This window comes from Lutra lutra, chromosome 9 (genome assembly GCF_902655055.1).
Source record: "Lutra lutra chromosome 9, mLutLut1.2, whole genome shotgun sequence".
In the NCBI taxonomy this organism is placed as follows: Eukaryota; Metazoa; Chordata; class Mammalia; order Carnivora; family Mustelidae; genus Lutra; species Lutra lutra.
The window spans coordinates 95,790,112-95,861,979 of NC_062286.1; the positions used below are offsets into that span (position 1 = coordinate 95,790,112).

The 71,868-nt window shown below is 44.2% G+C and overlaps 1 protein-coding gene and 2 long non-coding RNA genes across 4 annotated transcripts; all 3 read left to right on the forward strand.

Annotated features, from left to right (window-relative positions):
* The first annotated feature begins 3,766 nt into the window (after window positions 1-3,766).
* Window positions 3,767-8,090, forward strand: FOXA2 (forkhead box A2). Of its 2 annotated transcripts, XM_047747050.1 has the most exons (3): window positions 3,767-3,985; window positions 5,008-5,077; window positions 6,081-8,090. In XM_047747050.1, exons 2-3 carry the CDS (start codon window positions 5,009-5,011, stop codon window positions 7,383-7,385), a joined length of 1,374 nt encoding a protein of 457 aa, XP_047603006.1. In that variant the 5' UTR covers window positions 3,767-3,985; window position 5,008; the 3' UTR covers window positions 7,386-8,090. The 2 variants fall into 2 exon arrangements, with proteins under 2 accessions (XP_047603006.1, XP_047603005.1); XM_047747049.1 differs by lacking the exon at window positions 3,767-3,985 and having other exon boundaries at window positions 4,888-5,077.
* A 2,577-nt stretch (window positions 8,091-10,667) lies between these two features.
* Window positions 10,668-25,941, forward strand: LOC125109029 (uncharacterized). The gene is made up of 2 exons (XR_007130077.1): window positions 10,668-10,843; window positions 25,425-25,941. It is a non-coding gene; the product is annotated as an uncharacterized LOC125109029 (long non-coding RNA).
* Window positions 25,942-28,970: 3,029 nt separating this feature from the next.
* On the forward strand, window positions 28,971-43,456 carry LOC125109169 (uncharacterized). Its single transcript, XR_007130144.1, has 3 exons — window positions 28,971-29,155; window positions 39,974-40,053; window positions 42,193-43,456. It is a non-coding gene; the product is annotated as an uncharacterized LOC125109169 (long non-coding RNA).
* Window positions 43,457-71,868: the final 28,412 nt, after the last annotated feature.

The following is a 71,868-nucleotide window of genomic DNA, read 5'->3' on the forward strand; positions in this document are numbered from 1 at the left end:
CTAGAAAAGTGCTCAAAACTCAAGAACAGTGGACAGGATGCTAAGTATATACCAGAAATATTTGTCGAACCCTGGACCCAAAAGGCAGCGTGCTGGCCTTCACAGACCCACACAGATGGAAGCAAAGTTGACAACTGCTCAATCCAACTACTGAGAAAGCCCATAAAAGAGGAACAATCCATAACTGCACCAACCTCCCAACAGCAATCCAATTACATGTAACGAGAGAGAGAGATCCGGGTGCCAAATTCATTCTAGTAGCACCCCAAGGACCGTCTTCTTTCTTCTCTTGTGCCGTGCTAGGAAGTCACCATCTGTGGTTGGCATGACTATTACTTCTCTCCTTCCCTCAATTCAAGGAGGGCCACAGCCCACTTACTGAGACAGGTAAGAAAAAATAATATTGGTTTGCTTTTCGGAACTCAAACCTTTGGTTCATTTGAATGGTGGCTTCATCCATCTTTTTTTCAGTGTGAAAATTGAATGAAGAACTGTAAGTTAGTTTGCGAAAGTTTCCTTGACATTCGATCTAATATTTTTATTACATATTTCACATTAAAATAATTTAAACATTTTGATAATAAAATAATAAATAATAATATAAAACGATACAGCTATACTGCAGAAAAGATGTAGATTGAAGGTATAAGTCTACCACTCAAAAATCATGTTAACATCATATTTATTTCATTTTATTTTATCGTTGGTTGTTATTACTTCTTTCCCATCTTTTCCTGTGAATCTTGCCCAGGAGAGCAAGATTACATTGTATCCAGGGGCATTGCATATTGAATGCGTACTGTTGCTTTATGCTTTTTTCCCCACTTTTATCAGCATGTTCCTCTGTGTGTATGCATGTGTTTCTGAAGACTAGGACATGCTTAATCTTTTCTTCAATCTTCACATAAATCTCCTTTGATAACATAGTCTTAGCTAATTAACTTTCCGATTGACCTCCCCATAAACAACTGGTGTTTGGGCCATCAAGGAAATATGAAAGCCAGCAAAAGAGTATCTGAGGCCGTGTTCAGCACCAAATAGACTAATTTTGATGGTCAGGTTTCTTTAAATAAAATTTCAGAAATAACAACCCACCCGCAGAAAGTGAAATGATTATTGTAACCTTTGGCATAACTATATGCCTTTTCTTTATGAAGACCTAAGATTCACCCTGAAAATTCCATTTTGAGAGCTGTAAGCATCTGATTTCTGCCAAGTCGAAAACTTATTTAAAAGTAAAAAATGTATTTCCACAAAACTGTGCAGTCACCTTTCCTTCTCCTCTGTCTTAATCTCACCGGCAGACCTGCCTGATAATGCCATAGAGCAAGGCCTGCCCCGGACATTTATTCCCTGAAGGCCTTCAGGAATTGTAGAATCGATGAGCCAAATGCCACCCACATCCCGACCCCCACCCTTGGTATTTTAGAGGTTATTTCTTAGGGAAGTTGGTATCCCTTTCCCCAGAGGCTAGTGTTAGAGCACAGAAAAAGCCCCCAGGTGAAAGGGGTTTTGCTAGGAAAATGCAGGACAGTAGCGTCTTCTCCCCAGCAAGAGCAGAGGAGGCCCAGATTTGAGCCCAAGTCAAATCCACTGGGGGAACATCCGGAATATAAACCGTGTGCTACCCCCAAGCATAGCCGTCAGTGACAAGGAGGCCTTATACGGAAACGGAGCAGCGCCGAAGGAAAAGAAAGGAAAACAGGGAGGACACGGGCAAAGGAAAACTTTGCAGGTCTCGGTCCTAGGTAGCGTTTAAACTAAGGAGGTATCAGGGGAAACATCTGTTTTCAACCCGAGTTACCCGCGAACTTTTTCCTGGAGAGAAGCTCCCAGAGCAATTTACAGCATTCCAGCCTGAGGATTTCGTGCCAGACGCTCTGAATAAACCTTTAGAAACCGAAGCTGCCGGGGAGGACCAGGAGTGTGCAGGGGAGGTAGCGCCTCCAAAGACCTCAGTGCCGGGGACGGAAAGCAAACCCCAGGCTGTGTGAACGTTTCTGTCTGTTTGTTCCGTGCAGCCGGTGCCTCGAGCGCACTGCAGGCCGCCCTCGCCTTCCTCCGAGCGGCAGCGCGCTCGGGAGTGTCCCGTACTGGCGGATCGGACCCGACCAGAGCCCCGGGCGCCTCCGAGGAGGCAGGAGGCGGTTCGGGTTTGTGCAGAACTTCGGGGATCTCCGAGCAAATGCTAACCCCGCATCTGAGAGGCGGGGGAAAGGTGGCCAGGCACCTGGGTTTCGGTGTTAGGAGCACAGGGGTAAAGAGGGCTCGGGTCGGGCCCAAGGACCGCGCGGCCGATAGGGGGCGTCCTGTCACTGCGGGAGCCGGGGGCAAGCGCTCCGGGTGCGCTGGAATCCTGACCACCGACCCTGCGAGAACTTGAAAGGTTCGCTCTTTAGGAAGGGAGCGCTCTTTCCTCCCCCGGACCTCCTCTCTAGGTCCCTTTCGCTCCTTTGCTCGTGGAATAATTTCTAGAACCATAGTTTCAGTCAGGGCCAAAAAGAGAAAGGGAAATGGAATACATACACACATGGACAGATTAGGTTAACCAGAATGTTTAACTCCATACACACGAGAAAGCTATATGTCTTGTCGTTGTTTCGCAGGTTTGTCTGTTTGGGCGTCTCTTTTTTACTGAATTTGAGAAGCGCTCCCTGGGCGGGGCGGGGGGGGGGGTGGAATTGACAAAGTGTTTTGAGGTGTGCGTGTATGTGTATAGCTGCGTTTCTGTCCTGAGCTTCTGCAGAAAGCTTTAAAAAAAAAAAAAAAAAAAAACAAGCAACTTACCTCTTGAGTGCCAGTGCGCACCCCTCTTTCCCAAGCCCTGGGGAGAACAGTTAAATTGCTCCCCTCATGCTCTGAGACCCGGTGAGAGATGCCAGGAATCTGTCTCTTGGGCTCCCCAGGACGCACGTACACTAAATGTGCATATACCCCACAACACACTTCCTAGGTGCACCGGGGTGGCCTGCCTCTCCCGAGACCCCTCTGGGCTGCCCAGGGCTTTGAAAGCCATTCAGACTTCAGCTTTGGGGGATCCTACCCTGGCACTCTCTAACCCCCTCACTATGAATGGGTCAAACCATTTGAGGTTCAGCAAAAAAGGTGGTACCAGCGACTGCATCTGGTTCAAAGAGATGCAGGCCTGGGATAGGTGGGGGAAAAGGAAAGGGTGGCTTCCCTGCATGGACTGCTCTTCCTCGCTGTCCTTCTAGACTGACCCTCATACAGTCCTTCCATTCTCGGTGCTCAGCTCCTGTCTTCTGACACCATTACCCATCACTTTGGCCGGTGGACCAGATACCCACTATTTCCTATTTGTTCTTTTTCTCTGTGGTGAGGGCTCAGGGCTGAATCCTCATGGCCCAGCCTGTTTTTAGAACCAAGAAAAGAAGTCCACATCAAAACCTGCAATAGCCCCAAACCCTGCAATCTGGGCTCACTAAGGTGTTGGTAGCTGGCCCAGGACAGATGATAAGCTGAACCCAGAAGCGGTAGCAAAAATAAAAAGGAAGTATATGGTTGCGGGGCTTCTAATTCTTATAGAAGAGCCCCTCAAGAAAGCAGAGAGCAGAGATCCTCCTGAAGTAAATTCCATGTGTCCCATTATTGATTCCTTTATTCCCCTCTCTCCTCCCGCCTCACCCCCACCTCCTGCCCTGTTTGTTTTAGTTACGAAATGCTGTGGGCACCTCGGTTGTGACTGCAAAGTAACCTTGAAACACGGCGTCCTGAATGTCAGAGACAAATAGCAGTCTTCCAACCGTCGACTGCAGCTGGCGGGGCCGTGCGCGCCCCGCGCTCGGCGATCGGACAGTGCTCTTGCCCGACAGCCACTCCCCTGCCTGTCGCGGGAGGCTGGGCTCGGAAGAGGAGAAAGCCGCGGCGGCCGGACTAGGCGCGCCCCGCACGCCTTCCGGAGCCGCTCTGGGTCTTAACTGTAACAGGGAGGGGCGTCCCAGGAGCAGCGGCAGGCGAGTTCAAGGTGTGTACACAGTTTTTCTAAATACGACAGCGCTTTGCAAATTGGCTCTGTCACCGTCTTGTCGTTTTGACAGGGAATGAGCACTGAGAGCGAAGAAACCTGGGATGAGTAAATGCGGCGTTTCTAAGGCTCTGCGCAGGGGCAACCGGTCGCTGAGGCCGGGCTTGCCCTCCGACAGGCGCACCAGGCGCCGGGCGCTATGGGACCTGGCGGGGGTGCAGAGCCTTGGGCCGCTACTGGGGTGGCTTCCTCCCACGTCCCTCCTCCCACCGGCACTCCCCGCGCGCGCGGGGGGGAATGGGGGCTGGAGCAGGGAGCTTGCGCGCCCACTCGCCCCGCTCGCCAGGTCTGGTACCGGTGCGGGGCGCGGCGGCAGTGGGGCGGGCGCCGGGCGCCGAGGGGCAGGTGCCGGGCGCCTGCCGAGGCTCCCTCTCACCTAGGTGTGAGCTGATTATTCAAATGGGCTGCCCCGGGTCTGGGGATTGGAGGCCCGCGCCAGCGCGCCGCGCTATATCACCAGCCGCCCACGTCACTGCGGCACTTGTCCGCTCCGCGGTCCACACCTCCTCCTCCTCTCCTCCTCCTCTTTCTCCACCTCCTCCTCCTCCTCTCCTCCTCCTCCTCCTCCCTCTCTCCACCCCCCCACCCGCCCCCGCGCCGCGCGCTTCCCGCCGCCTCCCGGCAGCTCGCACTGCCAACCTCGGCCTCCGCCCGGCAGCCCGCAAGCGCGGCGGCAGCTGCGGCGGGCGCTCCCTACAGCGGGGCTCGGGTCCGGGCCTCCTCCCTTCCTTGGCCCCCTCCTCCCGTGACTGACCCCTCCCGCCCGTTCCAACTACCGCCTCCGGCCGGCCAAGGGAAAGAGAGGGAGTGGAACGGGAGAGAGGGAGTGCGAGAGAGGGAGGGAGGGGACGGTGCCTTGGCTGACTTTTTTTTTTTTTTTTTAAGAGGGTGGGGGTGGGGGGTGATTGCTGGTCGTTTGTTGTGGCTGTTAAATTTTAAACTGCCATGCACTCGGCTTCCAGTATGCTGGGAGCGGTGAAGATGGAAGGGCACGAGCCGTCCGACTGGAGCAGCTACTATGCCGAGCCGGAGGTAGGCACTCGCCTTTTCCAGGGGGAAGTGGGGTGGTGGCGTTCGCACTGTTCCCTAATTCAGGACCGTTTCCCTCGCCCGCACCCGCCCCCCACCCCCAGCCGCTCTGGGCAGCCGCCTTTTCCACCCTCCTTCGACCCAAATGGGTCTCTTTTTTATACGACACACTGTTAGCCTTGAGATAATATTAACTTTGTGATCAAATATTGACTTGCGGCGCCTCCAAATCCTCTTCGTGGCCGAGCCACGCACTATCCTAACAGAGTTATGTTTGGCAGCGCGCGGCTGGGGAGGGGTGGGAGGTCGGCCGGCGAGGGGGTGGGGAGCTGGAGAGAAGGTGGGTAGGAGTTGGGGGCTGAGGTAGAGGCAGATTCAAAGACTAGAGACAAAGAGAAGGAAAGTTTGTGGCTACAAAGCCCAGCCGCGTGTTCCCGGTCTCCTCCCTGCCCCTCAACTCAGTGCCTCCAGCTGGCCCCAGACTCTGCGCAGGCACTGGGTTTTGGTTCCCCTGGGGCCAAGGATGGGGTCCCAAGAGGAAGGATGAACGGAGGAGCCTGGGACAATCTCCGCTTGAGGCCGCTGGGCGCCCGCCCTAGGCTGTGACCCACAGGTTGTTCACTAGGGTCGGAGGCGGCGACCGACGCCGCGGCGCGGCTTCGGTATGCTGGCCTGAGAGTTGAGGAAAGGAGATGCATTTGGGGTGCCTGATCTAGGGGTGCTCCGGGGGACCCTTGCTTTAGAATCTGAGCAAGGGGCAGAAGGGCTAGGATCCAGCCACATGCAAACAGCAGCAACCTGCTGGCCAACTCCTCCAGGGTGATCCCGGCTTTCTCCGGGTGAAACGGACTCGTTGTCCCGGGCCCAGGGGGCCGGCCGAGGGAAGGACTCCCCAGAGGCCTCCTCGGAGGCGGGGGCCTGGGCTAGCCCGGTCGGTGGGAGGTCAGGGCACACTCTAGTTTCGATGCTAACCCTGTGCGCCTCCCTCCCCGGGCTCTGTCCGCAGGGCTACTCCTCCGTGAGCAACATGAACGCCGGCCTGGGGATGAACGGTATGAACACTTACATGAGCATGTCCGCGGCCGCCATGGGCAGCGGCTCCGGCAACATGAGCGCCGGCTCCATGAACATGTCCTCGTACGTGGGCGCGGGCATGAGCCCGTCCCTGGCCGGCATGTCCCCCGGGGCGGGCGCCATGGCGAGCATGGGTGGCTCAGCCGGGGCGGCCGGTGTGGCGGGCATGGGGCCGCACCTGAGTCCCAGCCTCAGCCCGCTGGGGGGACAGGCGGCCGGGGCCATGGGCGGCCTGACCCCCTATGCCAACATGAACTCCATGAGCCCCATGTACGGGCAGGCGGGCCTGAGCCGCGCGCGCGACCCCAAGACGTACCGGCGCAGCTACACGCACGCCAAGCCGCCCTACTCTTACATCTCGCTCATCACCATGGCCATCCAGCAGAGCCCCAACAAGATGCTGACATTGAGCGAGATCTACCAGTGGATCATGGACCTCTTCCCCTTCTACCGGCAGAACCAGCAGCGCTGGCAGAACTCTATTCGCCACTCTCTGTCTTTCAACGACTGCTTCCTCAAGGTGCCCCGCTCTCCGGACAAGCCCGGCAAGGGCTCCTTCTGGACCCTGCACCCCGACTCGGGCAACATGTTCGAGAATGGCTGCTACTTGCGCCGCCAGAAGCGCTTCAAGTGTGAGAAGCAGCTGGCCCTGAAGGAAGCCTCAGGCGCCACGGGCAGTGGCAAGAAGGCCGCCGCTGGGGTGCAGGCCTCGCAGGGTCAACTAGGGGAAGCCGCCGGGCCGGCCTCTGAGACTCCAGCGGGCACCGAGTCGCCCCACTCGAGCGCCTCTCCGTGCCAGGAGCACAAGCGAGGGGCCCTGGGAGAGCTAAAGGGGACGCCGGCTGCGGCCCTGAGCCCCCCGGAGCCGGCGCCATCCCCGGGGCAGCAGCAGCAGGCTGCGGCCCACCTGCTTGGCCCTCCCCATCACCCGGGCCTGCCGCCGGAGGCTCACCTTAAGCCCGAGCACCACTACGCCTTCAACCACCCCTTCTCCATCAACAACCTCATGTCCTCGGAGCAGCAGCACCACCACAGCCACCACCACCACCAGCCCCACAAAATGGACCTCAAGGCCTATGAACAGGTGATGCACTACCCTGGCTACGGTTCCCCTATGCCGGGTAGCCTGGCCATGGGCCCGGTCACGAACAAAGCGGGCCTGGATGCCTCGCCACTGGCCGCAGACACCTCCTACTACCAGGGAGTGTACTCAAGGCCCATAATGAACTCCTCTTAAGAAGATGCTGGAGCCGGCTAGCTTGGGACAAGGACAAGAAAAAAGGAAGTGGGGTGGAGAGTTTGAGGAAGGGGTGCTGGAGAGATCCAAGGGAGAAGAAATCCATTACATCCTCACCCCCAGGACAGCAGCCTCCCCTTACCCTCAGCAGCTCTCCCTCCCAAACAGATGGGCCACACTGATATCTATTATTCTATATAAGGAGGGAAGGCAAAAAGAGAAATAGTCAAAACAAACAAACAGAAAAGAGGAAGAAAAGAGCAAAAAGCCTCTGGTTTCCACTACTGTGTAGACACCTGCTTCTTTAAGCATTTGCGAGTTCTGATTTTTTTGTTGTTGTTGTCTTTCTCCTCCATTGCTGCTGTTGCAAGGATGTCTTACTTTATTAAAAAATGAAAAACAAAAAAACAAAAACAAAAACCCACAAACTTTTGTGAGTGGTTCAGTGTAAAACCATGTAGTTTTAACAGAGAAGCAGAGTTGTACTATTGTTTAAAAAGGAAAAAAAAAAGATGTAAGGGTCTGTTGTAAATGACCAAGAAAAGAAAAAAAAATGCATTCCCATTCTTGACACGGTGAAATCCAGGTCTCGGGTCTGATTAATTTATGGTTTCTGCGTGTTTTATTTATGGCTTATAAATGTGTGTTCTGGCTGGAAGGGCCAGAGTTCCACAAATCTATATTAAAGTGTTATTGCCAGTTTTACCCCTTGAATCTTCAAGATTTTTTTTTCCTTTTGCCTGACTTGAAAAATAAACAGGTCCAGAAATTATTTAGAAGTGGGGGGAAGGGGATCCTGTCTGATTGGAGATTTCATTTTATTTTGGTGAAGGGGGGGCATGATAGTTGTTGTTTTAACATTTTATTATTAAAACTTTCAGACAAACTGAAGTACAACAGATTTTACAGAAAACACACATGTGCCCATTGCCCAGATCCAACAACTATTGTTTCACTATTCTTGTTATATCACATATCTGTCCAGCTATCTGCACCTCCATTGATTAATTCAGGTTATTTTTTCTAAATGCATTTCAAATGCGATCAAGCTCATTCAGCATGGTATGGCCATAGACCTAAATGCATTTCAAAGTAAATTTCAGACATCAGCACACCTACCCCTAAACACTTCAGCAAGCACATCATTAAATATAACTCAATATTATTTATGATTGCTTTTGGAGTTTTGAGTTGATCTTTACACACACTGACACACAGATCCAAGGTGGACCATTCCCGGGTTTGATGCAGGTTTACCTTTAAAGTTGGGAGAAAACATATATCTTAATTTCCCATCTGGGTCATGTGAAGGAACAATGTCGTTGATGTCTCTTGGGCCCCAGGAAGCTGACTTCTCTGGGGCGAAGCCTGTATTTTACTGTATTTCCAATCTTAGGCCTCCCTTCAAGTCAGTGAGCCCAGATTGGATTTGCAAATTCCTGGTGCACCACTTTCATCTCTGCTTCTCTGGCACCCCTTTACCCTCCTACAGAACTGGAACTCTGAGTAGATCCTACAGCCTCAGGTCTCCCACTAGCCTCCACCACCCTATTCTACCTTCCTCCATTTAGGTGTTCTGCCCAGCCTTGGTAGACCTAACTGCAGCCAGAGAGCAGTGAGATTTTTGGGACCACCTCCTCCCACTGTGGCACGTGATTCAGAGAAACAGAATTTCTCCTGGAATTGGTGTTTAAAGGGATCGCTCAAGGTGATGGTCTAAATCTCCTTTATAAAATAAGGTATATTTGGGGATGAGGTTGGCAAGTGACCCTGGCCAATGGTGAGAGCCCAGGGTCTGTAGATCTGCTTACTCCGCCCTCTCCACAAACACCCCCGCCTTTGGACAGTCCTCAATTAGCCCAGGCTGGGAAGTCAGGAATGCAGGGCCAAGGGTATAAGGAGGTGTTTTGTGAGCCTTAAAAGAAAAATCTAAAAGTATAAAGAAAGACCAGAATAGATTCTTACAAATCTTGCTGTATCTCCCCACAAATGGCATAGCCTCCCTAAATAGGCAGCCAATCGGACTGAACTGGCTACCCCAGAGGCAAAGCACGGCCTGGGCGGGCAAAGCCGACCAGGTTTTGACTTTGCCTGGGCCATGTGCAGGCCTACAATCTGGCGGGATGAGGGCAGGAGCCAGTGTCCCCTCAGACTTAGAGATGTGCCATGCTATCTTAAGGTGTACGATTACCGTCTGCAGGCTTCTGAAGCAGGACTTTTCGCCTCAAAGTTTCACAGCCCAGGACCCAGTTTTCAGGGACTAGATTTTTGGGCTTGTTGAGCACCCAAACGTGGAGTGTCCCAGGTTCGCCCCAACTCTGGAGACATGGAGACAGCCCCCCCCCTTCGCCCTCTGCCACCTTGCAGGGTCTCTGCACCCTCAAGCCCTGGCCTTCCCAGGCGCTTGAGGGGGTTTGCCCTCCCCTCGCACCCCACCCCCCCGCCCAGGCTCCAAATCCCTTTTTAACATGCCACATTGTCCCAGGAACACAAGGAAGAGAAATTGGGGAGGGGTGGGGGGGATCCGGAGGCCGCAGCCAGCAATCAGGCCCGTCTCTCCCCCTGGCAAGGACACACACGTCGTGAGCCCGGCCTGAAATGTGTTTCATTATCACATAAAAGGCTCCCGTGGCGAAGGAGCCGAGAGGCAGGGCCGGGGGCCGAGTGGGGGACAATGGAGGCTGAAAGCGCTGCCCTAACCTGCTATGTTTCGTATCGCACGCCCATTGTGCGAGGGTCGTTTTAAACTACTTAGCGCTCCCCCCTCCACTGATCCCGGCCGATAAGATATAGTTCTGTCCGAATACATAAAAAGGATGTCGGAGAGCGGGGCGCTTTCGGAGGCTTTTCTGCGCTTCTTGTGTGTTTCACACACACCGCCCCCACCCCGCCTGCCTCAGACCCCTCCCCCAGCCGGGCTCCAAGCTCTCTAGCTCACAGTTCGTCCTCCTCCCGCTTTCCCCAACTCTAAGTATTATAGGGTGCGGCGTTTCTTTTTTCCTCCCTCTCTCTCTTTTTCTTCCCTTTCCCCGCGCGGTCCGCACGTCGGTTTAAGCAACCGTGATCTGTGAATAAACAAAGTCAGTAAACAACCGAAAAAAACATTCTAGATCCGAATTCCAGGAGGGTAAACTTTCCATGCCACGTCACACTTCAGCAAATTTGCACAGATATTATATTGCCTCCCCCTCCTTTATTATTCTTTTTTTTTTTTTTTTTTTTTTTTTTTTTTTTTTTGCTAGGATCCCATTGTACTTAACTGAATTTTATAACGCTGATCGATATCTTGGTAAAATATTCATTTTTAAACTAGCGGGCAGTGAAATCTTTGCTTTGTGTGCTAAAGTCAACAGTCGCTCGGTTTGAGCTCAAATAAATGCGGAGATGCCTCGGCTCGGAGCAGTTGGCCGCCTCCCTCCGCGCGCTGGACGCTCCGCCGCCAGCCCGCCGCACCGCAGGTAGGGAGCGCGCCCACTCTGGGGCCATAACCAGGTCCCCTGGGCAGCGTCTGCCCCCCCCATTCCCGTCCGCGCGCCTCCCCTCCCCCAGCCAGTCCCTTAACCTTCGAAAAGCTCCAACGGAAGGGGTTGGGGGTTCGGGAGTGAGAAACTAAGTCGGTGAAGAGACCTGGGGTTTGGGAGGTGGCCTTTTTTTTTCGGGGATTTCTGAGACTGCACCGTGTGGGTGGATGAAGGGGTGAAGAGTTGCAAACAGACTCACTCTGGGGTCTGAGCATAGAGTTTCTTGAGGCCCTGAAGCTGTGGAAGCCAGAACAGGCTCCTGCATCGCCTCTGGGCTGGGGATTCGATCCGACGGCCTCACGTTTCCCAAGGACAGTGAAAGGGTGGGAGTGGAACACCTCTGGCCTCCGAGTCTGGGGTGGGTGCAGCGGAAAATGGAGGGCTGGTACCGGATCGCTGCGGGGCAGAGGCCGGAGAGTGGCGAAGTCCTCCCCCAAAACCTGCGCGTTTGGGTTCCAGTCTGGTCTAAGCGTTTGCCCCAAGTCCCTAAGCCGGGCGCAGTGGGGGTCGACGCCGCGAGGTATCAGAGGAGCGACAGGGCCATTCCAAGAAAGGAGTCAACTTTCGTTCTTGCTCCGAGAAGCAGCCGGTGCCCTTTACGCACAGGCGCGCACCGCTACAGACAGGTTCTGAAGCCTCGGGAGTTACAAGCGGGACCCCGGGTGGGGAGGTGGGGAGAGAAATAGGCCACTAGGCCATTTATCTCCATTTTCCCAGAGGCTGTCCGGCGCAGGGGCGCGCTGCGGTAAGGGAGGACGGGATTTTGGAGGGCCGAAGAGAACCAATCGCATCTTAACTGCCGCGGGCGGGAAGGCACCGGCTCCGAAAAGCGAAAAGTTCCAAAGCTGCCAGTTGAAACTGCAGGAACCCCGGGTTCCCAGGGCAGGGCATAGGGTACTGAAAAAGGTATCTTTCCTCTGGGGTCTACCAGGTGTCCCCTGAAATTTGCATTTCCCCTAGGGTGTTTGCTTTAAAGAGCTAGACATCCGGCCTTTTTTTAAAGCCCGCGCAGACTTCTAGGTATTTCGCCAGGCGGAGAGACAAGCGCTCTTCCCGTCTGCCCCGGAATCACCAGATCCCGAACTCAAAAGGGCAGAAATAGGTTCCTGTGACTGGCAGGGTCAGTTATGTGGGTACCTCTGTGTGGGGAGCACAGGCGTCCCTCCCCGCCTTCCCTGGCGCCCCGGCCCTGGCACTTTTGTCCACCTCACCCGCGGCGGGCTGGAGAGAGCGCCCGCCGAGCTCCAAAGCCCGGGTTCCGGCTCGAGACGGTTATCTTCCCTAAACAAGATGGAACGCCTGCAGGACATACGGCTAGACTAATCGTTTTTAAATAATTAATGTTTCCCCGTTCTGCTGGTAATACGCGGCCTCGAATCCGTCAATTACTTGTCATTAGACGAGTGTCGCCTAACGGCCTTCCCTCGGGCCTTTGATGGCTCCAGGTCACCCAGCCCAGCCCACTCACGGCCGAATGAAAAGGTGTCCGGCCTTTGAGAGCCGGGTGCGGAGTAGCCGCGGCCCTCAATTCAGTGCGAGTTTTGAAAGAAAGACCGCCGCTGAAGAGATGTAATCTTCCAAATGGCCAATTTAAACGCCTGATCTTTATCGCCTGCCTTCTCCCCCGGCTTTATAAAGAAAAGCCGGTCCTCAGTGCTTTGGCGGGGGGGGGGGGGGGGGGGGGGGGGCTTTTAATGTAGGATTGGGGTGGGGAGAAGCAAGAGATGAGGCTTAATAGGGCATAGGACAGGTGTTTGTTCAAGAAGGTACCTGGAGGTACCTCGGGGTAACTGGTTTTCTCAGGGGCAGCGCATTCTCCTAAGCGTGGGGTCTGGAGGTACTGCGGGCTTTGAAGGTGAGGTGCGCAGAGACGTCGTCCTGAGTGTATAAACCAGAACCATCCATAGGAAGCGGCCGGGCCTTTTCTGGCTGTAAATCTTCACCCTGCCGGAGGCGATAGGACAGGGAACATTCTCGCAGTCACCCACCCACCATGGGACTGGACAGTCTATACCAGCTAATGCCCACAGACTTGTAGGCACCAAGTCCTGCAGCATAGAAAAGGCCCCTACACACACACACACACACACACACACACACCTCAGAGCCACCACCCCCAATTTGCTGTCCCTGCTGTAGCAGAAAAGCAAGATTTGAGACCCCAAATGCCTTTGCTGGGTCAGGGACACTGTGGAAACCAGCCTTGGCCACAGCACCATGGCAACCCCAGCCTGCCAAGGGTTGATGGAGCAAAATTAAAAAAGAAACACAAACACAAGAAAAAACTTCCCCAAAGTTGCGACTTGATTTTCATTACATTTCTGCTGCTCCCTACCCCTGTCCAAAGTTATTCTTATAGTAACAAAATATCTGAGGCTCTCAGAACCTTCCATGGCCCCTTTGAGCAAAACCAATGTGCTGTATCTTCACCATTTTCAGCTTTACAGAGTTCAGATCACAAATTTCTCATAGCCCCCTGTCCAGGATGAGTTTTCCTCTGAGAAGAGGAGAAACATGAGGGATGGAGAGAGGAAAAAAAAAAAAAAAATCATGAGGAGAGTGGGAGAAACTTTAAAAAGAAATAGATGGAGAAAGGATGACTGAAACATGCCTGTGTGCCTGCTTGCCCCTGGAGGGCCTAGGGCTGAGCTTTAGGCCCCCGGCTTCAGACTACATCCTTCCTAGGGCATGCCGCAACCATTGGGTCTTTTTGAAAAACTCCTTTTTGATGAGATTCGCCGGATATGGGCAGGGTGTTGCAGTCACCTCCAGAGACAAGCAAACAAAAATTGCACAGAATAGATGCTCATCCCCAATGAAGCTCAGCGGGGTCCCCACCTCCAGGGGGCTTCTTCTCCCTTTGTCAAAACTCCCAGGGAGCTCCCCACCCCAGAGCTCTCCAGAGGTTGCCTCGGAAGCCTAAATCCTGGGGCATCTTTCCCATTCTGTTTGCAGCCTTCCTGCCCACTCTCTTATACTTTTTCTCCTTTCTTCTTTAAAACAATCCTGTGTGTCCCTCCTCGTCCCCCCCCCCCGCCATTGTATTTGTTGATGACCTAACACGCTCACACCAAAAGCCACACACAGAAAACCAACAACGTGGGATGGGAGGAGAGACCAATTATGATTGAGGCTAACAAGCGGGGAACACCCAAGTTGAGGCCGGCTGTCTCCTGGGAGACTGATGGAGGCTTATTTTACAAGCTGTCATTCCATCGTGGTCCCTATTGCCAGATTGGAGGTGATTCCTATTCTCCCTTCCCCCTCAGACCCTGCACCCAGGGGCTCATTCCGGATTCTTTGTATATCCTCTGCAGAAGCTGCCACCGAAGTCCATCTCCTGCTCAGGTAGAGAGAGCAGGGGTGTTTTACAAGCATATCGTCACAATAGTTTGCTTGTTTTTCACATCAGTGGGTGGGTGTTCCTCAGAGCTCTGAGCTCACTGCCAGAAAGACCTGGACTAGTCACACATGCCTTGGTCCTCCTCAACAGGTTCCCATTAAAATGCTTTGACAACTTACCCTTTACACTTCTCCCATCTTCCTCTTCCCCTTCCACTTCTTCCCCTTCTCATCCTCCTCTTTCTTTTCCTCCTCCTCCTTTTCTTATGTCCCCCCCCCCAACACCAAAGAAGGGACTATATTTTACTGTCAGATAACACAACTGAGAGCTGGATTGCTAAAAGAAGCAAAACAAATTAAGTTGTTTTCATTCATGCAAAACTAGAGGTCTCACATTCTCATTGCAATAAGGGCCTGGGGTTTACCCCCCTCTTGAAGCTAATTAGAGGCAGGAACGTTCTCTCTGATGTCAGGACACCATACCAGCATCATCATATTTATTTAAGTTTAACACATCAAATAAACGGAGAGGGAAGATTTCAGCATCACCAACATGTGTAAGATAGAAATACTGGAGTATTTCTTGCCATTAGAACTTCAGAATGGGAAATTGTTTGCTGTGGTTCATTTCTCTTTGAAGAAAGGATTCTGCTTAGGCTTGCTTAAATGATTGAGGACTAGACTTCCTGCATAGGTAAATCAGCTTTTCTATTGTTTCATTTATCTGAAAAGAATAAAGCCACAGGGTTCAAGAATAAGCAGGGATGTTTTTGGACCAGGGTTGGTAATGACCCCAGCAAATCAAAACAGGACTGTGTGCATGTGATTTTCAACTTGTTATCTCATTAGAAAGATGATCTCAATCCATTATCCCTTCTTCTTTCACAAAGCAGACATAATTATATAATGAATTTTGTTGGGAAATTTTTGCTCACGTAAAAAAGAACACACATTGCTAATCTGAAGACATAGTTGTTAAAAGCACATTACTTGGAAGTGGACACATAATATTGAGAAGTGTTTGGAGGAGAAGGCTTGAGAGGACTTAAAGCAGGCCTTGGGTGGCTGGAGAACTGGAAAGGGCAGAGGATGCTTATATGTCATTTCCATGATGGAACAGGGTACTTGTGTTAGCTAGGGCAGGACCTGGGTCACAGGGAGTTCTGTATGGAGGCCGGAGGCATCTTTAGCAAAGAAATCAGGATGTCAACATGTGGACTCCTTGGTATAATACACACAACCCTCCGCTCAAGCTTAAGCCCAATAAATTTAAAACAAAAAAGACCAACCCATTATGTATTTTCCTTTGGCCAGCAACTCTGAATTATGTTAAAGTGAGCCATTCACAAACAAAAGAAGTTGTAACATCAGCTGCTTATTAGCTGAGAAAATTCACCCTCTATGCTGAAAAGTGAGTCAACTTCTTGGCAAAACTTGTGCCCTTCATCCTACCTTCTTAATGTTTCTCAGCTCCCACCACCCACCAAGCATCCCCCCTCTCTTTTCTTTATCACAATTGTATTAATTTCAACCACCAATGAGTACTGTCACCCCTGTGCCAGACACTGGGCAAGGTGTCTTCATGAACATGACCTCATTTAAGTTTTCCCATGCCCCACCAGTAGATTCCAGAACTTATGGGTAATGGATCTGGGGCTTAGAGAAGCTAGGGAACCTGTTCCAACTTCAGAGCTCAGCATTGAACTCAAGTCTTGCAACTTTATATTCTTTTAACTTCTAGTGGCCTCCTCTGACCCTGGGCATAGAACTCTCTGATTCCATTGTAGTAGGAAACCTGCCTTCTCTAGAATACAGTGAGCTGCTGTTGGTAGAGGGGAAGGCTGAAACGTTAGGAGAAAGCTGGAAAGAAACAGGCAGATCTCCAGAAGAATGAGGTCTGGGTCCTCCTTGCTAGGATGGCAGAGACTCCACCTGCTGTCCTAGAAGGGATTAGGATGCATTATGTCTGGGATCAGGCTGGATTCTTATTTTCTCTCTCAGAGCAACACAGTATTCCTCTGTGACCATGGTTTCTCAAAATGGCCAGAGGTTCAATCAAGACTGGACTTCATTGAAGCTGCAAGGGCTTGGCTGGAGGGGTGGAGATGGCGGGGGTGGGGGGGTGGGGTGGAGGGTGGGAATTGGCAGCTAGGTGGCCTCTATGGTGTGATCAGAAAGAGAAAATGCCAGGGAAGAGAAGAAAAAAAAAAAGTCAGGGGCAGAAAAAACAACCTGACATGGGCTTAAACAATGCACAGAGCCAAATTATTTCTTGAGATATAGCCTGCCAGTGGTATTCCTTACTGGGGATTCTGGAGTAGAGGCCAGGAATGCTATGAAAGACTCTTGCCTCTGACCTCCCCCTGACCCACACCTGGTGGCCTGATGGCACAGGTGACAGCACAGCTGGAATGTATGCACCACCCACAGGGGGGCTTCCATGTGCTGTCCCAGCCCCTGCCCCAGCTGCAGGAAGAGCAAGGCCCCAGCCCCCAGAGTTTGCCTCCCCCTCACATACATACAAATGCAGATCCCAGTAAACAGGGGCCTCAGAGGTTTGCCCCTGAATAGGATGTTGGTCCAGGAGGACTGGCCTGCTTCCATCACAGAGGGAGGATGGGGTGTGGCCCAGCACTCAGTAGGCCTGCGGTCTGAGAGAAGAGAGTGTCCACGTAGCAGCTGCACATGGGCCCATGGGTGTGTAGGAACTGGTGGCTGACACTTGCTGGCTGTAGGCCCTGAGAACACAGTATAAAATGAACAGGGTCCTCCTGAAAACAGGCTTGGAATAAAGGTCTCCTTTTTTCTTTTCAGCTTATTGGAAGATAAGGCCCCTGGGTTTCCAGGGTTTTTAATGGTGTGCGGTTTCCTGCAGACTTATTATCATCTTCCATTTTGGGATTTGAGGGGAGGCTCTGGACAACTGGATTCTAAGGCCAGTGCCACACACAATGATGTCTAGGGCAAGGGAATAACCCACTCTGGGAAGTGCATTAGTTCTAGATTAAACCATGTTCCACTCCAAACTGGATACTTGCGGTGTTAGGTTGAGGTGGGGAGACTGCATCCAGAATGACAGTCGCTCAGTCAGGTTGAGCGCTGAGCCTCCTAAGGACTGCCTGAAAAGGGGCGAATGCAATCTTCTGGCTGTTTATGGGGACACGCAGGGAGCAGGCATCCAATTTAAATTTTGTCCACCCTCCATTTAATGACCACTCCCCTCCCACCAGCAGTTTGCCAATTAAAGGCCAATCTCTCTTGATTTCTTTGCTTTAAAAGGACATTTCGATTCACCCAGCCAAACAATTAAATCCCCCTCTTGCCTCTCCCTTCCCAGAGCTCAGGAACAAGATGCTTCCCTATCTCGTGCCAGCATCGAGCTGTGGGAAGGAGCTGATCTCAGGTGCTAACCTGCAGTTATCAGAATGCCAGACTCATTTAGGGAGCTCAACTCTGGAACCCGAGGCGATCCCTTCATTGATTGTGGAAAGCGCTGTTTAGATTTTGTCCTTGCTCAGTAAACAACTAAAAGTAACTGCGGGATTTCTTCCTTACGTCAGCTGAATCCCTCTCTTTTTCTCTCTCTGTCTCAAATAGGCGCCCGCGCCGTGCATCGAGCTCCTGCGCGTGCGCGCGCGCGCGCGCGTACACACACACACAGACTCTTGTTAATCAGGAAAGGATAGTCAGACCACTGTCCCTTTATAACAAACACCCCCAGCTAGCTTCTCTCCCCACCCCCAGCGTCTGGGTGTTTCAGGGTGGTGGGGCTATACATATCCTGCAAGAACTCACATCTCTCCCAAAGGATATAGCCTCCCATGTTCCTAAATCTGTAGGGAAAGCTCTTGAGAAAGGATTGTGCCTTTGGGTTCCTCATGCTGCCACCTCTGAAAGTTCCCATCTGGCTAAAATATTTGCCAGGGACTTCCTTGGGCTGTTCCTCCTTGGCCTCCCTTACCCCACCCTCAGTGCTTCCCCAGGTCTGGGTTGTCTTTGATAAAGCCCGGTGCAGCTCAGACCCAGCTGAACAAAGTTGGGGGTTGAGGGGCGGATTCCCCGTCTGCAAGGCTGCACTGGACAGCAGGGTCCAGGATACAGATCTCTTCAGGGATAAAGGCGAGTTAAATTGGCAAACTTACTCCCATGATCAAACTTTTGAGGTTCTTAGCAAGATCCCCATTTATTCCTCAATTACTAGTAGCAAAAGACAAAGATGCTTCCTATTGTCCACAATCTGCAATTCTCTGAATAGACCATTTGTTTTAATTAGGTCCCCTTCATTTAGCTCTATCTGTAGGAACAGGTTTGCTCTGAAGTGATTGTGCTGAACGTGCGCACTCTGCCATCAATAAATAGAAAGACATAATTGCCAGTCATCACAATATAAAAGATTAGTGCAAATCCTAAACAATGACCATTTAAAATTCAATAATTCTTAGAAAAAGGGATCAAATGATAAATAAAGCACAGTTTCTCTGAAGGTGTTAGACACAATCATCCTGCAACGAATGTGTTCTTAAAAATTAAGGAACTTTCTTTTTCCAAGTTGGTCCTATTTCAAATGGAATTCCTTTTTGTTTGTTTAAATTCCTTTCGCAAGAAAAAAATCATTTCAGTTTAGATCACTTCAACTTCACATATAGTTCTTCAATATCAGCCAGCCTCCAGCAGAAAGCTTCTTAAAAGTCTTACAGATCTAATACCTGGTTTTATTCTTCCCAAGATGCCAACTCTAATATCTTTTATTTTTTTAGGTCCCCAATCTTGTCCATGAGACATCCACTTTTAGGGAAAAAACAAAACAAAACAAAACAAACAAAAATAGATATTGTAATGGGTAAATTCTTAGGACTTCAGATAGAGATATATTTCACAATATCGAGTGTTCCACAATAATGCACATTAAGCAAATATTTTTTTAATGAGGGATATTTTGCAAATAATTGCTATTTTATTATATAAGGTACAACGCAATAACGTATGCCATTTCTTTGAACCCCTTCCATTTTCCTAGTACAGTTTTGTGAAGGAGATTAAAATACACTTGGCGTTTTGATTTATTATGTGCCAAACCATCTGCATATTTGACAAGACTCAACTATTTCTCTGCATCATGTACAGTCTATGCTGTGTCCTGAAAAAAGGGAAGAATAACTGAGTGCCCTCTCCTCGACCACTTGTGTTACGGTCTTGGGTGTAGCTGTTCACATGCAGCTCACAGCATTCTAGCTTCATTGTTATTGATAGTGCTATTTTGTTAAATACCAGCTTGGCTATGACTAAAGCTAATTACCTAATTTCACTTCATATTTGTCTCTGAATTTTATGCTTGATAAAATAGCTCAATGATGTTAATTAAATCTCTCCTTTCAATGATGATTTCTTTGTATTTCTCAAGCTTTGTCTTTCTAGCTATGAAATTTACACTGAAAATATTTCTGGGGTAGCAAATACATTGATCATTTTTGGATTAAGCCCGTGAATAAAGTATATTTTTAAATGTCTCCAAGTAAAAATGGACTAGATTCTATGTAGAAGAGGAATTTGTTCTATTTACCTCTTTCCTTTTGCAATGTTTGTGCAGATCTCCCCTCACCTGGGGAGTAGTTTAGATATTTTGTAATAGTTCACCTTCTCTGGAGCCCAGGCAAAGCCATGCTAAGTTTTGAAAAATAATTCAGGAGAAACTCGCGGATATTGGGACGCAGGTTGTAACCTCCTATGGCTCTCTGAAATAAGCGATATTCTGTTTGGTGCAAGGGGCGAAAAACACGACCTAACAGTGTTTACATGTGTATTCAGCCATGAAATTGAATATTATCAAAGTTGAAAAATGCAAATCAAATTAAAACCGGGAAAATTGTCTTTGGAATTACAGCGGCCTGGAGCCCCCAAGTGTTTGCTTAAATTGAAGCGTTTAGAAAATGAAAAACCCTAAATTGCTCCCCTCCGTCTCCCACCCGCCACTCCCCCGCAGTTATGAAATTTATTCTTTCTCTTAGAAATACATTGAGGCTCAGGCATCAATCGTTCGTCCTAGGCATCAACCACGTTGGAATCGAACTTTTTCTTAAAAATTGTCTCCCTTTACTTAGTGTTAACTAAAGTCGGGAGTGCTTCAGAAACCGAGCGGCACCCTCTTTCCTCAATTCCGAAATGAGCCCCAAGCCATAGGCTGTCGGGCACGGTTTTGCCGCTAGTGAGCGGCGGGGAAACCTTGTGCCTCTGCCCGGCGGAAGCCAACCAAGCTGTGCGCTCCTGACCCGGGCGGCGCGGGTCGGGAAGGATAGCGAGCGGCGGTGCTGGGGCTCCCGGCCGCACCCCCGGGTCTGCGCAGCCGGGACTGCCAGACCGCTGGGTCCGCGGAGCAGCCGGCAAAGCCCCGGGAGCCTCCTCGTGCTTCGGGCGGGCTTTCCCATGTCTGGGAAGCCTGGAACCTGGAAACGTGGCGCTTTGCTTCGCCCCCCTCTCGGTGCTCACTTCGTTAACGCAGGACTTCCCAGGGTCTTGGTGGAGGAGGCCGAAAAAGGGAAGTGTCAAAAATCTATTTTTTAGAAGAGAAAGAGATCTAAAAAGCAATAGGCGGTGGGGAGAAGGAGCGGGGGCGGGTCAGCGTTGCCTTTTTCCAAGTTCTAAAGTGCAGGGAACAAACCCTAAGTGGCCAACCCACCAGATGGGGCCAATCCCACCCCAAGTAGCCTGCAAACTTTATTCCTCTCCCGCCCCTCCCCCATCTCCCTGCAGCCTGGGAGAAAACCAGCGGGCCCGCCGCTCTCCAGCAGGTGCCAAGTGCGGCCACATTCGGAGAGAGCCAGCACGGCCCGCGCGGCGCGGCAGGACGTGCAGGTGGAACCGCCGGCGGCGCTCTGCGTGAACCCGGCTTGGGGTCAAGGGTGGCCCCCGGGACCCAGCTGGGGTGGGAGCAGGACCCAGGCAGCCAGGCCCAGCAGTGTTAATTGGGTCTGTGGGGAGGCTGGGGATGCCAACAACGACTTGGATGTGCTGGAGTGGACTTGGAAAAACTTCTATCTCATTTGATGACCCCAAGGATGTTCATTTCGCCCCGCAGCCTGCGCTTTCCCCAGTTCGAACACCCAAGCGTGGTCAGGCCGGGGATCGCCAAAGGCGGTCTGACTTTTTGTCCCCAGGGGAGGGGAGACAACTGGTGGCCTCCGCGTCACTTTGTCCTCCCTCCTGGATTCCTCCTCAATCCTTGTAGATTTGAGGGGCAGACCCTGTTCCTGAAACGCAGTAAGTCCAGTCCCACGAACCCTGGTAGGGGATGGGTGGGGAGTAGCGGAAGCCAATTTTTATTTGAAACTTGCCCCTTTATTTCTTTTCCCGGAAGCCCTGGATCAAGACTAGCTAAACCATGGCTGAGTAAACAACCCATGTTCCCCAGAGTTTTAAATCTACCCATAAGTTGTGGTCGTGTTTTGGAGATTCAGGATCCCATTTCCAAGGAGAGTCGTGGGGGGCATGTTTATGTTTGTTATTTTCAAAATCAAGCAAAGGAAACAGCAGCCAATTAAAATGAAATATTTTTATTTGCCTCCAACGTTGTCAGTGATTTGCCCCCAGGGATCCACAATTTTCCCAAGCCTGTTAACGGGTGACAATGAATGAGTGCCTCCTGTAATTTAATTTTCCTGTCACACTAAATAGAGCTACATTGTAAACCTTAGATCTACTCTTACTGATAGGATCGCCTTGTTTTGCCATTTGCACCATAAAGACCCCCAAAAGGGACACTGTATTGTGACCTCTACTCTTGAATTATTCAAGAACTTAATGACATTTTCCATTTTAAAAAGGGAACTAATTGCCATGGATGTAAAGCATGTGACCTTCTCTCGGTGCCCAGTATGAGAATGTAACCATCTGTATGTGCATACAGGAGCTGCAGAAGGCGGGCAAAAATAGAAGAAAGATGTAAACATAAATGAGCTCCAAATGGACATGGAATTAACCACATTATTTAATTCCACCCCAAGCCATTACATAATTTTCCAGAAAGTTCTCTTATCTGACCTAAAATCTTTATAAAATCAGCAATCAACTCAAGCCTGTTTTTTGGGTATGGCATGACTTGTTAGCTAAGACAGTAACATTTGAATTTGTGAAATCCAGTGTGTCTTCATTAGTGCGAAACTACTTGGTGTGATATCAAACAAAATATCTAATAATCTGCTCCCCCTTTTTTCCCTGGCCTTTCTTAATTTCATTTTTTTTCTTTTTTACTCAATAGGAAAAAGAAACTCACAACTGTAAAGAAATTGCACCTCAGTATTTAGTATTTAAATCAGGCTTAAGTTTCCAAGCTCACATTGAAATTCTTCAAGACCAGCATTCTCACTCTTCAAATTCCTTGAAAATGGATGCTTATCTTTCCTCAAAGTCAAAAGACTCCTAGTGTATTTTCTACTGTCCTCTCACTCTTTCCCTAACTCCTAGAGGAAAGCAAAAAGAGAGAAAATGTTCTTTGGCTTTGTAATTTCACAGTGTGCAAAGATGCTCCCCTGCTTTTCCTGATCTATCTAGTAAGTCCACAGCCAATGTTAACCATTTTAAAAGGGTGAGTAAATTGGGAAATAAAACACTTTCCCCAGGCTGGGCTGCAAATACTTCTTTTGAACTTTTAAATGATGCTTTCAACAAGGAATCATCATTTGGGCAGAGAACAGACAGTTCCTTTTTAATAACCACACCATGGCTTCATTGAGAACTAAGTAACTTCTCTCTGCGAGCCTGTGTGAATTCACATCTCCATTTTGTAGAATTTGTGGAAAAGAAAATAAAGTACATTTGAATACCTGACTCGATTCTGATGGATCCCCCATTACATCACCCTATTCTACACGACTGTTGCCACTGCAGCTTGGAGTCCTATGCAAAACAGTGTATCTGACACTCTGTCTGTGGAAGGATATTATTTTAAAGGAGTTTGTCATAAAGCCACTATCACTCTCACATTATATAACAAAACAACTGCTTTCATATTTCATATTTGTTTCCTTCCTTGGTATTATGTCCTCTTTGTGTACAGTAACATGGCAGAAAAAAGGAGTAGGGACATATAGTTCTTATTGTTAAATAATAAGGACATACTTAAGGAATAAAATTTGAAACATTTTCAAACCCAGAAAAGTTGCAACAGATACAGAATGAACAAAGATCCTCCTCCTGGCAAGTTTCCTGTGCGAAAAGTGGCATGTGATGGGTCAAATGTTAATTTCACTTTACTGATTTTTTATTTAGTTCTCCAAATTTAAAATTTTTTTTGAACAGCTCAAGGTAGATAAGAAGACAGAGACACAATTAGAGGGTCTCTCTCAGCATGTATTAGACACTGTCTAGCATTCTACAGTATTATAATCCAGTAATTTTTCCACAGTGACCGTATGTGTTCAAAATGAAAATTTGATTCACTATTCAAACTGTCACCCTGTGTAAATGACAGTGATTTTTTTTTTTTTTTGTCATAAAAAACAACGTTCTTGATCTAGGACCACTGAAGGAAATTGTAAGTACCAAGGAAAGCTTATAGCATCTTTAGAGCACAGCAAAGCTGTCTCCTCACTCTCTTTCTAGATTGCTTCCTCTGTCTCCTCACTCTCTAGATTGCTTCCTCTTCAGAATGGATTTCTGTGTTGACAATTCAGAGAACTGGGAGGAGGAATTTTATCTTCACTGAGCTTGAGTGGATGATTCTAGAGGGGTGTGCAAGAGATTCTTTTTATTTTATTTTACTTTATTTTTTAATTTGACAGATAGAGATCACACGTAGGCAGAGAGAGAGGAGGAAGCAGGCTCCCTCCTGAGCAGAAAACCTGATGTGGGGCTCGATCCCAGGATCCTGGGATTATGACCAGAGCCCAAGGCAGAGGCTTTAACCCACTGAGCCTCCAAGGCGTCCCTGTGCAAGAGATTCTAACTGAGGGCCTTATTTCACCAGGTTCCCATCCTCACCTTTCCCTGCCATCCAAAAAGCAAAAGCAAAAACAACAGCTTTGAAAAGCATTCCCAGTTTGGCTTTTATGAAGGGTAAAATGAGATGCCTTTCCCATGGTGCAGGAGTGGCATTTTAGTTCCTCATCTGTAAAATGGGTTCCTTCTTTCTCCATCAAGCCTGGAGTGAAGGGACACAGTGGGGCTTTGTGACTGTGTCTCTTGGCATGAACGGAGATCAACAACACTGTGCACTTTGGTTATTTTCCAAGATGCTGTGCACACACTGGAAGGGAAAAATGAAGCAATTATTCAGGGGAAAATAAGGTAGCTTAAGATAACAAGGCAGATATACTATCAAGCCAGCCTGTCCTTATGCATGTATAATTTCTTCAGTTTTCCAGGCCCTGTTAGGCTTTCAAAAGCTGTGGTGTGCCAACAGCCTGAGGTGCTTGTCTTTTTCCATTTTTACCTCCTGCCAGGAAGACCGATGTACACATATTTTCACCCCCATTCCTGAAATTGCTTATACCCTTTGTCTCCTCCTCTAAAGATTTTCAGCTGTTGATGTATGGAAAACACCAGAGCTAGCCAAAGTTGATGATAACTTTCTGTCTTATTCTATTTATCTGAAATATAGGTGCTTATATATATATTTATTGAACTTCTGACTATCCATTCTTCTTCCCCTGGGAAATAACATCAAGATAGCTCAACTCTGACACAGTTACTAAAAACACCTTTTAAAACACCTCCATTTCTTCTGTTTAGTAAATATTTATCTAATAACATGGATTGTGGTCTGACTCTGTGTCAGGATTCTGCTATTGCATGGAAAGTTGCCCATGACTAACAAAATGGTTATAAAGTCACTCAGCAGTAGCATTTTCCAGCACAAGCAAGTGTGGCTGTGGAAGTAGGAACATCTGGTTCTGGTGCTCAGGGAGTCGTACAAAACTCTAAAAGATTTTCCACAGGATGGGTGAAGCTCGTGTGTTATACTGGTCCTCTATGATGCCGATTAAGTGTTTGAATCATGGAGTAATAAAGCATGTATAAAATATATCTTCACTGAGGCCAAATGTTCTGGGCATGGAAGGCATCGATTTTCTAATAAGAATATAGAGACTCTTCAAAGCATACCATCGGGATATAGTTCACTTTTCAAACAAAATTCGAATGACTGCCTGATTCTCCTTGACTGCATTCTTATGTTTTTTTCTAGATTTGCTTATTCCCAGCAACCAGAGCAGAAAGATGAGATGGAGGAAGCTACTGTTTTTCTAAGAGTCCTACGTGTTGGAAAGTACATGAGCTTCTCCCCAGGCTGAACTTTGACCATCACAAGAGTGTCCCCAACAGGCCATACCTTTGCTGTCAGATTTAAATTGCTCCTGGATGCTTTCCTCTGAGTTTTCAATGAGTATCAACTGAGGAAAGAGACACAAAAGCAGACTGTTAATAGAGAGGCGATGGCCCAAGTCCAGATGGGTGCTGTGTATGTACCTGGAGCTCTTAAGATAAAGGGAAGGGGGCATGTGGAAATCGAGACTTGCCGCCTTGGACCAAACTACCAGACCCACAAAGCATCAGAATATGTCAACAAAAGATGTTAAAATATGAAAGTGTTGATTTGCCCTGCAGTGCAAATTGAAGTTGTGATGGTCAGGTTGCCCAAGTAGACATTTAACCTTCCATGAAGTCTCTTACCATGACTAATAAAGCTTACTGTGAGTAAATAATGATGAGTGGCCAATTTTTATAAAAATTCCTGGCCTAAAAGTGAAGGACTATCTTAAGATGTCGTTACTTTTCAGTGACAGGGAAAAAAAAAAATCCACAGACTCAGAGTGATTGCTTGGGGTGAAATGCGTTTCAGTATTCATCCCTTGTGAGCCTTTCTTTGCTGGCTGATAAAATTTTGTGGCCTTGTCTCATAGAAAGCAGAGTGGGCTAGCATGTACATAGGCCCTGTGAGCTTCCTGGAGTAGCAGAGCAGGCGCACTTTCCCCAAGGAACCCTGACCCCGACGGGACCCACTAACAGCCCAGGGCACACACACCAAGGCCTCTGCCATCTCCCTATCACGACACACACATGGCACACTGATGATGACACATTCCGAAAGGAAGGAAATCACGGGTCTCAGGCATGGTCAGCTTGGGGACAGTTGTATTACTCTTAGTGCCATTTTCCATTATTGGGGTGAGGTAGGGCATCGAAGGGACAGAGTTCAACCTGTTTCAAGTGAAAAAATGTCAACCCCAAGGCCCACAGAGCACCTCTCCTTTCCTTTTGAAGACTGAGTGTCTTTCACAAGCTGGCCATTTGCTGCATGGGGGTTTCTAACATAATGTGATTTTTTAGTGTGCTTTGTCTCTGTGGAGAGGCTTCAGAAAGCCCTTGAAGTCCTCAGCCTTAAATCCATGTTAATAGGGGAAGTCCTTTTTTTTTTTTTTTTGGTGGAGAGATTGGTTGGGAGAAACATTGACCCAGACTGCACTCTGGGTAAACTAGGGCAAAAGACCTGATATCATCTGCTGGGTACTTATTAACCACTGCTCATTTGTGGGATCAATAATTCCAGCAAAGGAGTCAACACTCAAGATACACCACTACGTACGTCTCATTTTTTTCCTTGACACACAATTTATTTTATAAATGCATCTGCTGGAGAAGAAAAGGCAGTAGGAAGGACTGTGTCTTTTATCTGAGGGATATGCAAAGCACATTTATTTTCAGCTTTTATCTCTGGAATTGTATGTTGATCCCATACATATAGATTGATTTTGTTCAGGTAGATAATGAAAAGTCAAGTGGAAAATTACACAATGGCACTCACGATCCTAGTCTTATATCGGTATATAAATTGGTTTATTATTTCATTCTATTAAAGAGTTTTTTTTTTTCTTAATACCAGGAAAATTTCACAATGCATCATGTTGTCAGTTTCATTGAATTTTCTTTTGGGAGAGGAGGTAGAGAAGGGGAGCAGAGGGAAGCCATTTATTCTGCTCCCTTTTCTAATTGTATTGGCTAAGTGAGCTTCCAAGAGGAGTATCCTTGCAAATTCTCTCCTCCAGCCCACTTTAGGGTCACACACACAGTTTCTGTAACTCCGGGGCCTTTCTGGGCCTGAACAAAGATGTTCACCATACATGTCCTCTTCCATAAGTGGATATTTTTTCCATCCCAGGCAATTCTAAATTTTGTCACGATGACTGAAAAAGGCGAGCCCCTCCCCGGAGTACGAAGAGACGAGGGGCGAGAGGGTGGTAGCCGGATAAAGGCCACCACCAAGGGACAGCTTGGAGCCAGAATCCTGGAGGAAACGTTATTAATAAACATCTTCTGGACATTTGGTAGCCCGTGGAGCTTGCTCCAGCTTAAAGCAATTAATTCAGGACACTGACATAAACTCTCCAGGTCTTTGACAGCTTGGAGCCGAAATAAAAATGCTAGTTCTCCCGGGAAGAGAAGAGGCTGGCTAGCTCTTTTCTGGACTGTTTGCTTATAGGCCCAGAGAGCAACCTTCCTTGCAGAATGAAATGCAAGGGCACAAACAATGTACCAGGGAGAGAATAGAAGATGGGAATGAACAGTTTGAACTATTTGCTCAGCAGAAGGGCACCACAATGCTGGGGTAGTGGTTTTCCCATGCATCCACCGTCCCTTCTTTGGGGTCTTTTGTTGTCCCCTGTCTCCTTTGGCCAGATAAGAGCACAGCTGCAGCATTGCAGCTAAGTAAGGCTGTACTTATCCCCCTAAATCTCGGGGTGTTCTTTACTGTAATGGGTTAGGCTCGGCTCCCTTTTATTTTACAAGGGGATGGCAAGGGAGAGAATGGAAGAATGGAGTGGGGGAAGGGTGGAGGGGGGGACTAGGACTGTGACATGGTTTGTATCTGATTCGTGATTTTTTTCCTTTCTTTCTTAAATCCAGGCAGTGATCAGATGTAGTCTTTGTGGGGGCATTTAAATAGAAGGGTTCAGTGATTTGTAATGGTCGCTGGACCAATAAGTTGTTTTGAGGGAAAGAAGCAGAAAGAGGTGTGTGTATAGTGAAGAAAAGTCGGGGGGTTGAGGCAGAGTTTTCGGTTTAAACAACCAGGCTTCTCTGGTTGTTGGAAACATGGGAAAGTTGTGAATTAGCAATTTAAAAACTGTGTTTATTGATGATCTGTCACTTCTGAAAAATCATTTTGGACTCCTCTCTTTTCCAAACTTCTTTTGTTCAGAATAGGAATGGAAAGAGGTTGCTGGAATCAAGTTAAAACTAGGATGATCTGGAGATGAACATAAAATGTACTTTTGTAATTGCCGTAAATTATACCACTAATCAGAGTAAATGTCACCTAAAATGTAATCAAATGTTCTTTCACATTTGCTCTTTTAAAGTCGGAGCCTATTTTAAATGCCGTAAGAGACAGTAGACATGGTAATAATACAAAAACAAGCACAAAGTATGGTTTACATTAAATTCATTTTAAAGTCAGAATCTAACACAGGTTTGCAGTCGTGTGTGTGTTCCAACTCAGTGGGTTTTGCCACCAATGTTGGTTTTGGGAGCCAGGCTACAATGCTTAATTCTATTGTAATAAGGTTTATTTAGCCTGAACGGTTTTATAAGGTGAAAAGGCAAAAAAGTTGAACACGGAAGAAAATTCAAGTTTTACTATGATTCTATTAATTGTTCACAGGCCAGAAACCCACCTGCGGGAAGTAGAAAGTTTCAATGCTTTTTTTTTTTTTTTTTTTCCACACTGACAAAACTCACAGGAAAAAAAAAAAAAAACAAAAACAAAAAACCCTTCTGTATATTTTTCCCGCTGGGTGGTCAGAAGGAAAGGCCACGAAGCCAAAGGCCTCCCATTGAGACAGTGCTATACGGAGAGCCGACCTCACGTGCCGCCGCTGCAGGAGATGAGAGCACCTGTCGGGTCTCCGCCACTCCTTGGTGAGCTCTGCGCGTGCGGGGGGCCGGGGGCCGGGGGGAGGGCAGCCACGCACCACCCCCATGGCAGGGGACAGAGACTTCCTCCCCACGACCCCCACCCCCACCAACACCGCCGGGAAACGCCCACCCCATGTGCCCACACGGGGCTCAAGACATCCTGCAAAATGTCGTGTGGTCATTGTCCAGTAGAGCTGTTAAGTAGTTTTAATGCCAGTGAGTATTAAATTTGTTTAAAAAAGGTGTGTGAGGGTGTGGGTGTGTGTTCTGCCCTGCAGGGAAGAAGGGAGAGAATGTGGGAGTTGGAGGCGGCGGGGTGGGGGGTGGGGTGGTTCTATTTAGACATTTGCAAATGTGTGATGGGACCATGAAAAAAGATTCCTTCATATATGTCATTTTTGCTATGCTTTTGTGTAAACATATATGGATGGCATAACATTTTTTTTCCCCTACAAGAATTGTAATAAAACTATCAAGTACAAGATGTTATGCATTTGTTTTGCAAGCATAGATTTTAAAATTTTGTATTTAGTACAGAAATACTACCACATAAAAAAGCACAAGCACATCTTCTTTGCTGTTTAGGTGCTTAGATTAAATGTATATCATTTACAAAAACTGAGGCCAGGTGAAGGAATAGTAGTCTGCTTGGGTAAATGTATTTCTTTTCTCCTCCCTAGCTCTTGACATGAAGAAAAACTTGTCCAAGGAAAATTTTTCTCCCATGGCATTTTAAGAGTGATCTGAAAATCATATTGAACCTTTGTGGAAATGACTTTTCTCTTTTCAAGATCATGGATTTCCACAGAAGGGGAAATGGTTTTTTTCTGGGTTTTGTGGGTTTTTTTTTTTTTTTTTTTTGGTCAATTTCTGCAAAGAATGCCCATACGGCTGGTACGTAGCACAAAGCTGCATGCGTTGAGAGCCCTCTGAGGGAGAAGGAATGCCACAGTGGAGGGCAAAGGCACAAATAATGAATCAAGTTTAAAAGACTGTGGTCAGAAGCAAGGAGCAAGTGATACTGATCTTATATGAGATGGGCTTGGACATCACATCAGCTGCCACGGGGTTTGATTAATGAGGCATTAAGGAGATCGAGTGACACTTACAGCTAGTTACTTATGGTGCTAATTTCAAAACACTTTGCAATAGACAAAGAGACTCTGCTCATAATGCAAAGTAATTTGTGGTGTGTTCCTGGTGAATGCATTTAGTGAAGCAAATATAGTTATGCAGAATTTAAATTAAGGTTGACACTAATGTAAACAGAGCCCAAGAACCACTGTCCAATAATTTGATGAGGACACAGGTTTTAATCAAGCCTCTTCCAGTAAAATAGCAATTTAAATCCCCATCGTTTAAACTGGATAAAATGCTTAACCGTGAAGGTTTGGGGGAAAAATAGAAATTTACTAGAAAAGATAAAAGAAACACAATATCTCTGGGGAAACTGTGACTATATTTTGACCCAACAGAGCGTTATCCATGTTGATTTAAATATCGGATTGATTCCAGGGCTGGATTCTAGGAACTTGAGGGCATTTGCCATGTATCTTTTTTGTTGTTGTGAAATTATGGCTTAATGCATTCTGGTATTATAATCTTAGAATAAAAATGATCCTGCTAATGAGGAAGTGGAGACTCCAAACGGATTCTGAATCTCTAGAAGTATTTATTTTATTTATTCAAAGGAGAAATATCACCCCCCCATGGACCCCACAACCGATTTGTCCTTGAACTGAAATTTTCCAAATTGGCTGGGGGTGGTGAGGATGGAGGCAGGCCTGGTACCTGGAGCTGGCCTGCCTACCCAGAACGGTACCTTTTCCAGGAAGAACCCATGCACTCATATATGGCTTTTCTCCGGTTTGCTGATTTATTTATCTTACTAAACACCATTTAGGGAGGAAGGTGGTCAGTCCAGGCATTAACATTAATTAAAATGCCAGCCACCCACATTCCAGGGCCTGGGAGGTCTGGTGTATCAGAAACAAAACAAAATAGCAGTTTACTCTGTCACAGCTCCTGGAAGGAAAAAGCAGTGAAGGCTAGAAACAAAATATCCCAGGGTCTCAGGACTTTACTGTTGGCAATGGAGTAGGAGGGTGAAGGCACCTAAATTGTGATCTGACTGTTGCAGATCATGTTAATGATGTATCTTCTGGGGAAGAGTTTGTACGGAGGTGTGTTTTTTTTTTAATATTCCAAAGAAAGGGCCCTAAACAATGTAGAAAAAAAAATGTGTTAAATGTTAAGTGTTAAAAGTAAAGTGTTCTGAAAGGCTCCTAGCAGTAATTTTCAAGGTCACCCATCTTATGGAACTTAGTCCAGGGCAAAAGGTGAGGGGAAAACTGGAGACTCAAATTTTGGGGAGAAGAACTGAGTATTTACTTTGATCCTGGTCCCATCTACATGGCAACAGGTCCTGTACGTGGTGAATACATCATGCTTCTAAGGTCAGCTGGACAGTAAGGGCAGGGTTATCCCTCTCTGATCCCAGAGCAGTGTCCCCTGTCATCAGCCTCAGCCCCACAAGGGATGTGTCCTATTGCAAAGAAGCCGGTGTCCCTTTCTCCCTTTCTCTGCTACTCCTTCCTCTGTGGTGGTTGAGTGGACTGTCAGTGCTGCTTTTGGAAGACTCCACTTCAGGTGCATCATCTGAGGAATACCGAAGGCTCAGACTCCCTTCCTCCAAATATGTTTAAGAGGGGAAGGGACCTCTGATCATCTTCATCCCTCTGGAATCAGAGTAAAGGGACTGAAAATGCATCGGTGTGCATCACAGCTGCAAAGATGGGGATTCTGAAGGTAACGGGGTTTGTATTCTCTGTGTTCAAAACAGACAGACTCTTTGGCATCCTGATGTTGGGAGCTCAGGTGGAGAGGTGAGAGGAGATGGCCTGGGAGGTGGCTCAGAAGCCACAAGGCTGAGGCTCACACACTGGCCTGTGGGCTCGTTCTCCCTTCTACTAGAGGAGAAGCCGCAAAGAGCAGAGTGGGATGGTAGGAGGGGAGGAGAGACCTGTGCAGGACCAACACTGCATGTCAGTGTCTTCCTGAATAATGTAAGGAATATAATTTGTTAGGTGATGTCTTTGGGGGTTTCCTGGGTTTGGGAACATATTGAGTTCCTTCTGGGCTCTGATTCACAGACTCTTCACCTCGTCTTTGATGCCTACTCTGTGGAGTGCTGTCCCTAAGGGCTATGATGCACTTGGCATTGACACAGAATGTTGATTTTTGCCCTTGGGAGGCATGACCCTGCCTGGCCTATGTGGCAAAGTCACATCTCATGGCAGTTGCAAGCTTTGGGGGACAGAGGTAGGTGCTGCTCCTCTGGGGACAGTTCTGATAAGTCCTTAGTGAGGATGGCAGTGAGCAGCCCCATGGTGCTTCTCCCCCTCCCTACCCCCTCTTCCCCTGTCCCTCACTCCTGCTTCTTAAGGTCCTGTTCCCAGGAAGCCACATGCACATATGTCCTGCTTCCTGATGGAAGAGTTGTCCTCCACTTATCTCCCCATGCTCCCTGGGGCTGGCCAGTCAGTCCATGTGGGAGGAACAATGTGGGAGAACCATTTCGCTATCCCCTTTACTTTATTCTTCTACCCATAAATCTGGAAACTTCATGCCTCTGAACTCACTTGCCACACACTCTTGGCTGCATCTTATTCTTTTTTGCACTGATGCATTGATGCAGAATTGACTGGGGTGGTTGCATTTCACCCTCAGCTCCTGGGAGGTAACATGGGTGAAGGCTTGTAAATGCCAACCCATCTCTTTTGTCCCGTCACTCTCTGTCTGTCAGAGGATAAAACAAAACAATGTCACAGACCATTGTTAAAAAAAAAAAAAAAAATGGCTTCACAAAATTCCCTTCACAAAATTCCCTGACCGGCGTCAGACATCACTGACGCCAGTGGTACATTTTGGACTCATTTCTTTTTATGGAAACATGGGGCACAATTGGGTGTGGCAAGGCCAATAGGCTGTCAGCAGTCAGCTCTCTAGCTTCATTGAGAAGGACTCGCATTCTTTTGCCTGCTCTGTGAGAGAAATTCAAACCTGTTTCTCCTGCCCTACCTCTTGATTTGGAATCCCAGTGCAAATCCCAACATCAACAAGGTTGCTATGGTTTTTTATGATTATCTTAAGTATTTGTCTCAAGTGAGGCTCGAGTATTGCCAGGGGAAGGCGCTGAGATCACACTCAGCTCAGCACACATTCTCCACTTTCTTCCTTCCTGTCTCTTGCACTCCAAACGCCACCTCTGGGCACACAAAACTTGCTTTCTTATAAGAACCACAATTTGCCATGTAATTCTGGGCCCAGAGCCCTCCACTGATTTCCTCTTAAACCGAAAAGAGATGATAAAGATCTTCTCATCACCTTTAAAGCAGTCTCCATTCCCAATAAACACTGACTCCTTCCTTGGGAGCCCCTGGATGGAGCCCTTGGCCCCTTCATGGAAGGCAATCCACTGAGAGGCCCTGGTTGTCTGTAGAAGGTTCTTTCCAGGTACCAGGAGACCTAGACTGCCATCCCAATGGACGCCAAATTCTGCATGCTTGTGTGTACTATTCCTTGTCAAATGCCAGTGTCTGCATTGGGTCACTTCTTAGTGAGGGAGCCGCGAGGGGTGAGACCCTTGCCCCACATCAGAGTTAATTTTGCGTCAACGTGGGTATGAATGGGCTGGTAGACAGCCTTTTTTTGATCTGGGACTGTCCACTGACAAATAGGTTGAGTGACAGACTCCATGGAAGATCTAAACTAAACTGCTGTTATTTATTATAGTGTACAGCTTCTAATAAGCATTTTGGGGGCCAGTTCCAGGCCCAAGTGGTATCTCTCAGACCTAATTTCTAGGTTACACTCTCTGTTCTCCTCTTTCCTTCTTCCTCACCTCCAGGACTCAGGTGTGGGCTCCTAGTGTGTCTCCTGACTCTTGTCAGGGCTCAAGTTTCCAGCCCCCCCCAGGCTCTGCCATGCACTGAATCATTAATAACATTGATCATATAGCAGAAAGCATAATTCTGACTTATTCTACAGAATTCTTTATATGCATGGGGGTGTTGCCAGCTCCAGCCCCTGTGTGTTTGCTTAACCAATTTATTACATAGGGACTGAAGCACTGGAGTACTTTCCAGATAAAGAGGTTAATATTCTATTTCTTTTTTTTTCTTTTTTTTTATTTCTTTTTTTTTTAAAGATTTTATTTATTTATTTATTTGACAGAGAGAGAGAGAGAGAGAGAGATCACAAGTAGGCAGAGAGGCAGGCAGAGAGAGAGAGGGAGAAGCAGGCTCCCCGCTGAGCAGAAAGCCCAATGTGGGGCTCGATCCCAGGACCCTGGAATCATGACCTGAGCCGAAGGCAGAGGCTTTAACCCACTGAGCCACCCAGGCGCCCCTCTATTTCTTTAAAATGCACATGACTCAGCATTTTAGGATATCTCTGAGCCTGGGTGTACTTGTTATTTATTAGCAGTTTTCTAAGAAATATCTTGAGATGAGAGGGTGGATTCTGATGGCTTAGGGAAATTTCTGGGGTTATCTGAGCACACCACTTATCTGTGCATTTAAAGCAATACCAATTGGGATGTCCATTGGCCTAAACCAGCAGGACAGTTTTCACGCTCTTGTGAAATTTCCAAATCACATTCCTTTGTTACTTGAGAGTTGGTTGGTCAAGGTATTGGCAACATCTCAACTCTGCCTTTCTTTAATTATTTACCAAATCTTGTTAATTCTTCTTCCGTAATGTTACATTTATCACTGCTTTTCCATTCTCCCTGCCAGCACCTTCATATTGGCCCTTTATGACAAGGAAAATCAGCTTCCTGTACCACCTGTGTTATTACCAATAGTTGGTTTCTGGAAGTTTGTGTCCAGGCCCACAGGGCAGGAGAGTTTGAACAAGCAGCTTATATCCAGTTATCATTGTACTTTTTAGGAGGCATTCTAAACCGATCATTTCCATGTGTGACAGACCACATTTTGAACATTGCTTTCATCTTAAAAAAATCAACTATAGTTTGTCATGGATATGAAGGTACAGTTTTTAAATATTTTATTTATTTATTTGATAGAGATCACAAGCAGGCAAAGAGGCAGGCAGAGGGAGGGGGAGAAGCAGGCACCCTGCTGAACAGAGAGACTGATGTGGGTCTTGATCCCAGGACCCTGAAGTTATGACCTGAGCTGAAGGCAGAGGCTTAACCCGCTGAACCACCCAGGCACCCCTGAACGTACATATTTTTTTAACTTAAGGAATATCAATTTTTATGTATATTGGACCTAGTATGTATAGAATCTTGAATTTTTTTGCTGTTCAAAAATAGATTAGATTTTCTGTAAGAGAGTAAGAACTTGTATTTCCCTACAAACATAGTGAAATGAATTGGGAATTCACCATAGATGGATGGAGTAGGTGTTTCTGGACCTCACATTGATCTGGACTTCACAAAGAGAGAGGCCATAAGACATTTGTACCTACTGATATGATACAATAGAAAACACATATTTTTTTGACAAAAATGAAATACGAAACACATAAAAACTCTGGATCTAACTCCCAGAAATACAGAGAACTGAAGAAACTGAATAGCATCATTTGGGTGTTGTCAGTAAAATCCAGATGATGGGAAACAGGATATACTAAACATATCACCTTGTTTCTTCAATACATAATCATTAAAAAAAAAAAAAAGACAGAGAGAACTTACAGATTCAAGCATACAGAAAATGGATGTTAGCCAGTTGCCATGTGTGGACTTTATCTGGATCTTGATTTCAATAAGCTCCCCCTTCCACTTCTCTAGTCCCTGTAATAGTATTAGATAATTAGAGAAATCTAAACACGTATGAACTATTCAGGAATTATTGTCAACTTTTTAGATGTAGCAATGCCATGTAACTATACTTTTCAAAGTCTGTATCCTTTAGAGTAACATTCAAAAAATATTTAAAGAAGGAGTGATTTAAAATGTAGAGTTAACTTCCAAATGAAGCATCTGGGGTACACAGTGAGCGGAAGGAAGGTAAATCAGGATTGACCATGGGTTGGAAATTCTGGGAGTGGAGTGATGTGATATACTTTTGTCTCTGATGTGTTTGAAAATTTCCAAAATAAAAAGTGAAAAAAAAAAATGGGGCTCACATTTGGTTAGCTCTTTTCCTCTCAAATCTCTCAGCAGTTTCATATTAGAGGTAGACTGGAATCTGGGCGGCCATCCTTCCTGTCCACTGAAGCCAGATGGTCTTCTCCTAGACTCTTGTCAGGACCCCTCTTACTGGTAACTGCTGACCTAGTTGAAGAAGTTGTCTAGGAGATGCTGTGACTAACTTACTCCTTATGTCCTTTTCAAATCCCCACTCTTTAGTTTGCTACCAGAACACACACCACATTTCAACTCTGGAATCACAAACCCAACGGCCATCTCTCTGTGAGCATGGCAGCGATGGACACCATCCATCAGTTTGTCCTTCTTAAAACTCTTGTTCTTGCTTTCCATGATGATGCAGCTACTGATTTTCTTCTGATGTTGTTATAATTGTTTCCTTAACTCAATGCTCATCATCCTGCCATTGGTTCGCAGAAGCCCCTCTATGGCTCCAGGATTCAGCTCTCTGTTTGTTTTTTCTCTTCCATCTAAGAAGCCACACTTGCTTACCATCACCTTCGTGGAGGGATCCTCCACCCAGCCTCTCCTGAGTTCTTTAGTCTCACCTCTACAGGTGCTTGTCAGACATTTCTTCTGTTATCCCTAGACATCATTGCCTCATACCCAACATTTCCACAAAATGAATTCCTCCTCTCCTCCTCCCCTTCCATGTTTCTTGAGGCACCGTATTTACTGTTAGCATTCCTTTGTAATGTCTCATCTCCTCTTCCATCCTCACCTCCAACACTCAGGTCCAGGCCCCTCTGTTTTTCCTCCTTTCTGGGTTTTCCCAGCATCTTTTATTCTGTGGCTTGACATCTGGAACATATTCTCAAGCCTCTCTGTTCCTGTGTTCACCAAGGCCATCAGAGTGATCCTGTCTCTTACAAGATGAAATTCTCAATTTATTTCTTCAATATCCTCTATCTGATCTCAATTGCTAGTTCAATTATGACTCTACACTAACCTCCTCAAAGACAATGTCTTTGCCCAGTTTTGAACCTGAACTTCTGAAGGGTGAATCCACCTATGATTCAAGACAGCTTACTGGAAGCCATAGGTGGGGTCTCCATAGTCTGAAATTGTTAGCTTGGCTTACCCAACCTTAACTTGGCATGTAATGGAAAGACCACTCTAAGCTGGCCAGTCCTCTGCTGTTTGCAGCCTTAAGCCAGTGTTTAAACTCTCTCTATTTAAAAATGAAGATAAACTGAACTTGGATGCCCACCTTCCTGAATAAAGTTGAGCACAGTGCTGGGCCTCAGAACTTATAAGAACTAATTTGCTAAATTCATCCATAGGTATTTTTCCCTTTCTTGGAGAATATAAACATTTTAGAGTTGAGGCTATCTCACTCATCTCATGGCTCTCAGTCCTCAGCATACTGTGGAGAACAGAAAGTATTCAATAAAGATGGGTGAGTAAATGAACCATTCATGACCTTCTTCCCCTCATTCAATCCTAAACCCAAACCCCTCCTCACAGGCACAGGTGTAAAGATGCCTACATACCTGCACATGTCAGCAGATTTTCTGAAAGATGCTCACTTTTAAATGGTCTGCCATTTTTTCCCTAGTAATTACACTGGTCAGATCATGTACTTGTATTTCTTTCTTTTCTTTTCTTAATAACTGGAAGTTTATACCTACTAATGCTCTTTGCCTACTTCACCTGCCCCTCCCCCCTTCTCTTTTGGTAACCACCTGTTGGTTCCCTTTATCTCTTTCTGTTTGTTTTGTTTGTCTGTTTTGTTTTCAGACTCCATATAAAAGTGAAATGATATGGCATTTGTCTTTCTCTGTCTGACTTATTTCACTTAGCCTTAAACCCTCTTTTTTATGGCTGAGTAATATTCCATGGTATATACACCATGTCTCCTTTATCTATTTGTCTATTGATGGACACTTGAATTGCTTCTGTACCTTGGCTTTTGTAAATTATGCTATAGGAGTGCATATATCTCTTTGGATTGGCATTTTTGTTTTCTTTGGATAAATATCCAGAAATGGAATTGGTAGATCATATGGTAATGCTATTTTCAACTTTTTAAAAAAAAAGATTTCATTTTTTTTATTTGACAGAGAAAAATACAATGAGAGAGGTAACACAAGCAGGGGGAGTGGGAGAGGGAGAAGCAGACTCCCCTGCTGAGCAGGGAGCCCAATGCCAGGCTTGATCTCAGGACCCATCCAGATCATCTTCCATAGCTGCTGTACCAATGTACACTTCCACCAACAGTGCACAAGGGTTCCCTTTTCTCTATATCCTCACCAACACTTGTCATTTTTTTGTCTTTTTGATAATAGCCTATATGACAGTTGTGAAGTGATATCTCATTGCAGTTTGATTGGCATTTCCCTGGTAATTAGTGATGTTGAACATCTTATTGTGTGCTGTGTACTTGTATTTCTTGGTTTAAAAAATATCACTAAGTTCGACACATTTTTGGTTTGTATGTGCTGGAACTGTCTAGATGACATCCCTCACTGACCTAGGCAACTTGGGGTGGGTGTGGAGGCCCATAGGGAGGACTGAATGGGTGGGTGCTGGGAAGATGTGTGGATCTTTATATATAAACACCCAAGTCTAAACCTTCTACCCCTCACTTCTCCAACACATCTCACTTAAGCTCCTTTTCCCCTTTCCAAATGTTCTCTGAGAGGTAATTTCTTTTCTTTGCCTTTTTCTTTTCTTTTTTCAAAGATTTACTTATGTATTTTGAGAGAGAAAGAGAGAGTGAGCAAGCAAAGAGAGGGGCAGAAGGAGAGGGAGAGACAGAATCTCCAGCAGACTGCGTGGTCTGTACAGAGCCAGACTGGAGGCTTGATCTCACGACCCTTAGATCACATCCTGAGCAGAAACCACTAGTTGGCTGCTCAATTGCCAGAGCAACCCAGGTGCCCCTGAAACATGATTTTTAAACTTACTTTATATATATGCTAAACAATTGAAATTGAAAGAAAACTTTCAGCACTCCAATATTTTTTATAAAACATTACATGTTTTTACAAAACATATCTGGACACTTGTCCTGCTTTCATTGGTGACGCTACCTTTTCTTCTTGAATCCAGGTAGACAGTGAAACTGGTTTAACCATCTTGCTTCCTGCTCTGTTCATAAAGACCAGAACAGTGCTTGGCACAAAGTAGTCTCTCAGTAAATATTTGTGAATGATGAGCAAATGACATCCCTGTGCCCAGCTGGGGCTGACTGGAGGAAGAGCCATTGTCTACTCTTGGTTTTCACATTGTCAACCTGATGCCACATCCTCTTTTTCTGCTTCTGCTACCATCCCCTGAGGCAAGCTTCTCATTACTGTAACTAGGGCAGTAGCTCCATAATTAATCTCTCTGCAGCATGTGTGTGCTCACTTCATTTATCCCACCCACTGCTATAAACTTGGTATTCCTGAAGAGCAGTTAGAATACTTTCTTTCTCTACTCAAAAGCCATCAGTGACTCCCATGTGCCTAAGGCATCGGCACCAATGCATCTCATTTTCTGGACTTACCTCAATATAACAATTCAACACTTTCGATTTTATAGCTTACATCTCAATCTCTATAAATTCTATGCCCTAGCAAAATGGAAATATCTTCTGTCACCAGAGCACACTTTTTATTTCTCCACCTTAAACTTTTTATTCATGTGTTTAACAGGACCTGAAAACTCTCCTTTCCAAGTGCACCCTTTGAGATCTGCCCATCGCCGAAGGTCAAACTTGAGTACCACCACATCTGTGAGTCTTTTCAGATTAAGTTTTCCTAAAACTTTGTGTCCTTCTTATGATATTTAACATATTTATCTTGGAATTGTTTTCTCTGTACCCATGTACAGAGGCCTGGAGCCTTGAGTAGAGTAAGTATTCTGAGATATGTATGGGACAGAACTCAGCACCAGTTATGTACCAAGCCCTCTGGCAGATTCAGGGGATACTAGAAGAGTGACTTTCTGAGGGTGATACAAGAGAAAGTATGAAGAATGATTCTGTAAACCCAGAAGTAGTACATGCATTTGAATAGTATAAAAATGATGATGATGAAGATAGTGTTGATGATGGTGAATGTGCAGGATATTTGCTTTCCCTCTCTGAGTCTACTCTCCACCTTTGTCATCCCATTCTGCCCACTGGGAAGTTGATCCCTATGGATTTCATTAGCCAGACTCCCTTGCCTTTTGCTCTTCTCTTGCATTTGGCCAATAGGAACTATGAGTAGAAAATCAGAATGAGAGACAGTTTGGGGTATTTATTCCATCAGCTGTCTTTGCTGGGCTTCAGTCTGACAGTGGTTGCATTCTAGGGGTCAAAGTCCCTTTCAGCTAGTTCCCCCACTTGTAATTAGAGCTCTTGTTGGACCAGTCCCTGTACCCTGTAGTTAGAGCTCCTGCTGGACTCTAGTCACAACTCCCCACCTGGCCTCTTGAGGCCTAGGATGGTAGTGTCCCCCCATTGTTGTCAGACCTGGGTGTGTCACTAATAAGTTTGCTTAATCCTACCCTAACCACTTTTAAAAACTTTCCATAATTTCCACTTTTCAGTGTGGCATTTGTGCTTCTTGCCAGGACCCTGACTCATGATAACTGATGAGGATGGCAGTAGTAACAGTGGTTGTGCTTTTTTTTCTCCAAGCTGGTGGTCTGAGAATCCTGATGAAAAACTGCTTGCAGAGAAGCTGGGGAATCATGGCAGAGACTAGCAGGGTGCTCACTGTGTTGCTTCACAGGTTACTGCCAAACTTGGTGGCTTAAAGCAATAACAATGTTTTTTTTTTTACATTTAATAATTAAAAAAAATTTTTTTTATAAACAGATAATGTATTATTAGCCCCATGGGTACAGGTCTGTGAATCGCCAGGTTTACACACTTCATAGCACTCACCATAGCACATACCCTCCCCAATGTCCATAACACCACCACCCTCTCCCTACACCCTTCTCCCCAACAACCCTCAGTTTGTTTTGTGAGATTGAGAGTCTCTTATGGTTTGTCTCCTCCCCCATCCCATCTTGTTTCATTTTATTCTTTTTCTACCCCTCAATCCCTCCACATTGTGTCTCCACTTCCTCATATCAGGGAGATCATATAATAGTTGTCTTTCTCTGATTGACTTATTTCGCTAAGCATGATACCCTCTAGTTCCATCTGTGTTGCAAATGGCAAGATTTCATTTCTTTTGATGGTTGCATAGTATTCCATTGTATATATATACACCATATCTTCTTTATCCATTCATCTGCTGATGGACATCTAGGTTCTTTCCATAGTTTGGCTATTGTGGACATTGCTGCTATAAACATTGGGGTGCATGTGCCCCTTCGGATCACTATGTTGCAATAACAGTGATTTATTATTTCTTATAATTTTTGTGGGTCTTTAATTTACCCAGTTACTGTAGGATGGTTTATTTCCACTTTATTATGTCTTAAAGGCCTGCCCTAGAAGCCTGAAGGCTCACTCACTTATAGGTCTGGCAGCTGCTCCTCGTTCTCAACTTGGGAATCATTTGGGGCTATCGGCTGGAGCATACACATGTATGATATCCATGTGGCTTGGGCTTCCTCACAACATGGTGGCTAAAGTCCAAGCATTCACATTCAGAGACAGAGAATGAACCAAGCCAAAGCCATATTGCCCTTTACAACCCAGCCTTGGAAGTCCTACAGTGTCACTTCTACCATGTTTCAGTAGTAGAAGTAGTTAGAAGTGTCCACCCAGTTTCAAGGGGGAGGACAAATAACCCCATCTCTTAGTGGAGAAATGTCAGCCTCTGTGATTGATTGTTGATTGTACCATGTGGACTGAAGTGATGTAAGCAACTTCTGGACCTATGCACACATATTTATATGCCACCCACTCTTTCTTCCTATGCCATGACAGCTATGCAGGATACATCTTGAAGATGACACAAATGTCAAGGACAACCTAACCCATATCAACCTTTGTAAGTGTGATAACTAAACATTCAGTGTGTTAACTCTCTGAGGTTTGGTGATTGCTCCAACAATTTTATCCATATCCTCAAACTTCATCTGAGCCAGTAGTTTCTTCTTCCTGTCTCATCAGCATCTATCAGGACTACACATCTATGATGAAAGCAAGGAACTGGGTTAGTTTCTTCTTCTTCCTTGTTAAGTGTGTACCTCTCCCCACTCCAAGTTGTATTGTGCAGTAAAATGACTGGGAAGAAGAAGAAGGTCATGGACTGCCTAAATCACTGAACAACAGGATCACTGACTATGTCCAAAAAGGTCTTAGACAAGCCAAACAGTGGAAAAGGTAAAATGTTAACATGAGTGCAGTAAATATTTAGTCCTTCTTTGGGGAATCTTGAGGAAAAAGGAGAGTGTTGTGTTGGAAATGACTGACAGGTGGATGTCTTCAGGGGCCTACCACACCATGGAAGGCTGTCTGGAGGAGAAAGTGTGCCTTATGTCCTTCCCAATAAAAAGCCTGGGAAAAAACATCTGTCAAGTGATATTTGGAACTGACATTTTCATAAGGATCCAGTCTATGGAGGGCTTTTGCAGGGCTTGGAAAAACACATTTTTCATTCTTCCTCCTCTCCATCTCCTGTAATTAAATGATGTTCACAGTGTTAAATGTATATTTAAAATGACATGCTTCAAGGATTACATTTTAGGAAGCTTTCTATTTGGAAACAATTTTGATAATAATAATGATCATTTCAAAAAGTAATATTTATTTCCTGAGCCCTTTGAGAGTAAGGTAGGTGCACACATCATGGCTCTTTACTCATAAATATTTCCCATTTCCTTCTAAATGTACTCCAAGCTGGGGTCTGAGACACAGAGTGATGCCCAATTTATGGCACTAAGCTTTGGGAAATGGAAGTCCAGGTTATGCCTTTATTTTCCAGCAATTAGGATATTTCTGGAGAGGAATGTTGGCTGAAAGATGCCCACATGGAGAGATATCTGCTCTCTTGCCACAGGTGCTACCTTGTCTAATATTTTCATGTTCTGCTTGGGTGATGAAATAGAAGGGATGTTTGCCGCCCCACCCCCACCCCATTCAGGGATTCTGATTGGGAATGGGTGGCTAACATAGTTTCTGGGTCAGAAAAGATCTTGATAAACTGGATCTTTATCAAATTAAATATAAAATATATGGTATAGGGGCGCCTGGGTGGCTCAGTCAGTTAAACATCTGCCTTCCACTTGGGTCATGATCTTGGGGTCCTGGGATCAAGTCCTGGTCAGACTCCCTGCTTAGCAGGGAGTCTGCTTCTCCATCTCCCTCTGTGCTCTCTCTCAATAAATAAAATCTTAAAAAAATAAAGTGTATATTGTATAAGCATAAAATTTCTACTGTATTACTTCCTAGGTTCTAAGAGACTTTTCTCTACCTTTTATTGTTTCTAAACTTTAGGTGGTCCCTAAAAATCTATGTCAAAGGCAGCTAGCTGTGTAATAGTTAAGGGGATTGTAAACAGAAAGCCTACCTGTATACAGATGAAGATTCAACTAATTGCCACCTGGGTTTTCTCCACCATTGGCTGCTCTATACAGGAATAAATTTTCTTCGAGATATAATTTACATACACTAAAGTCTATCTTTCTTATTGTATGATTCCAGGAGTTTCAACAAATACACATAGTCATGTAACTGATAACAAAATCAATGTACGGAATAGTTCAAATTTGAATATAAGCATATTGGTATCTCATGGTGGTTTATATTTGTATTTCTTCAGTGACAAATGATGTTAGGCATCTTACCAAATGCTGATTTGTCCATAAATCATCTTCTTTGGTGAAATGTGGGCTCAGATTTTTTTAATGGATTGTTTATTTTTTTCTTTTTATTAAATTTGAATTTTTAAAAACATATTCTGAGTAAGTTCTTTATGTGTTTTGGAAATATCGTCCCTCAATTTGTGGCTTCTCTTCATTTTCTTTTCTTTTTTTTTTTTAAGATTTTATTTATTTATTTGACAGACAGAGATCACAAGTAGGCAGAGAGACAGGCAGAGAGAGAGGAGGAAGCAGGCTCGCTGCTGAGGAGAGAGCCCAACGTGGGGCTCTATCCCAGGACCCTGGGATCATGACCTGAGCCTAAGGCAGAGGCTTAACCCACTGAGCCCCCCAGGCGCCCCTCTCTTCATTTTCTTAACAGTACCTTTTAAGAACAATTTTCATTTTGGTTAAGGCCACTTTATCAATTTTTTCTTTCATGTGTTGTATTTTTGGTGTCATAGGTAAGAAATACACGTCTAATCCAAGGTGACAATGATTTTCTGCTGTGTTTTTTTCTAGAACTGTTATAATTTTACATTTAGGTCCATGATCCATTTTTAGTTTATTTTTATATATGACATGAGGTATGGATTGAAGTGTACATTTGCCATGGTGACTTTTCTGTGTGTTTGATTTTTTGCAAAGATTATATTGAGACTGTATTACAATATCCTGTTTGTTGGTGCCAGGCCGATTGCGGTTCACATTTAGGGACAGTATTTCCAAGGTGTGCTTCTAGGAGATTTACGTGAATTTCAAACTCTGTAGCAATTCAAGTGCAGAATGAAAGAGAAGTCTATTGCTCAGATCCCATGTTCAAGACTCTGCACACTCTAAAGCACTTCTAAGGACTTTTGAGGCTCTTCTGAGCAGTTTGAAAGCATCAAAAATGTGATTGCTTGGATCAGGTCATGATCTCAGGGTCCTGGGATTGAACCCCACATCAGGCTCTCTGCTCAGCTGAGTCTGCTTCTCCTGTACCCCCTGCTTGTACTTTTTCTCTCTGTGTCAAATAAATAAAATATTTAAAAATATATTATAAATTATAATCATAAATTTATCACCATATTTTAAAATAAATATTAATATAATCAATTAAAATTTAATTAATTATTTTAAATTTATACTTAATTTAAATTTGATTATTTTAAATTTATATTTAATTATTTAATAAATTTAGTTACTTTGTTAATATAATTAATATAAATAAATACTGCAAATATTATATTATAAATCATAATTATAAATAATATTGTTGTAATAGAGTCTTCAACTGAAAGAAATGCAAGACTAAGGCAGCCTAACTTAGTTTTTATGAGAAAGACGATGTGAAGGTGACCACATATTCCCCTAAATGGACAGTGTATCTCAGCTCTTAAGATAGGTCAAAATCTTGGCATCCAGGTTAAAGGAGACACTAGTCCTATTGTTTTCCATACTGCCCATGCCACATTTGCATTGCTCTTAAGTTTTTGTGTAGTTTTAAAAAGAGAAGTACTGATATAAGAATGAAGATGAGCAAGATCTTGGTCAGTTTGGCCTCAGGTGGGAGGGACTGGAAGATGAGAGAAGCAAGAAACTAAATGAATATCATTTCTGAGGAGCTATAAGAATCTTTGGTCTTTGGAAAGGCAGGGTTCAGATCTCAAACTCTGACATCAGCCAAACTGGTTTAAAATCTCTATCCTTTATCATTCTAGCTGTTGACTTCAAGTGATTTGATTAACTTCTCTGATTTTTGTTTCCACATATGTAAAATGCAGATAAGAAAACTCCCTATTTCATAGTTTTTTATTGTGAGCAAATAAAATGACATAATCATGCCAAACACCTAGCTCAGTGCTCGGTGTTGTATGTGTTCAGAAAATGCTAGCTATTTTTCTTGCCACAACTTTCATTCATTGAGCTCCTACTATGTATCAATCATTGGGGCATCAAAATGAGATAACAAGCTCTCAAGAGGTTTAGCCTAGTAGATTTAGAAAATGGACCAATGCAGCCAGGCTAGTAGAGATGAACTCAGTTGTTTGTATGGGAGTTATCTTGTGTGTGTATATATGGTATATACTGTGTGAGATATGATTAAAGATGTGTATATTTACCATGGTGAGATTTTTGTCTTCCTGAAGAGATAATATTAAGCCAAGGATAGATCCTATAAATGATGGAATCTTTATTTGAAAGAAGTATGATACATAAAGGAATAATGAGTCAGCATGGAGGCCAGAGGCCAACCATGAATTTCCAGAAGGCTGACCCTTGAATTAAGACCTAAAGGAATCAGCCAACCTAGAGTGGGGGTGGAGGCAAATATAGAGGGGGTTCACACCGAGCAGTCAGCCAGTTCACTAGAGCATGTTGGTGAGGAGCCTAGACAGACCTAATTTTGAAAATTCTGGGCAAGTGACAGCCTTTTTGAACTCCAGTTGCTTCACTAGTGAGACATCCATAATTTCTTCATCCCAGGCAGGTGTAAAGATTACAAGAAACATTTGTGTAGCCCCGGCAAACACTGCTGTTCTGCACAGTTTTCACAGTTATCCTCATACTTCAAGCTATCCAGGTAATCCAGAACAGAAGGTGAGGCAGGGGATGGTGGAGGATGAGACTGGGGAGGCAGAGGAACAGAGAGTAAATTGGCTGGGGTTGCGTGCTCAAGAATGTGGATGTTATCTCTAAGGTAACGATTAGCCAGGGAAGAGTCCTAAGCCTGGAGTATGGAATTTTAGAAGACCAGACAGGACAAGAAATTGCAGGAGGTCCAACTGGAGACAGGGAGAGGAGTTAGGAGATTTTCGGAAATCCCCGGAAGGAATGAAGGCTGCAGGAAGTGAGGCAATGGCAAGGGGGGTAGGGTAAAGGGCAGAGGTGAGGAGCATTCAAGAGGCAGGGCCAGCACCTAGATGGCTGAAAGAGGCAGATGACTTCCCAGTGTTTGACTTGAGTGAGATGAGAGAAGACAGGATGGAATGGGTTTGTAGGGAAAGCAAATAAGTTCACAGACATCCAGACAACCAGAGAGACCCTGCGAAGAGTTAACGTTTGGGTCTAGAGCCTAAAAGAAGGATCTTTCCTGGAGACAACTACATAGCAGATGCCAACAGATTCTCAGACAGAATCTTCTACAGGGACAGAATCACTCAGAGACAGACTAGTCAAGAGACAGCCAGTCCATCTATGTTAGCATGCTTTCTCAGACTGACCTGGCTTAGGTACATTTCTTAAATATTCTGAACCTCAGTCTTCTCATCCGCAAACTAAAAGTCAAGTACATGTGGCCTTTACTTGGAAATTAAACGTATACATGCATGCGAGGTGTTCAGAGTAGTATCTGACACAGAGTATTTGATAGTCTTCACTGCATTTTTACAAGACTGAGGGCTGAGGGAAGCACCAGGGAGCAGCCACAGGTGATGAAGGAAGGGCTGAGAAAGAGATAACATGACAGATACTGAGAAGAGTCTTCCAGGAAAAAAAAGAGAAAGAGAGAAAGAGAGAGAGAGAGAGAGACTCTCCAGAACATGGTGATATAGAAGCCATGCAAGCAGACTCTTTGATGAAGGAGAGGGTGCTGAACCATTTCCAAAGTTCCAAAGAGAAGCTGTGAAAAGAGGCCACTGGATTAGACAGCCAAGAAGCCATTGGCATCTTTGGTGGGAGAGGAAGGCAGGTGACGGAAGTTGGAGCGGGGAGGGAGAACTAAGGGAATAGAGTCAAATGAATGCTTAGCTTAGGCAAGACAGAGAAGATGACATCTGTACTGATAACTATTTAAAACAGTGATATGGGGCAAAACATGCCATCTCATGGGGTATAGCACATCCAGATGGGTATCAACATCCTCACTTTATAGCTGGGAAAATGGAGGCTCAGAGAGGTAGAAAAAGTTGTTCAGAGTCACAATGGAGTCTGATCTTGGACTGACTTGGGCTCAAAGTCTAAATCTAATGGTGGTAGAAGGGAGGATATATGGACTCAAAATTAGGAAGGACATTTTAGGAATTACAAACACTTGGTGATAGACTAAACCCTATCATACAGGTAGCCCCCTGTCATAGGGATGTTCAGCCATAGCCTAGATGAATAGCACCCAGGAAGAACGATCACTTCATGCTATATATATATATGTCCATGTGCTTGTATCCCTCACTGGATGATGAGTTTCTTGAGGTTCTATTAATTTTTAAAAATATCCTGACAAGCTATAAAGCCTGGGATATAATGGGAACTCAGTAAGGTTTGCTAGGCAGCTGGCTTTAGATGGACTTCTCATACTAAGGGATTAGACACAATATCTGTGCTCTGAGACCCTTCCATGGTCTAAGGCTCTGAATTCTCTGAGCTGCAATTATGAAATATCCAACGGGATTCAGCCTTGAGCACTGGAGGCTGGAAATGGGAGCCAAGCAGTCACCAGCAAGATAAGAAGGAACAGGGTAGGGACCAAAATCTAGAAGTCTAGTTCAAGGACAAAAACCAGAAGGAAATGTGGGTGGGGGAAGTAGAGATTCAGCACAAAAAGGGTTTACTAGAAATATCTACCTTAACAGCAGGTCCCAATATGGAGCAGAGGCACGGTACACAGTACACAGAGGATGGTTGACCTTGAATCAATCAAATTCTTAGTCTCTGCTTTGTAGGGTAAGCTTGTCAGTGGTTTGGACTCCAAGGGGCTGGACCATGTAGTTATCCTCAAGAATCCTGAGTGACCCAAAGTCCTGGTTGCCTGGAGACGCTAAAAAGGAAGTGAAAAACACTTTACGTATCTGTCTGGACAAGACAAGACAAGAGAATCATCTCAGAAATGCTTTGGAAATGAAGGGTCAGAAACAAGACTTGTCTTATACATTATATGACTCTGTGCTCATAGCTAACAAACCAAATCTGTTCGATGATCCTGACTTACACGAAAATGATTGGAAGCCCTGAGAGGTTGAACATCTAGTCTGGGATCACACAGCAAGGAAATGGGGAGATTGCAGGAAGCCCTCCTAGGGGTAGGAGAAGGGAAGAGAGTCTCTTAGGACATAAAACTTAAAATTCCCATCTTCTTTAGTGATATCAATACCAGAGAAAAGACATTGATTTATAATCAAGGCAATCTTTTTGTTGCAGGGGAACTAATTTGGAGGGGAAGAAAGATTTTGTCTAGTAGATCTTGTTCCTTGATTCCAGATTCTCATAACTCCACTGCATCTCTGGATATGATTGGAATCACTCCCACACATCAATGTTAGGAATTATCGGGAGGAACATGTCTCAAAATGGCGGGATGGTGGTAAAGGTGATATGTGTGTATACATGTGGAGGTGTGTGTGTATTGGCTGCGTTATTCTCAAAGGGTGCTGGGGAGAACTCCTCCTGGGACGAGTTTGGAAAGACTCATAAGGCAGGATCCTCAAAGTAGCTGGACGCCAGTGTTGCAGGCTGCAGGCACCTTTCTGGTTAGCTTTCCAGGCATCGGGCCTAGAGAATGAGTGCTTTGTTCTTTGCTCCCTGCCCCCATAGGTCTTTGTTCCTGGCCCAGCTAATTTGGCTCAGTGGTTGATTAGCAGGTCCCAAAGTTAAGGAGAACAATGGCAGAGGTACTGGTGCTTTCTACCAATACCCCCCTCCCCCGACCCTGGCTTCTCATTTTTTAGATGATGGATAATTGCAGTTGGGGAGGGGTGATCTCACATTCTCAGCCCCTCTTCCAAGCAATTTTCTTAGTCACATCGTGTGCTAACTGCTCCTTCTAAACATATCTGTTAGTGCCGTGACATCCTCAGCACAAACATGGACTGTCCCTGTGACCACCAGGATTCTCCTGTGATAAAGCCAAAGTTTTTTTCTTCTTTTTTCTTGGGAGAGAAACTGCCTTTCTCTGTGGGGGTGGGAGAGGGAGGGGGTCAGCACGATACTCCACGATAACATTTTTTATTTTATAATGTCCCCAAAAGTTGGTGTGGTGGGGCCTGGGCTTGTCCAAGTACAGGAATATGCACTCATGTTGTCAGGTTTCCAAGCTTTGTGCTACACTCACACAAATCATCAATCTGAAAGAGGTCCATTGTGATCTTTACCAACTGGGGCATGGCCCCTTCCCTAGAGCTACCTCTGAAGGTCACCCAGGCCTGTTTATTTGTGGACTCTTGATAATAGGAAAGGCTCTTAGAGATTGTTTAGTTTAAGTATCATCTTTTCTTACCTTGAGGTTCAGGAAGGCCAAGAAATTCATCGGAGCTCACAACAGAGTAACTGGGACCCTGATCCCCTATGATTTGTGGCAGGAACCCAGCCAGCCTTTGTCAACTGATGCAAGAAACTTAGGCAAACCCACACGGCAGTGTCGCCTACCCACTTCTCATCCTCCACTCCCTTCCCCAAATTCCTAGTGTTTGTCTGGAGCCTGTTTCTCCTAAATTAATTTACACTGAGTGACCAGAGACACCACACTCCATTCTTACAAGGCTATAAACTGTGGAGGTTAAGATGGAGGTGTGGGGTCGCACAGAAGACAGGAAGCTCCTATTTACCCTTCACTTACCAGATTTCAGGATGATTGTTTCCATCCGTGACCTCCTTGTGCCTCAGTTTCTTTATCTATAAATGGGGACAAAAGAACCTAATTTGCATGGTTGTCCTGTGGATTAAGTGCCTTAGTATGTGTATAATGTGTAAGATTATAAATTTTCATTATCTTTGCCTTTCAAAAAGCAAACAAACAAAAAGGTGCTAGTGGTATAATTCCAAGAATTTTGTTCCCTGACAGGAAAAACTGTACAGCAGCAGTGGGAGGATGGTTGAAGGTCATTTCAAGGTGCTAAGTATATTAACTGGCCACATGTGAATCTCATGTTCTGTTTTGTTTGTTTTTCCTTTTTCTTTCCCCACTGGCAGGTTTCCCAGATGTTTTATCTCTATAAGGTGATAATTAGCTAATATCATTGACTACTCAATTTTGACAGGATTGTTTTTAAGAATAAGAATAATCAAACATTATATAGGAATTTGCAATATACAGATGCTTCTCTCTATGTAGCATGCAGTCTTTAAGATGACCCCCAGTGACCCACTTCCTGGAATTCATGGCCCTGTGTAATCTTTTCCCTTGAGTAACTTGCCTCTGACAAACAGAGTGTGGGCACAGTAAGGGCATGTCTCTTCCTTGATGAAGTTACTCCATACTATGACTCCATCTTGCCAGCAGTCTGTCTGTGTTGTTGCTTTGGTGGGGCAAGCTACCATGTTGGAGAGGGCCTAATGGTGAAGAACTGAGGGTGGCTTCTGGGCCACCAGCCAGAGAGGAATAAAGAAACTGAATCCTACCAAGCGCTACACATGTGAGCTTGGAAGGCGATCTTTTTCCAGCTGAACTTTCAGATGAGACCCCAAGTTTAGCTAACATCTCAACTGTAGTCTTATGAGAAACCCTGAAGCAGAGAACCCAGCTACATCATGCCTGCTTAAGTGTGTGTTGATTAAACCACTAAGTTTTGGGATAATTCATTACACAGCAGGAGGTAGGGAATAACACACACCAGATTATCTGATTTCATCTTTGCATCATTTCTCAGAAAGGTGAAGTAACACCTGGCAGATCACAAAGCTAGGAAGTGGTAGACCTGGTCCTTGAACCCACAGCATCATCATTACTTCACAGAAGAAGTTGCAGAATGTAGTGTCCCAGACTGTTTTCTATGATTTCCTTAACCCATTTTTGCTCTGGTTTTCTAAAATGATTCCCCTGCTTTTATTTCCTGATGTAGGGAAGGAATTAACACTTACTGACTGTCGACTTGCCAGGGACTCACTGCATGTTAGCACTCCCAATCCTCCCAGCATGGTAGAGTGGATGTTCCTATACCCAAGGTACTGGTTCTCCCAGAGTGGGTTTTACAGGCAGTGATCCCTCAAGGTGCTCTGTGAAAAGTATTCCATGTTTGAGAAAACTGTGCCCATGTCTTGGAAACTCACTATGAACATGAGTCCATTAAAGGTAGAGAGGAATTGTGCCAGGGAAGCCTGCTGAATGTTTTCTGACATCATGTGTCCTAATCCTGTCAGATCATGGACACACTTCTATCTCATGGCTCAAAACCTGAGGAACATTCCACAAAATACACCTTGGGAAGTGCTGGCTTACAGGAAATTGTCACACTTGCATTTTTTTCAACCATACCTCACAACAATTTTGTAACAACAGAGTAACATTTTCTAATTTACAGATAAGAAGACTGAGGGTCAGGGAATTGTGAAATCATCATCAAATAATACTTATCCTTGGGTGGTGCTGATCTCTGCAATATTTGATGTGGCTAACCAAACCTTCCTTCCTTCTTTCCTCCCCTCCCCTCCCCTCCCCTCCTCTCCCCTCTTCTCCCTTCCCTTCCTCCTTCCTCATCTCCCCTTCCCTTCCTTCCTTCCTTTTTCCTTTTTTATTTCTCCCAGGAGCAGAGGAGATACATATTTTTAAATTATTTAAAAATAAAATAAAATAGGAACACCTGGGTGGTGCAGTCGTTAAACTCTTGGTTTTGGCTCAGGTCATGATCTCAGGGTCATGAGGCCCACATAGTGCCACACGTAAGGGTCCACACTCAGTGCACTCTCATTTCCTGCTCCTTGCTTGTGCTCTCTTTCTCTTTCAAATTAATAAATAAATCTTTAAAAAATAAAGTAAAATAAAATGAAATAGAATAAAATAAAATAAAATAAATCCTCCTATGACCTGGCTGCACCATGTCATGTTCTCTCCCAAAACATTCCTCATTCTCCTCCTTTTCTGAATCCTTGTCATCCTTCTTGTCCCAGAATGTCAGCATTTCTGCTGGTCTTCTCCCTTCCACCCACTTTGGCACCTGTCGTTGAGTGACCACCTGACTCAGAGAGCTTTAGCTTACTCTGAGCAGTGGGAACGTTCAAATCCAGCTCCCTCCCCAAGGCCTGTCCCCAGGGCTCAGGCCCCTGTGTACAGTTCTTCTTCAGTAGTCCTCCCTTGATACTCTGTTCCTCACACTCAAGCTACACTGATCACCTCCTTCCAGACCCGTCCTCCAGCTATCCCTGCCTTTTATGAGATAGCATACCCACTCTTCTGTCTACCTTCTGTGAGCTCCGCTTTCTCATCACCCACCATTCTGCCCATCTTCCCCACTGCTACCAACAGCTGCTACCATCACTCCTGCCAATCTGATCCTACAGGCTTTGGAGGAGTTCCCCATTATCTCCATAATTGAGCCCACTTCTTCCTCCCCTTGCTTCCTCTCCCAGGTCAACCTGACCATCTGCCAGTGGTTCCAGGGACTTCAAAATCTCCCTTCCTTCAGCCCGGACTCTCCTATATTCTTGTCCACACATAGACTTGATTCATTCTTCAAAATTCTGCTTCACAAGTGGTCAAATGTTAACAAACATTTCAGCCTTATAATACAACTTGGCGGATAATATTCAGTCTGTATCAAAATAAAAAAAATATTCCAACCTCTGAGAACACAGGCTATGAAAAGAATAATACGTGAAATATGCTTTAGACCTAGAGATGCCAACCACATGTACTTATAGGAAAGAATGTTCTAAAAAATAGATATTTGTCAATTAATGACCATCCACCGGAAGGAATATGTTAAAGTGACAAATATAAAAATGATATAACAACTTTGTACATGCTACATACTTGTGACATGAACACAAAGGGGGCAAATTGTAGTATGTTGTATTATTGCACTGGCTAAGTGGCGGAGGCGGAGAGGGCAAAGGTAAAGTATCCAAAACATCACTCTGAGTAGGTTCAGGCACAGAAGTTATAGGAAGATGCCTTTTCTTGAATTAAGAAACATTCTGTCATTTGTTTATGTTGTTTTTATAATAGTGAAGAAATATGAATATACATTTAAAGTAAAATACATGTAAATATGTATCTTTAATCAGAAATTTTGAAATAAATAAATAAAGACTTTTACTCTCTGAAACCTTGATCTGACAACACTGAAAACCTCTCACACTGGAGTAGCAAACTTCCCAAACACCTGGAAAGGTACACCTACCTCCCTGTCCAAAATTAATGACACCTGCGACATCTGTCAATGAGACATGTCAGTGAGAGGTAGCCTTGGGGATAGAGGTGGCTAGGACCCCAGGCTCTGGAGCCAGACTGCCTGTGCTTCAGTTTCCTTCTTTGTCAAATGCACATAATCATGATACTATGGAGCTGTCGTAACCATGTCACAGAGCTCTTGTGGGGATTAAATGAGTTAATGCAGGCAAATTCCTTAGAGGAGTGCTTGGTAAGTAGTAAAGCCCAACAAATATTATTATTTTTAAGATATTAGCTGTATATATTATATATATGTATATGTGTATATATATATATATAATATATATATAATATATATATATGCTGTATATAGCCTATATATCTCTGAATTCCTTGAGGGCCAGAATGCATTTGATTTATATTTACCACTTTAGCTTCTTATTTACCACTTTAGCTTCTTATATATAGAAGTTCTTCAAGAAATATTTTTGTTGCCTCATTGAGCTGAATGGCCTGGAAAAAAATACAAGTTTCTCTAAAACAAAATGGGCACCTGGGACCTTCCCCTAAAATGACTGGGGACAGAGCCAAGACTCTGGGTATTTGAGGCCACTGGCAATGCACCCAGGAGCAGGGCAGAGGTAGAATTCCAGGTCTGTGACAAGACAAAGTGCACAGCGCAATGTTGCCCTTGAATTATGGCCTTTCAGCCTTGCCCAGCCCTGGTTGGGAAACCAGGAGCTTTAGATGGGATCTTCTGAGATGTGACCCTGATTCTTGCTGCCTAAGAACAAAGGGCAATTATGGCTCTTTTGTGAGAGGCAGTTTAAGTGGAAGCCAAGGGGCTGGTTCACCAAAGGCTCCCTGATCATGGGCTCATTTCTGAAATAAAGGTCCTGCCTGTGTCCAGTGTCTTGATCAGTAACACCCCAGCCCATGGTCCCCAGTATTTCCTGACACATTTCTGTGTTGATTGTGGGGTCATTCTGTAACTTCTTGTTCCCCACCCCCAAATCTGGCTCCAGCATAAACTTCAAGCTCTGAGAAAACAGGCTCTGTGAACCCAACTTCAAAGCTTGGTGACATGGCCTCCTTGCAGAAGTACTGGAAGCAACAATGGACTTGAACCTGGACAGGGTAGGGCTGCCCAGCGGGCGCCCCTTAACCTGGCAACTATTGTGTTTAAAGTCAATGATGCAGCTACAAGTGAACAATGCATTTGGCAACCCAACAAGGTCTTCTTTCAAAACAAAGTTATTCTTGACAACAGTGCCAAGCAGAGGGCCCTGGTATAAAAGATTCCATTTCTTTTCTTTTCTTTTTTTTTTTTTTTCAAAAAGATTTACACTAAATGATGTTAATAAAACGTTTCTTTTGTTCTAAATGTAGTATCACCACATCAAAGGGGAAAAAATTATAAAAGAAAAGTCTTCCTGGAATTCTTGGCCCTTTTATCCAATCACGGTGATCCTTTGGGTGCCTCTACTAATCTTTCTGTTTTCTTTATTTCATCTATTGGGGATGAGCATGTAAGAGTTTGTCTTTCTGTTGCTTGTTTTACTTAGCATTATAGTAGGCAGAAAGCTACCATATCATCTTTCATTGTTTTGATGGGCATTCCCTCAAAATACTATGCCGTAACATATTCAAACACTTTTCTTGTTTTGGAGAATGATGTGCTATTATAAATAAGATTGTAATGAATATCCAAGAACTATAGAATGTTTTGCTGGGTCAGAACTTATGGCTTTTTTCTTTTGTTTTGCATTTAATAATGACACCAGTTTTTTCTTCCTTCCTTCTCCCATCCTTTCCTCCCTCCCTTCTTTCTTCCCTCCCTCCCTTTCTCCCTTTCTCCCTCCTTTCCTTCTTTCCTTGCTTCCTTCCTTCCATTTCTTTCCTCTTCCCAAAATGGAAACTCTAGATTCATAGTCTTTAGACATGTATGAGACTGTAGCTTTCAGTTAGAATGTTTTTAAAAAATGTTTTAATCTGTCAACATTTTATTATGAAAATTTTCAAACATACAGAAAAATTATAAGAATTTTATAGTGGGTACACATATACTGATTCGGGTGATTTTTGAGCACAAAGATATGAATTTGAACATGATGAACAGAAATTAACCAGTAGATAGAAGCCCAGAAATTATCCAGTAGATAGAGAAATGTGTGTCATCTTCCAGCTAGTGGTCCTTGGACATAATAATAATGGCAATTTATTATAATATTTTATAGTCTTTAGTATTTTCAAAATATGATCAGGTCTATTTTCTTGCTGGATCCTTGACATCCTCAAGGTATAGCCAAAGTAAGTATTATCAGGTGTTGTTTGTGTATTGATAACATGAGGAAACCCATGATCAGAGAGGTTAGAGGGACTGCCCAACATTACACAGCAGGAGAGATGCTACTGCATACCAGTCCTGAGCTCTCAGTCAAACCACACTCCTATAGAAATGTCTCTGTTTAATTAATTAACAGATTAATTAATTACAGTTTTTCTATGGCCCTTTCAGCTCCCTGATTCAGCTTGTCTATGACTTTGGGTTTTTTCATTTTACTTTTTAAAGGTTTTTATATTTTTATTTGAGAGAGAGCGAGAGCACAAGCTGGTGTGGAGGAGGAGGGCAGAGAGAAAGAGAGAAGCAGACTCCCCCGTTGAGCAGGGAGGCCAATGCAGGACTCCATCCCAGGACCCTGGGATCATGACCTGAGCAGAAGGCAGACGCTTAACTGACTGAGCTACCCAGGTGCCCACTTTGGATCTTTTTTAGACTGTAAAGGCAGGTACATGAGCCCAAAGGAGTCCAGCCACGAGAAATACCAATATGAGAATTACTGACCAGCTATAAAGGGAGTTCATAATTGTTGTGGCATGGTTACCTAATGCCTAATGCCTAATGCCAAAACTTTTCTAAAAACACAATTTCTCTTTGTCTGTAAAAGTAGGGCTAACTTAGACAATAATTAGACTCAAAAAGCAAATGTATGCATATGCTGTGTTTCTCCCTTGAAATAAGAATCCAGGAAGAATCTGGATAGTTTGGGAGGCCAAGGGTTCATTCTGAAAAATTAACCACCAATATCATCCTTCCCAGTTTCATGCCAGAGACTAGCAAAGATCAATATCCTGGTCTGCAGTTCAAATGTAGATTTTCACCGTTAATGGGGGTTTCTCCAAGACAGCTCAATGCTCTCAATTTTCCACCTTGGAATTACAGGCTTCAGCATTTAAGAACACAACCAGAGGGGGGACCTGGTGCTCCCACCTGATATGGCAAAGTGCTCCTGGGGTTGGAGCAGGATGAATCTTCACAGAATCTCACAGGCTGCTCCATCCTTGCTGAGTACCACCTTTTACCTACACTGTGAGCCCATTGCTGCCAGAGACACCATTAATCCATTTTATGGATGAAGAAACCAACCCTGGGAAAAATGAAGAACGTGACCATCTCAGGAGAGACCAACTCATTTCAGAAGTGGTTTAGCCAGGCCAGAACCCACTCCTCCTGTTCTGAAACCCTTTCTTCTTTTAGAAGTGCGTCACAGGTCCCACTTTGTGCACATGAGGAGAAGCTATGCCTACGAAGTTTGCTCTCCTCTAGCTCTTTGCGCTATTTTGGACTCTGGGGCTGCCCTCATTTTGTGGGGACAGAGCTATCCTGGACGCAATGGTCTGATGTTGGTGCAGAAATACATACCAGAACTCAGAGCCAGAAGATCCACCAGGCAAAAGAGTGCGTAGAGAGACTGCACTCAGGGCATGAGCTTTATGAAATGGCTTTCTAAAACCGGTCAACTTTTTCTATAGAAAAATACCCTCTGCCCTCTGCATATTCCACAGTAGCCAAACTTAGGGTGTGTGTGTGTGTGTTTCTTTTCAGCTTTTGTAAGAGCATCTGTTCAATGTAAAGAATAAAGAGCAAGTGCTGGAAAACCATTGGGGAGACCTTTTTTGAAACGGGGCCATCTGCTTGCACTTGCCCTTTGGAAAAATCAATGAATTTGATTTTTGGACAGTCAGTTCCTTAAGCCTGAAAATATTCATTGGAACACCACGAGTGAGCAAAGTCCACCCTTCCAGCCCTCATTGATTTCTTTGAAGTTGACCAGATGTTTCACAATTTCCCATAACAGGCCTGGGGAAGTTCAGCAATGAGAACAGTACCCAGGAGCTTGTATGAACCAGCAATGAGTGGCTGCAGATGGGATAATTATTACATGCAGATAATTTTTTTAAGATAATATGTCTCTTCTCAGAAACAAATGCAAATCCTGTAACAAAAGCCATCAGGCCAGTAGAAATCCAGCATCAATGCCTTCATAATTTGGAACTGCATAACTTGTAACTTACTATCTTGTCCAAAGCTAAATGATGGAGAAGCTCTTTAAATGGGATCTATTATAAAATCCATTGCAAGTTGTTTTCCTTCTGGAGCTGGTGGGCTGGAAAGTGCCATCAATTCTGATGGGTTTGAGGAGACCCCCAAGAAATAAATCCAAAATACTAGGAACTGGGGAGAATTTTGACCAAAACAGGTGTTGTGAAGGCCCACAGAAATTCCAGCACCTCGCTGGAGAGTGAGGTGCAATTTTACCCTTCCCAGAGAAGGATCCAGGAACTCCAAGTACCAGCGTATTTCTGTTTACACTGTGCATCTGTTAGACTTGTTAACCCTCTTCCTTCAGCCAGTGGCCTCGACTTTGTTTTCACCACATCATTATTTTTGTGACCCAGACATGTCAATGAGACATCAACATCATTTTGATGAGAATTTTATTTCTTGTTAGAATTACAGGCAAATAACAGAACAGTTTCTTCTCACCAAGGAATCTCTGGTGGGGGGAATAAAACCCGATAATCCAGGGAAGGGGGAAGGGCACTCACTTTTATTGCACTCCTCCTAAATCCAGGTACTTTACATAGTTTATCTCAGATAAGTTCACCCTAGGCAACAGCTCTATAAGGATTGTCATTCAACAAAGAAAGAGAGATTTAAGGGGGTTGAAAAAATTACCCAAGACCTCAAGACCAGAGCTTAAAAGCAGGCAGACACAGGACCAAAGTCTAGAATCTTTCTGCTTACAAAGCACCATCGTTGAATACAGAATACCTATAATTCTTAGACCAACACCTAAGGTGTGTAGACAAGCAGGGAGAAGAGTGATGGCAATCACCAAATATCTTGGGGCTGGGTAGAGGTCCACACGGGAGGCCCGGATAAATGGAACCACCACTGAGGGGTAGTCCTCCTTCTACAGAATTCAGCTCTTTCCTTACCCAGTGAGCAAGAATGGTCTAAGTTGGGCATGATATCTCAGTCTCACCTTCAGTTCAGGGCTTCCACTTCAAGTTCCCACTTGGAATGATCCAAGGCCTCACCTAGCTATCCAGGTATGTAGGGCTGACTTGTCACCTTCAACCTGCACCAGGGAATAGCCAGATGGTGTTCAGGCTGATTTTGTGCCTCTGGCTGACTAATCTCTCCAGGTACAAGAGTAAACAGAGACCTTGGGGACACCATATGTCCCTGACTCATCGTACTTGCTGGAATCACCATCATTCTACATGACATATGCTTTCTTGGGCCAAGGTTGGGGGTGGGTCTGAGGAAACTTGTCTTACAGTTGAAGGCAGAATGATTAAAAGCATACAGACAATATATAGGAAGTGTGCATCTGTTAGTCATATTCTAAATGACATTTATTTTTGAAATGTGTTTTGTTTTCAGCAGTGTTCTACTCCGATCACTTCTTCCAGGATCCAGCATAATGCTCGCCATTGCAGATCCTTAGGGATGTGAACTGAATCAAAGTGTTGCATTCCTAACTCATGTCCTTTGTTTATGCATCTGCAAATTCACCCTGAACTGAAAATGAAGTCAACCCTAGTTTAGTTAAAAAATTTGGAAGTGGCGGGGCACCTGGGTGGCTCAGTTGGTTAAGCCTCTGCCTTCGGCTCAGGTCGTGATTTCAGGGTCCTGGGATCGAGCCCCACATCAGGCTTTCTGCTCAGCAGGGAGTCTGCTTCCCCCTCTATCTCTGCCCGCCTCTCTGCCTACTTGTGATCTCTGTCTGTCAAATAAATAAATAAAATCTTTAAAAAAAATTTGAAAGTGGTATCTAACAGGATGCCCCTTCCTTCTAACCCCTTCATAGTTCCCCTGGGAAGGAGAACCTAAAGGGGAAGGTTGAGGATGAGGATTGTTGAGTCACATGCTCAGGGGCTGAGAAAACTGAGAAGTTTCTGAGAATGGGCACTTAGCACTTATTAGGAAAATAATAGTTCATGCAACTCCCATCACTTGTGCTTCTTAGTCAACCAGAGTAATGGGAGTATGGGTTAGTCAAGGCAGAGTCTTAAATGTAGGCTTAGAAGACTTGAGCTGGAGGAATTAGACCCATTCAACTCATTCCTTTCCTTCTTGCAGAGGGACCGAGTAATCCAGTGAGAGTCATACTGTAATGGGAGGTCCAAGTGGGTCAAGAGCTCAGGGTCTCTCAATAGTCCAGTGCTTTCCATGAAAGAGAGAATCCAGTGGGACCTCTAGTGTTTGAATAACTCTGAACCAGGTGCTGTGGGGCCTCAGTGGTGGATGTCTACTTTCACACTTGAGGGTTTTAGACCATGGCCTGCACTCTGCAACCAGCACTGCAGGAAAGCTAAAAACGATTCAGGTCTATGATAATAGTAAATGCCATTCTAGACTAAATTTTTAATACTATTGAGAGTTTTTCAGTGTTTTGGGGAATTTCCCATTCCCCATCCCATCCAACCCTGAAAAATTTGTGAGGTGGGCCTATTGCCCCTGCACAGAAGAGGAAGCTGAGACAAATGACCTACCCACGGGCCCACTATTAACTGGAAAGACATGGAATTTGAACTTAGTCCCAGAGTCTAAGATGGTCCCAAGGTTCTACTCATAATCTGTAGAAGGTACTTCTTAGACATATTGGATCCCACAGCTATGGAAGACAGACTGGGAATTCAATGTGTATGCTTCTAACACTTTGAAAGCTTTCTGCTCCAGGGTAGGAGCTGATAGGTGGGGCTGGATAAAGGTGGTCCAAAAGGAAAGGGCAGACATGTTTATTTCTACTCAATACTGCTGTCTTGTTATAAAAGAAGTTTCCCACTCTTCTCTATTCTTGGTTTTTCTATAATCAAGTCTGTAGCTTTTCTTCTAAAATGAAAATTCCAACTCAAATTCAGGGATACTCATAAGACTTGTCCATGAGAAAGTAGCTGGACTCAATCATGGGAACACCTGTTTGTGTAATAGAGTGAAGTTGCCTTTAAGACATGAAATCTTAGGAAACCATTCCTCTCAGAGAATTAGGAATGAAATCCCATGGCTTCTTGTCTAACAAAGTGAGATTTTATCACAGGAGGAGAGTTGGGGCACAAATTCAATCTAGTCTCACCCAAGTTGCTTCAGGTGGGGCCTGATAGACGGAGTGCACACTGGTAAGTCTTACAGATACAGGTGTCTCCCCTGCAAGGGATTTTTGGAAAAGAAGCTACTTTGAAAAGGCTTATATTTAAAGTGGCCAAATACATTAGGTCTCCAAGTCACTGTCTCTTGCTTGACTTCTCACTGGAACTTCATGTTCATATTCTATGTGGTAGATATTGGCATCTCCTCATGGATCCCTCTCAACATCTCAAGGGGCACCTTTTTACTGCTGTCAGTGTCCCACAAGCATCCTCTTGGCACTTGCCTGCCCATTCATAGACCCAAAGCACCAGAGCTTCCTCTGGGGAGGGGAGCACCTTCCTTTTTGCCTCAAGGCTTTCTCAGCCTCTGGCAACACACGGAAGTAAGGAATCAAGGTTTCTCTGAGAATTGGTGAATAAATACACCAGCTCCTTCTTCTCAAGGTGGATTCTGATGCATGCTCTTTGTTTCTTCCCAAGGGCCCAGTAGGACAAGTGCCCCACAGACACAGCTGGAACCTCCACAACTTTGTATTGGTGCCATTCCTTTCCTGGCTTGCTTCCCCAACTGCCCCACAATTTTTCACAATGTCACATTCCAAATATGCTGCCTACAAATGAATCCTTCTTTCAGGTCAGTGGCTGGGGGAACCCAAACTAAGACATACTTTGAGCCCAGCATGCTTGAAACATGTTTCTCTTCCTTGTGTTTTCCCCATCCCAGTTAATAATAACACCTCAAGAGCTCATTTGTATTCTCAGTCTTCCATATTGGAAAGCCCACCTTTTAATTGGGTCACTGATATCTGTGAATTAAACCTCCAAAAATCTCCCCAGTCAGTCCCTCCTGTACTTCTAATTCTCTCCAGTTAAAACCTTTCACAAAACCTTGGGCAATTTTAATAGTTTCTTAACTGTTCTGTGTATCTCCATAGACTTACATGACCCATTCTTAGAAAACACAAATTTGACTATATGCTATGCTATGTTGAAAATTCTGATCTCTCATCCCTGTGAAAGGTTCAAGCTCCCAAACTCTGCACACATCCTTAAAATCAAGACCCTGTTGTAGCTTTCTCTCCTCTAGCTGGTCCACCTCCCATGGCTAGCCCACTATCCACATTCTACTTGCAAGTCCCCCAGTAAACCAACTTCTCTGTCAACATCGGGCTTTGCATGTGCTACTTCCCGACCTTAGAATGCCTGTTGATTTCTTTTCTTGGTTTGATGAATTTTTTATACAACCTCAGATAACCAAGTTGAAACCTCACTTGCCTGCCCCTGACAGCCACATTAAGATGGTCATCTCTCTTTCCTTTCACACGTATACCAACACTTACACAAGTCTGTCTTGCTACTCTGCTGTGGGTTCCTTTGATGCAAGGAACATTTGGATTCTCGTATTCCTTGCATTAATTGCTACCTGGCGCAAAAAGTGGATATTCAGTAGTTGTGCCCTTCCAGGTGTTCAGGGTGAATCTGAAATTCATCCTTGATTCTTCTCTCCTTTTGTATACCTCACAGATTCAATCCATCAAGACATCTTGTTAGTCCCACCTCAAAAGAGCAGGACTGTATATTGAGAAACCTGCCACTTCCCACCACTTGCAATGTTACCAATGTGACCATCCACAACCCTGCCCCTGGGTTTTTGCCGGAACTTCCTCAGTGATACAGTGTAGTGCCCATCTACATTCTATTTTCAACAAAGCAAGAAGAATCATCCTCTAAAAATGGAAGGTGATTTAAACCACATGCCACCTCAACAGTTGTCAGTGACATGCCCTTCTCCCTGAGATTAAAGTAAAAGTTCTGACATGCTCAGCCCACTACCTCACTGAGACATCTACTACTTTCCCCCTTGGTCACCTGCTCCTGTTCCATAGGCCTCCAGTCCATCTGGAATGTTCTTCCTGCATGGTTGACACCCTCAACCCCTTTCATATCTCTGCTCCAATAGGACTTGCTTACTGAAAACACCACATTTACTATCACAATCCATTTGCCTGCACCTTCCTCCTTCCTTCCCTCATTCTTTTTTTTTTTTCCTGTAGTACTCATTAGCTTTGAGCAAGCTCTAAAATTCACTTACTTCTTACTTTTATTGCTTACTCACTGCCTTTGCTCATGAGAAGATAAAACTCAAAGTGACAGAGGACTGAGGGCCAGGAGCAGTGTCTGGCATGCAGAAGGTCAGTAGCTTTGACCAAATGAATAAATCAATGAATGGGTACAATCTCTTTGAAATAACTTGAATGTCACCCCAGATTTCTAGGAACTGATTGTAAATGACATGTTTCAGAAACTTGTTACCTTGTTAAATTCCTGGTTAAGATGGTCTTTCCATTAAACAAATAAATGTAAATATTTGATACTTATTTGATAATTATAAAGAGATTTATAAAACCAGCTAAATTCTAAAAATATAATTAATCTTTAGAAAATTTAAAAAAACAGGTAAAATTTACTTTAATAATATTTTATTTGACCTAATATAACCAAATATTATGTCAGCAGTTAATCAATATAAACATATTAATGAGATATTTTACATTATTTTTTGCATACTAAATCAACAAAATCTAGTGTGTATTTTACATTCAGAGCACATCTCAATTTGGGCCAGAATGTTTCAAGTGCTCAATAGCCACATGTGGGGCACAGCTACCATACTGAATACCATAGGCCTAAACAATTCCCAATTAGGTAAAGGTCTTGTCTGAAAGACTGACTTTGTTTGCTTGCCTTTGTACTAAATGACTGACTGGAAATATACCCTAAATTCTAGTGCCATAACTGAGTTAGTTTTTAGAGCAGCCCATTAAGTCTTGTTAATGACTCATACATCATTTCAAACTTGAGAAGCAATGCAAGAGGAGAAGGGTTTTTCTCCATGACTCTTTCCTCCTACCCATTTGTAAGTGTGGATGGTTCATTGATTAAGGACTGCTGGTAGTAACCTGGAAACTTTCCTGATAGCCTTTGTCAAATAATTGTACAATTTTTCCATATTTACTCTTCATTGTCAAATTGTGAGCAACATACCTGAACTATGAGAGGTCATATGTTATCATGGCTTTAAGAACTTGATATATTGATTACCTGAGATTTCCCCCTGCCCCCAGGGAAATGTTACTAAACTGACCATCATGCTAGGTGTTTAATCCTTAATCCTTTCAACAAGTCAATGGGTTAAAGGAGTATGAGGCCTGGACAGTCGGGACCCTTTTTCCTTATTTAATGAGGACTTACTGTATGCATCATTTTATTGACTCTTCCAAGCCCAAAGAATGAGATTCCCTTATTATCCCTATTTTGCTGATGAGGTCTGGGAAGGTTAAAGAACTTAGCAAGATCTCTCTGATTCTCACTTCAACTCTCAGAATTTGTTGAAAATCATAGTGAAAGGAAATACAGCAAAATGATAACAATACTATCAAGTTGATGATTCTTGCCAACACTTTTATGTGCCTTTTTAGGCATCATTTTCTGAGATTCTGGCCAGATAAGAAGTAATGAAATGGAGATCCATCTTAAACATGGTGAACCACAGATGGAATGCTGAAGGTTGTTGGTTCTCTCAGTGAATCAGGGAAGCAGCAACTTAGTGGGCAGTGGCCAGGGATCAAAGAAAAGTTGGCTGGGGTTTCCCTATCATCTGGTTTTCTTTCCCCACACTTCCCTGGTGAGGATAACTGCTTACTCCATCATCTTGGTGAGGATCCAGTCCCACCACCCTGTTAGCCCAGCACCAGCTGGGGTGCAGAAGGCATAACAGAAGACAGCACATAGTTGGTCCCTGAGCACACTCTCCACTCCAGCTCCCACCTGGGCCACGTGGGTGATAATTTCAAAGGAGGTAGCTGTGGAAAAAGCATCTGGTCTCAGGAGCTTTCTTAGGAGCTCTCTAGAGCTCTCTAGAGCAGCTCAGTCCCCTTGTGGGCCAATCTGGGTGTGCTCTAGCTGACTATAAGCATCAAAGTCCTCCACTTTGACACCATTTCTGACTTGTGTTCTCACCAGGAAGCAGGGAAAGTCCTGGGCTGAGCCTTATTCCATCTTTAAGGGACATCTGACCCACAAAGGAAGCTGGTGCTCCCAGGTGTAGGTGGGCTCACAAGAAAATAAAAAGATTTACTGGGAGCATTCTTAAAAACTAAGTGACTTCCACTGGATAACACAACACTGGTAGGTCACAAGCTTAATAAATATCCTCAAAGAGATCAGGAAGCACGAAACAGGAACACACAGACATAAACTTCAATTGTTGAAATAAAGAGCTCAGCGGAAGGACTGAATAGCAGGGTGGATACAGGGGCAGTACAAATTAAGGAGCAGAAGATCAGATTAAGAACTTCTACAGAGGCACGCCTGGATGGCTCAGTGGGTTAAACCTCTGCCTTCAGCTCAGGTCATGATCTCAGGGTCCTGGGATTGAGCCCCGCATCAGGCTCTCTGCTCACCGGGGAGCCTGCTTCCCCTCCAACCTTGCCTGCCTCTCTGCCTACTTGTGATTTCTGTCTGTCAAAAAAAAAAACAAAAAAAAAAAAAAACCTTCTGCAGAGCTCAGGGAGTTAAAGAGATGACAAATACAAAAGAAAAGTTAAGAATATGGAGAATGGAAGTGTCACTATCCATAAAACAAGAGCACCTAAAAGAGACAAAATAAACGGGTGGAAATATGTATAACTTCAGATACCAAGGTCTCATAGATAGTTTGGCAGGAGTTGCCAATAATCTTTCAAATAAAAACTATCTGGGGGTACCTGGGTAGCTCAGTTTTTAAACATCTGCCTTTGGGTCAGGTCATGATCTCAGGATCCTGGGATGGAGCCCCACATCAGGCTCCCTGCTCAGCAGGGAAACTGTTTCTCCCTTTCCCTCTGTCTGCTCCTGCTTTCTCTCCCTCTTTCAAATAAAAAATAAAATCTTTTAAAAAAATAATAAAAACTATCTGATCAAGAGACAAAAAATAGCTAAGATTTGAAATGTGTAAAAAGCTGTTATAAGCATAATTTAATGCATGTTGTCCAATATGATAGCAGAGAACAACAGATAGCTCTTCAGTATTTGAAAAGTGGGTAATGGGTAATGTGAGTGAGTCAGTGAATTTTAATTCTATTTAATTTTAACTATTTCTTAAATTTTTTTTTAATTGAAGTATAATTGACATACAATGTTATATTAGTTTCAGAGGTACAACATATAGATTCAACTGTTCTATACATTATTTAGGGCTCACCATTGTAAGTGTAGTCACCATCTGTCACCATACACCATTATTACGATATTATTGACAATGTTCTTTATACTGTACTTTCCATCTCTGTCCCTTATTTATTTTATATCTGGAAGTTTGTACCTCTTAATCCCCTTTACCTATTTCTCCCAACTGTCCACCCATCCCCCCACTGGCAACCACGAGTGTGTTCTCTATATATGAGTCTGTTTTTTGTTTGTTTGTTCTTTTGTTTTCTTTTCAGATTCCACATATAAGTGAAATCATATGGTATTTGTCTTTCTCTGTTTGACTTACTTCACTTAGCATAATACCCTCTAGGTCCATCCATGTCTCAAATGGCAAAATTTCATTCTTTTTTATGACTGAAATCATTCCATTCTCTACATATACCATATCTTTTTTATCCATATGTCTGCCAATGGATGCTTAGGTTGCTTCCACATCTTGGTTACTGTAAATAATGCTACAATAAACATAGGGATCCATATATCTTTTTGAATAAGTGTTTCATTTTTTTGAGTAAATATCCAGTAATGGAATTATTGGTTCATATGGCATTTCCATCTTTAATTTTTTGAGGAACCTCAGTACTGTTTTCCTCAGTGGCTGCACCACAGTACCCACCAATTGTGCTGCACACAAAGGTTCCTTTTTCTCTACATCCTCACCAATACCATTGTTTCTTTTTGATACTAGCCATTCTGAAAGGTATAAGGTGATATCTCATTGTGGTTTTGATGTGCATTTCCCTGATGATGAGTGATGCTGAGCACCTTTTTGTGTGTCCATTGACCATCTGTATGTCTTCTTTGGAAAAAAACATCTATTCAGCTCCTCTACCCATCTTTAAATCAGATTGTTTGTTTATTTTGGTGTTGAATTGTAAGAATTATTGATGTATTTTGGATATTAACCTTTTATCTGGTATATCATTTACAAATATCTTCTCCCATGCACTCCTATTGCCTTTTTATTTTGTTGATGGTTTTCTTCACCATACAAAAGATGCTTTATTTTGGTATAGTCCTGATAGTTTATTTTTGCTTTTGTTTCCCTTGTCTTAGGAGATATGTCCATAAATGTGTTGTAAAGGTCAGTGTTCAAGAGATTACTGCCTATGTTTTCTCTTAGGAGCTTTGTGATTTCAGGTCTCACATAATTTTAAGTAATTTCAATTTAAATTAAAAAAATATTTGATTCAAGTATTACAAAACTTTAAAGTATGTTTGGAAAAACTTGGGTATATGAGCCCACTCTTCCAATTATAAACTGAAATCTAAATATAAATCAAGTGTATCTGATGTGAATTTAGTATTTATATTGAGATATACCTTAAGTGTAAAATTCATTCTAGATTTCTAACACTTAATACAGAAAAAAGAATGTAAAATATTTCATTAATACTTTTATATTGATTATATGCTTAAATTATCCTATTTTGGTTTTATCGGGTTAAATAAAATATATAATTAAAATTAATTTTACCTATATACATTTACTTTGTTAATATGGTTGCTAGAAAATAAATACAATTATATATGTGGCTTGTATTTTATTTCTTTTTTTAAATTTTTAAATTTTTAAAAAAAATTTATTTTTTTGAAATTTCTTTTCAGTGTTCCAGAATTCATTGTTTATGCACCACACCCAGTGCTCCATGCAATACATGCCCTCCATAATACCCACCACCAGGCTCACCCAACCTCCCACCTCCTGCCCCTCCAAAACCCTCAGATTGTTTTTCAGAGTCCATAGTCTCTCATGGTTTGTCTCCCCCTCCAATTTCCCCCAGCTCCCTTCTCCTCTCCATCTCCCCATGTCCTCTGTGTTATTTCTTATTGCATTTTATTTCTATTGGGAAGCACCAATCTAATAGATAAACATCAAACATATATCCATAGAGTATTCATTTTAAGTTCTCACAGAAAAAAGGAAGCTTCAATAAGTATCACATAATCAGTATATACAGATTATGCTGCCTGATTATAATGATGTAAATAAGAAATTAGTAACAACAAGAAAACTTCAGACATTTCTTTGGACTATAAAACAACTGTACTGGGGTGCCTGGGTGGGTCAGTGGGTTAAGCCTCTGCCTTTGGCTCAGGTCATGATCTCAGTGTCCTGGGATCGAGCCCGCATCAGGCTCTCTTCTCAGCAGGGAGCCTGATTCCCCCTCTCTCTCTGCCTCTCTGCCTACTTGTGATCTCTCTCTTTGTCAAATAAATAAATAAAATCTTAAAAAAACAAAAAACTACACTACACAGTGATTGGTTAAGAGGACATTTTAAAAGGTATTACTACATATCTAGAAAGGAACAACAATGACAGTGTCAAATGTCAAATATTGTGGCCGACAGCTAAAGTAGCACTTAGTTTCGTATAATTTTGAATACATTAACAGCAAACAAGATATATTAAAAACCAAAGACCTAAGGACATCACTAAACATATTAGAAAAATAGAGAAAATAATAAATACAATAAAGCCAAAGCGATAGGAAGAACATAAAAAAATAAGAAATCAACGAGATAGCCCTAAATCCCTATTAAAATCTGAATTTTTGAAGAAGATTTAATTTATTTATTTGAGAGAGAAAGAGCATGAGCAGGGGGGAGGAACAGAGGGAGAGTGAGAAGCAGGGAGTCTAATATAGGGCCCCATTGTAGGACCCTGAGATCATTACCAGAGCCCTTAACCCAATGAGTCACCCAGGTGCCCCTAAAATCTGATTCTTTCAAAAGTGAGATGACAGGGGCACCCATGGCTCAGTAAATTGATCGTCTGATTCTTGATTTCATCTAAGGTCATGATCCCTGGGTTGTGGGATCAGCCCCACCTTGGGCTCTGCACTTAGCAGAGTCTGCTTCTCTCCATCTCCCTCTGCCCCTCCCTGTGCTCTCTCTCGATCTTCTCTCTCTCTCTGAAACAAACAAAAAACAAACTAGTAAATGTATCTTTTTAAAAAATGAGATGACAAAAAGATGGGTATGACTCTCTATACACCAATGCATACTGAAACCAGGTTGAATGGACATAGCATGGGGAAAAATAGCAATTCTTTACTGGGATCCTAGCAGAGAAATTGACCTGAAATCAGCAGAAGTCCTTCCACTCTCAAACAACCACTGTCAGAACAAACAGCCCCATACAACCTTCATGAGTCTGCCCAGATCCCAACCTATGGATGAAATACATTTGGGTGGTGTCTTTGTGACCAAGTGGTTTGGGTCCCAGAATACAGAGGGAGGGTCAAAGGGAAATAACAAAGTAAAAGAAATCAACAGAGGGACCTTGTGTGAACATGATGTGCCATGATCTGAGTGTTATTATTATTTCAATTCTTTGCACTTGAGATGTACAAAGTACATTTAAATGTTGTAAAGAATTTTGGGGTGCCCTTCCCAGCCCATGTTTTTCTCCTCTTTTGAATTCCAAAAATATGGTAACACAAAATTTAGCACATTGTTTCCCAGTGGGATCTCCTGTCCTGCAATGGGTACCTGATCACCCTGATCACAAAAGCAGTAGTGCTTTGCTGCTGGTGGTTGACTCTTCATGACTACACCTGATACTAAGTGCAGACACTGAGGCCTAGCTGAGTGTGTGTGTGTGTGTGTGTGTGTGTAAAGATAGAGAGGGAGGAGATTATATATATATATATATATATATATATATATATAGGCTTTTTCTTTGATTCTGTAGATGTAGTAAAAAAGGCTAATTTAGGGTCTATCCCCTGGGCACAGTATCTCAATTTTATAACTGGAATTGATCTAATTTAGTCTGAAGAGGTTGCCTAAAGTAAATACAGCACTTGTTCAGTGAGGTTGGGTTCCTACACACCACCTATAAAAGAAGATAGAGCCATCTGAGCTGTCAGAAATACCCCATTGATCAAGGCATCACTTTTTCCTAACATGCCCAGATAATGACTGTAAAGTAACCCCTTGGGTCTGGGGCTGTAGGCACAGCCACTGGGCCAGCCCCTTTGCATTACATCTTCTCTCTTTGTCTGCAAACAACACAGAGGAGCAGCAGGTTGGAGGCCCAGCCTGGCCAGCTGACCAGGCCAGGTGCGTTTCCATTGGCTGTAGGGGCCAGGGTGAGCTCTATTTTCTTCTGTACATAAAGATAAGAAGCCAAGGGCTCCCTTCCGAAAGCAAACACATTTAATTTGAACCACCGCCTCCCCATGATTCACCGGATGGAATTTACGATGGTGTTTACCCTTTTCCACAAAAGTAGCAAATGAATCAGTCCTAATAGGAAATATAAATCCATTGCAGATGCATTTTGAAGCCCACAGGGGAGATTTCACTGAAGAGATTTCACCATGATTCCAGAGTTACCCCCCCTCTTCCAGCACCACAGAAGTGTAAAGACTGAGCTGGGTCTTTGGAGGGAAATCAACTCCAGTGATGAGCAGAACAAGTCTTTGCATGTGCCAAGTTTTACTTGGCCCCTCTTAGCAGCCGGAATCCAGACAAAACTTCAGGAATGCTTTGCTGGGCAGCTGTGGTGCATTCAAAGGGGAGAAACCGCCTTAATCTTTGCAAAACCAACAAAGATAAGCAATAGCTTTCTCGGGGTTGAAATTAGCCAATGCGCTGCTACACAATGTCCTTGTGACCATTATCCAGGCTCTGACCGCCGAATGGCACTGCTCAAGTATGCTGGCAATGTTTAACCAACCATCTGTCTTGTACCTGTTCCCACCAAACAGAAGACTTTGTCTGAATCCTGGTCCCATCCAGCATATCTGCTGTCTGCTTGCCAACAAGTGACATTGCACCTTCTCATTGCATTCTATCAATTTCTCAACGCTCTTGATGATGGTCTGTCCTTCTACAGAGTGGCTGCTACCAGAGAACAGTTTTGAAATGAATATGGATTTTCTGTCTGTCCATCCATTACTTTCCATATCACTATGTGTGTAAAAACATATATTATATATTTGCCTGTTGATATTTCCCTGTTTTTTTTCTTCTTTTAGGAGGCATTCCTGTATTCATTCAAATGTAATTGTTGCTGATTTAATTTTCTCTCTTGGATAATTGCTCTTAAATTAGACCCTCCCCAATATACCCAATATA

What these genes read in the sequence shown, in the direction of transcription:
- FOXA2 (XM_047747049.1), top strand. Translation starts at nt 4,991, where the DNA reads ATGCACTCGGCTTCCAGTATGCTGGGAGCGGTGAAGATGGAAGGGCAC. An exon ending in GCTACTATGCCGAGCCGGAG is followed by an intron (nt 5,078 to 6,080) that starts GTAGGCACTCGC and finishes CTCTGTCCGCAG; the next exon opens with GGCTACTCCTCCGTGAGCAA.